General features: G+C 43.3%; 3 long non-coding RNA genes across 3 annotated transcripts; 1 reads left to right on the top strand and 2 right to left on the bottom strand.

The window, feature by feature from the left end:
* Positions 1–44200: 44200 nt before the first annotated feature.
* On the bottom strand, positions 44201–46531 carry LOC120980493. The gene is made up of 2 exons (XR_005774535.1): positions 46484–46531; positions 44201–46112 (listed from the first exon to the last, which is right to left on the bottom strand). It is a non-coding gene; the product is annotated as an uncharacterized LOC120980493 (long non-coding RNA).
* A 7845-nt stretch (positions 46532–54376) lies between these two features.
* On the bottom strand, positions 54377–55257 carry LOC120980166. Its single transcript, XR_005774478.1, has 2 exons — positions 55228–55257; positions 54377–54620 (listed from the first exon to the last, which is right to left on the bottom strand). It is a non-coding gene; the product is annotated as an uncharacterized LOC120980166 (long non-coding RNA).
* Positions 55258–57170: 1913 nt separating this feature from the next.
* LOC120980165 lies at positions 57171–65331 on the top strand. Its single transcript, XR_005774477.1, has 4 exons — positions 57171–57283; positions 59595–60176; positions 61341–63097; positions 64262–65331. It is a non-coding gene; the product is annotated as an uncharacterized LOC120980165 (long non-coding RNA).
* Positions 65332–72089: the final 6758 nt, after the last annotated feature.

Here is a 72089-nt window from a genome sequence, read left to right as displayed (position 1 = left end):
TTGGTGCAAAAAAAATTTTTTTTTTGACTCCATTTTACCAGTGTCATGAAGTACAATATGTGACGAAAAAACAATCTCAGAACGGCCTGGATAAGTCAAACCGTTTTAAAGTTATCAGCACTTAAAGGGACTCTGGTCAGATTTTCAAAAAATGGCCTGGTCCTAAGGTGTAAAAAGGCTGTGTCCTTAAGGGGTTAAGTATGGTTTCCATTAATTTCCCCACTATTGATGTCAGGCTTACTGGCCTATAGTTGCCCGATTCCTCCCTACTACCTTTCTTGTGAATGGGCACAACATTTGCTAATTTCCAATCTTCTGGGACGACTCCTGTTGCCAGTGATTGGTTAAATAAATCTGTTAATGGTTTTGCTAGTTCACCGCTGAGCTCTTTTAATAGCTTTGGGTGTATCCCATCAGGCCCCTGTCACTTATTTGTATTAACTTTAGATAGCTGACTTAGAACCTCTTCCTCTGTAAAGACACATGCATCAAAAGATTCATTAGTCTTCTTTCCTAACTGAGGTCCTTCTCCTTCATTTTCCTTTGTAAAAACTGAACAGAAATATTCATTGAGGCAGTCAGCTAGTTCTTTATCTTCTTCCATATACCGTCCTTCTTTTGTATTTAATTTGGTAATTCCTTGTTTTAGTTTCCTTTTTTCATTTATGTATCTGAAGAATGCCTTCTCACCTTTTTTCCCTGACTGAGCTAATTTCTCTTCTGCCTGTGCTTTGGAAGCTCTTATAACTTGTTTGGCCTCTCTCTGCCTAATCTTATAAATTTGTCTGTCATCCTCGTTTTGTTTTTTTTATAATTCCTAAATGCTATCTTTTTGTTTTTAATGATTTTGGCCACTTCTGCTGAGTACCACAGTGGTCTCTTCCTTATTTTGCTTTTACTGACAAGCCTAATGCAATTTTCTGTTGCCTTCAATAGTGCCACTTTTAAGTAGTCCCATTTCTCCTGGACTCCAATGAAACTGTTCCAGTCTGATAGGGACTTGTATACCACTAATCTAATTTTAGAAAAGTCTGTTTTTCTAAAATCTAAAACTTTTGTTTTTGTGTGGTGTGACTCAGTCACTGTACTTATAGTAAACCACACTGACTGGTGATCACTAGATCCCAAGCTTTCCCCTACAGTAATATCAGATACCAAATTCCCATTTGTGAATACTAAATCTAAAATGGCCTCCTTCCGGGTTGGCTCCTCCACTACTTGCTGTAGAGATAATCCCAGTAGGGAATTTAGAATATCTGTACTCCTGGCAGAACTAGCTATTTTGGTTTTCCAGTTTACATCTGGAAGATTGAAGTCTCCCATAATGATAACTTCCCCCTTCAATGTCATTTTAGCTATTTCCTCAACTAGTAGATCATCTAATTCTTTGACTTGGCTAGGTGGTCTATATATCACACCTACACGAGTTACCTTATGATTATCAAGCTGCACGGTAACCCAAACTGACTCTAAATTGTTCTCGCTAACTTGTATCAAATTTGATTTTATGTTATCTTTCACATACAGGGCCACCCCTCCCCCCTTCTTGCCTTCTCTGTCTTTCCTGTATAGAGAGAACCCTGGTATTGATATATCCCAGTCATTACTCCCCTTGAACCACGTCTCAGTAACAGCCACTACATCTATATTCTCAGATTCCATTATAGCCTCAAGTTCATTGATCTTATTCCCTAGACTGCGAGCATTTGTAGACAAGACTCTGAGCTTGTTATTTCTTAACCTTTGTGCTACTGGCCTCTTCTGGCATTGTTCCGGGGGGCAGTTGGACTGCTGGATTATCACTCTTTTGCCCCCCTTTCCTAGTTTAAATGCTTCTTAGCAAATTCCTGGACCTGTTCACCGAGGACATTCGTTCCTTTGAGAGAAAGATGCAAACCATCTTTCTTGTACAGTTCTTTTCCATTCCAACAAGAGCTAACATGAGACACAAAGCCAAACCCTTGGTTCAGACACCATTCACCAAGCCATACATTGAATTCCTTAATGCGCATCTTCCTGTCATGCTGAAGGTTATGCACAGGCAAAACTGCAGAGAATGAAACAGTTGATGCAACCTCCCGTATATCCTTTCCAAGTGTGTGAAAAGCTTCTTTCACCTTTGAAACCTCATTGCAAGCCAGATCGTTTGTCCCAAGATGGAGAATAACATCCACTTCACTTTCCTGCTTTGCTTGCCTAACAATATTAAGGATCCGTCGTCTATCCCTGCTAGCGGTAGCACCAGGGAGACATCTCACAACACCATTCTCCTCAAACTTCCCACCTCTTATGATGGAATCGCCCACCAACAGCTGCTTACTATCAATCCTCACCTTCTCCTTTTTGTCTTTGGCTGCAGTCTTACATACTTTAGGCATGGGAGATGATTGTTTCTCACCCACTGTGCTTGAGCCATCCTCCATGTTGCTCTTGCACTCTGAAAGTGCTGCAAATGAATTATGGAGAGCCACAGACTGTGGGACATGCCTTCTATCCACAACTCTGTCTACCAGAACCTACAGTAACCCATCTTCCAATTCTAGGGGGCCTCTGTGGCAGTGGCATTGCAATGTTCTCAGCCTGAGTTTGTTTAGTGGTTAATTTAAAAATCTCATATTTCAAAAAGGTAATTTCCTGCTGCATTATGGAGAGCTGTCTACAGATCAGACAGTATCCAAACCTCTGAAGAGTGGAACCTGAAATAAAAGCGCAACAATTCCTGCACAGAACCAGGTCTGCCATTGTAAAGAGGGGAAAGATTTTAAACAAACAAATCTTACTTGTTTAGATTGTATCCACCTCCAGATTACCTCCTGAGTATCTCCTGAATATCTCCAATGCTCTTGTAGATCAGCTCTTGGTAAGCAGTCTTGGAAAAGCAGCAAGCTATAATTAGCAAGCTAATACTGTGTGGGTATATATACACACCCTCCCACAAAGGCTCCTCCCCCAACAGCAAATTAACACCTTACTTTCCTATGCTCATTTACAATCAGACAATAGAGATACTGTGTCTAGCAAATTCCTTACCTCTCTTGAAACACAGTGTCTGAGTATTCACCAGAAACACCACTGAAGTTCTGCTCTATTGTTGTACGTGTACATAAGCTGTGGCAGCAGAGTAGGCCAATCACCCCTTGTCTCAGGGGGTACTGCTATCAACATTTCAATGAGAGTTTGATTCATTTTTTCACAGAGTCCATTACCTTGCGGATGGTAGGCTGTGGTCCGGACCTTCTGGCAATTGTGCAGCAGGCACAATTCCTGGAACAACTGTGATTCAAAAGCAGACCCCTGGTCGGTGAGGATTCTCTCTGGGCAGCCGTAGGGCAGGAGGAAATGCTTCCAAAACGCTTCCACCGCAGTCTTGGCTGTCAGGTCCTTCACGGGCACTGCTACAACAAACTTAGTGAAGTGATCAATGATGGTCATAGCATAAGTATAACCTGAGCGACTTGGCTCCAACTTCACATGATCAATGGCAACAAGCTGCAGGGGAGTTTTACTCACAATAGGATGGAGAAGCGCTCTCTGGTCATGGCGCTCACCTCTCCCGACGGCACAGGCAGTACATTCCCGGCACCATTTCTCAATGTCTTCCCTCATCCCAATCCAATAGAACCTTCTGCGAATGGTGGCCTCAGTTTTCTTCACGCCGAAGTGCCCTGACCGGTTATGATACATCTCCAATACAAGACCGGCGTCTCAACGGGGTATGAGGATCTGGTACACTCTATCACAGGACAGGACACCGGATCTAGGCTCCTTCTTAGCAACAGGCCTTTTTGAAGGAAGAGTTGGTGGCGAGGTCTCCACAATTTCAATAGTTCTGGGTCTGCACTCTTCCTGCGAACTCTTTCAGGAGTTCTTCCACTAGTAAGGAAGTCGTGCAGTTCACCGAGGACTCTACTTTCTGACTTGAGCTTAATCCACCTGTCTTGTTCGCCTTTGGACTCAGGATTGTTTGGTGGAGAGGGATCAGCAGCTGAGTGATTTTCAGTGTGAATATTATCTTGCTGAGCAAACTTGTTGTAAAACGCTGGCATTTTCACTTCTTCCCAGGCATCCTTTGGTTACTCTGGTGCTTCTGTAGTGGGAAGCCGAGACAGGGCATCAGCATTCTCATTTGAGCGGCCTGCCCGGTATTTCACAGTAAAGTCATAGTTGACAAGGCGGGAGGCCCATCTTTGCTCCAGAGCCCCTAACTTGGCTGTATTCAGATGCGCCAGGGGATTGTTGTCAGTGAAGGTGACAAACGGAGTGGCAGCAAGGTAATCCTTGAATTTTTCAGTCACAGCCCACACTAAAGCAAGGAATTCCAGCTTGAAGGAACTATAATTCTGATCGTTTTTCTCTTCTCCCCTCAGGGATCTGTTGGCGTAGGCAATCACCCTCTCTTTATTGTCTTGCACCTGAGCCAACACAGCTCCCAGGCCTCTTTTACTGGCATCCGTATAGAGGTGGAACGGCTTCTGATAATCCGGGTAACCCAGGACAGGAGGTTCGGTCAGCTTCTTCTTCAGGAGCTGGAAGGCAATCTCCCGTTCTTCATTCCATTCAACAGGGATAGGAGTCTTTGGACTCCTTTTGGGATGCCCCCTCAAAAGTTCCAGAATCGGATCCGCAATCTGTGCAAAATGCGGGATGAAGCGTCTGTAATATCCTGCAAAACTGAGGAAACTTCTCACCTCTTTCACGGTGGTGGGAGTAGGCCAATTACGGACAGCAGCAAGTTTATCAGGATCAGGCTGGATTCCTTCTGCACTAACAACATGTCCCAGGTACTTTACCGCTGGTTTCAGCAGATGGCACTTGGACAGCTTGACTTTAAGGCCATATTTAATGAGGACTTGAAACACTTCGGCCAGATGCTTTAAATGATCCTCATATGTCTTGGAGTAGATAATGACGTCATCCAAGTATAGCAATACAGTCTCAAAGTTCTTATGGCCTAAACAACGCTCCATCAACCGCTGGAACGTCCCTGGAGCATTACACAGTCCGAAAGGCATGTAGTTGAATTCAAACAGGCCCATAGGCGTGGTGAAAGTGGTCTTTTCCCGGTCTTCTGGGGCCAGAGGTACCTGCCAGAATCCACTGGTTAGGTCAAGAGTTGAGAAACAGGCTGATGACCCCAGGGCAGTCAAAGACTCTTCAATGCGTGGCAACGGATAAGCGTCTTTGTGGGTGATTTGATAGATTTTTCTATAGTCCACACAGAACCTGATGTTGCCATCTTTTTTACGAACAAGAACTAGGGGCGCAGCCCAGGGACTATGACTGTCCCGGATTATATTAGAGTCCTTCATTTCTCGTATCATCTCCTTTACAGACTGGTAGGTAGTAGGTGGTATGGGTCTGTATCTCTCCTTGATAGGAGGATGAGAGCCAGTGGGTATGGTGTGTTTGATTACACTGACCTCTCCATAGTCTGTGGAGTGCTTGCTAAAGGCCTGGTGGTGCTCTTTCACCAGATTCAGGACTCCTATTTGATTCTTCGGGGTCAATTCGTTCCCCACATGAAGTTCAGCCCACCAGGATACTGAAGAGGCGCTGGCAGGGGCGCTGCTGCTCTGTGCAGTTTGAGACGTCTCAGTGGCAGGCAGACGGATAACATCCTGGAAGGATACCTGGAAAAGCTGAGCAACAGGCCAGTGCTTAGAGAGAGCAACAGGGTGATCACTGAAATTAATCATACGGACAGGCACTTTACCTTGAGATACGGTCACGAGGCTCTTGGCTGCTCGCGGGCGGCCCCTTCTAACTGCGCTAAGAGAATTTCCATCTGTTGCTCAGCGGAGATAGGATAGATCTGGAATAATGCCATGATCTGATCTTTAAAGTCTTTCAAGTTGTGGGTTTCCCCGTAATATCGCGGGAACCAGAGGGCCCCACAATAATATGGCATGGTCAGCGGCATCAGGCTAGATGCTGCCGCAGCGGCGGGCGCCCTGTTCTCAGCTGCGTTAGTTGCAGAAGGCTCGTTGGGGGCCACTTGCCCTGTTTCCGCAGATGCGGACATGGCGGGGTCTAGGGATGCAAGCTCTGCAGGCAGACTCACGCTGGACTTCGCTCTCACAGGCCGTTGTTAGGGGTGACCATGGAGAGGGTATGGCCCTTTAACCCCTTAAGGACCGGGCTCATTTTCACCTTAAGGACCAGGCCATTTTTTGCAAATCTGACCAGTGTCACTTTAAGTGCTCATAACTTTAAAACGCTTTGACTTATCCAGGCCACTCTGAGATTGTTTTTTCGTCACATATTGTACTTCATGACACTGGTAAAATGAAGTCAAAAAATTTTTTTTTTTTGCACAAAAAAATACCTAATTTACCAAAAATTTGAAAAAAATTAGCAAATTTCAAAGTTTCAGTTTCTCTACTTCTGTAATACATAGTAATACCCCAAAAAATTGTGATGACTTTACATTCCCCATATGTCTACTTCATGTTTGAATTGTTTTGGGAATGATATTTTATTTTTTGGGGATGTTATAAGGCTTAGAAGTTTAGAAGCAAATCTTGAAATTTTTCAGAAATTTACAAAAACTCAATTTTTAGCGACCAGTTCAGGTCTGAAGTCACTTTGCGAGGCTTACATAATAGAAACCACCCAAAAATGACCCCATCTAAGAAACTACACCCCTCAAGGTATTCAAAACTGATTTTTCATACATTGTTAACCCTTTAGGTGTTGCACAAGAGTTATTGGCAAATGGGGAGGAAATTTGAGAATTTCATATTTTTGTCAAATTTTTCATTTTAACCCATTTTTTCCACTAACAAAGCAAGGGTTAACAGCCAAACAAGATTGTATCTTTATTGCCCTGACTCTGCCGTTTACAGAAACACCCAATATGTGGCCATAAACTACTGTACGGCCACACAGCGGGGCGTAGAGTGAAAGGTGCGCCGTTTGGTTTTTGGAAGGCTGATTTTTATAAACTGTTTTTTTGACACCATGTCCCATTTGAAGCCCCCTGATGCACCCCTAGAGGAGAAACTCCCTAAAAGTGACCCCATCTAAGAAACTACACCCCTCAAGGTATTCAAAACTGATTTTACATACGTCGTTAACCCTTTAGGTGTTGCACAAGAGTTATTGGCAAATGGGGATGAAATTTGAGAATTTCATTTTTTTGCCTAATTTTCAATTTTAACCCATTTTTTCCACTAACAAAGCAAGGGTTAACAGCCAAACAAGATTGTATCTTTATTGCCCTGACTCTGCCATTTACAGAAACACCCCATATGTGGCCGTAAACTACTGTACGGCCACACAGCGGGGCGTAGAGTGAAAGGTGCGCCGTTTGGTTTTTGGAAGCCAGATTTTGCTGGACTGGTTTTTTGACACCATGTCCCATTTGAAGCCCCCCTGATGCACCCCTAGAGTAGAAACTCCATAAAAGTGACCCCATCTAAGAAACTACACCCCTCAAGGTATTCAAAACTGATTTTACAAACTTTGTTAACCCTTTAGGTGTTGCACAAGATTTAATGGAAAATAGAGACACAATTTCAAAATTTCACATTTTTGGCAGATTTTCCATTTTAATTTTTTTTTCCAGTTACAAAGCAAGGGTTAACAGCCAAACAAAACTCAATATTTATGGCCTTTATTCTGTAGTTTACAGAAACACCCCATATGTGGTCGTAAACCGCTGTACGGGCACACGGCAGGGTGTAGAAGGAAAGGAATGCCATACGGTTTCTGGAAGGCAGATTTTGCTGGACTGTTTTTTTTGACACCATGTCCCATTTGAAGACCCCCTGATGCACCCCTAGAGTAGAAACTCCAAAAAAGTGACTCCATTTTAGAAACTACGGGATAGGGTGGCAGTATTCTTGGTACTAGTTTAGGGTACATATGATTTTTGGTTGCTCTATATTACACTTTTTGTGCAGCAAGGTAACAAGAAATAGCTTTTTTGGCACGTTTTTTTTTTTTTGTTATTTACAACATTCATCTGACAGGTTAGATCATGGGGTAATTTTATAGAGCAGGTTGTCACGGACGCGGCGATACCTAATATGTATACATTATTTTTTATTTATGTAAGTTTTATACAATAACTTCATTTTTAAAACCAAAAAAATGTTTTAGTGTCTCCATATTCTAAGAGCCATAGTTTTTTCAGTTTTTGGGCGATTATCTTGAGTAGGGTCTCATTTTTTGCGGGATGAGATGACGGTTTGATTGGCACTATTTTGGGGTGCATATGACTTTTTGATCGCTTGCTATTACACTTTTTGTGACGTAAGATGGCAAAAAATGGCTTTTTTTAGACTGTTTTTATTTTTATTTTTTTACGGTGGTCATCTGAGGGGTTAGGTCATGTGATATTTTTATAGAGCCGGTCGATACGGACGCGGCGATACCTAATATGTATACTTTTTTTTTATTTATGTAAGTTTTACAGAATGAGTTCATTTTTGAAAAAAAAAAAATCATGTTTTAGTGTCTCCATAGTCTAAGAGCCATAGTTTTTTCAGCTTTTGGGCGATTATCTTGAGTAGGGTCTCATTTTTTGCGGGATGAGATGACGGTTTGATTGGTACTATTTTGGCGTACATGCGACTTTTTTGATCACTTTTATTACCTTTTTTGGAAAGTAAGGTGGGCAAAATTTCAATTTTCTCATAGTTTTTATTTTTTTATTTTTATGGCGTTCACCGTGCGGGGAAAGTAACATGACCATTTTATAGATCAGGTCGTTACGGACGCGGCGATACCTAATATGTGTAGTTTATTTTATTTTTTTAATTTTTATTCAGTGATAAATGTTTTTTTTTTATCTTAACTTTTTTCACTTTTTTTTTACATTTTTTTGACCCAGACCCACTTGGTTCTTGAAGATCCAGTGGGTCTGGTGTCTGTATAATACAGTACAGAACAATATATATTGTTCTGTACTGTATTTTACTTACACTGAACAGATCTATGCTTTCAGCACAGATCTGTTCAGCACCATGGACAGCAGGACGCCTGAGCAGGCGTCCTGTTGCCATGGGAACCCTCCCCGTCTGCTCAGAACTTCGCAGACGGGGAAGGGTAAGCACAGGGCTGAGGGGGGCTCTCTGGGGGCTCTCTCCCTCTCCATCGGGGGGCTGCAAAGGCACAGCAGCCCCCCGATGGAGAGGGAGGGAGCTCCCTGACCGATGACAGTTAACTTTTTCCATACAGCGGTCCGTACGGACCGCGGTATGGAAAGGGTTAAACGGCTGACATCTTCACACATGTCAGCCGTTTATACCAGGGTGCCAGCAATGTGCTGGCACCCTGGTACAACCACTAGAAGCCAACGATCGTTCATGGGGAGGCGGGCGGGGGATCGCGATCCCGCCTGCCGCACCGCCCGCCTCCCGCACCGCCCCCACCGCATGCGACACCCCCCCCCGCACCACCCTCCGGCATAAAATCGTGCAGGGGTGCAGGGGGGGGTGAAAAATATTTATTTTAGCCACGCTAAAGTTTCTGATCGCCGCGGTCAGGGACCGCGGCGATCAGAAACTGCAAAAAGCGCAGCAAACCGCAGGTCTGAATTGACCTGCGGTTTGCTGCGATCGCCGATACGGGGGGGGTCAAATGACCCCCCCTGGCGTTGTCACAGGATGCCGGCTGAAGGATTTCAGTCGAAATCCCGTTCCAATTAACCCCTGGGGCGCCGGAATACAGATTTTAAGTCAGGACGTACCGGTACGTCCTGGGTCCTTAAGGACTCGGGAAATAGGGCGTACCGGTACGTCCTAGGTCCTTAAGGGGTTAAGGACCGGCGGAGCAGGCCAAAATCCAATTTGGGCGTGCGTTCCCTGAATCGAGTCCTTTATTACTAATGAGGGATCTCCCCCAGACTTCCAGCAAGGATCGGAATCTCCCCGGCACTTTTACACAAATGGGCCGGTTAATACCGAAGCTTTACTCACTCCGGTGATGAGCAGTCCGAGTCTCGCGAGGTACGTGATTACGTCGTGCTGAGGTCCCACACGCAGCGTCAGGAGATAGGCGTGGCCTCCCTAAGCTTCAAGATTCGCGGTAGGCTGTATCTTCTTTGCAGGCAGGGCGGCGCCTTCTCTTCTTTTTTGCGCCAGACGGACACAACGATGGCACAACAATAATTCCAGACAGCTTAAGCGGCCATCTTGAAGCATAACGCTGTCGATTCACTGACAGCAAGCGGTGGCTCGGAAACCAGCAAACAGTCCACAATTCACACTGCGATTTTCCACAGTTCTTTGGCCCCAAAATTTTCAGATAAACAATGCATGAATCACTTAGTAGGCAATTATGGCACACAGTTCAGATTCCACTATGGCGTAGAAATATTCGAATCCTGTTCGCGACGCCAAAATATGCAGTACGCCAGTCCTTCAGGGTGAGCGAGTGTGAGGTCACGGGGGTCAATTAACAGACCGAGGGTTAATCTTAGTACTCACAGTTTGTAGTATACCCTGGGCAGGCGTACAGTCAGTGATGAAGAGGCTGGCACGTAGATCCTCTGGGGCACTCTCTAAATATAGGGACCAGGCCGGGTGATAGGTGAGGCGCCCTGGGTGTTGAAGGTTTAGCGTGCCTGTGGCAAGATCCCTTACAGTTCGTGACGCCAGTGCCGGTAACGGTGGCACACCGATTGTTAGGAGGAATAATGGAGGTACACACGATTGCAGTGAACTAGAATTCTTCTTTACTGAACAGTTCAAACTATGTACAAACTCCAAACAGTTCCATATGAAGAATATTTAGTAGCAGGCAGGCTTTACCTAGGTGGGAGGTAGAATCCTAGCAAGACAACTCAGGGGGAATTAAACTCACAGATCAGGCTGTACTTTCTGCAGAATCCTGTCTGGCTTTCTCCAAGGCCCGTATACCTAATAGCTGGCTTTATCCTTGGGTAGGGAAACCTCCTCTGGTATCAATTCTCTTGCTGACAAACTTCTGCCCCTCAGCTTTCCACTTGGCTGGATAGGATTAGCACTGCTCTGTACTCTGCAGGGTGCAGGATAACTCAGGAGGATCTTCTTCTCCTGGACTAACCTCTGAGCTTCACTTACTCAGGACTTCAGGCAGGCTAGACTGAACTGCTTAGCCTCCTGGACTAGACTGAACTCAGCTTTCCTGTCTGGGCCTAACTATATATACTAGGGGGTTCCCTAGCTCCCTCTACAGCTCAGGAGGAGAAACTACACCCCTAGCAGGCCTGGTACACAGGAATTAACATGGAAATATGCAGTCATACAATACAAAATACAATAAGCAATCTCCCACAGGAGGTGGGGAACAAATTGACCCTTAGTAGTGCCCACCTTTACATAGTGGGACACTACACATACTGAAGGTGCTTGCGTAAATTTTCCACATACTGATGCGATGCGACCTCCAAGTCAGCTCTACCCACAGCACCCGAGCAATCCAATAACAGTCGCCCAGATGCGCCCTCTCAAGGGCAGTTATTACAGCAAGATGGCTACCAGGTGTTTCCTTGCCTAGGCTAGTGTTAAAGATGTGTGAATTTTATTCTATATTTTTTGTATATCTAGGACTGTAATGAGTTAAACTTTTTCTTCTCCAAGTGCTCCCCCCCCCCCCATCCCTCTCTTTGTTTCAAGGCTAGAGAGGAGAGAGAGGGGGGCAAAGTGCTGGGCTGTAAGAAGTGTCTGATTTCTCATCTTCTTGCAGGTGTCCCATAGAGTGTGGTAGAGATGCGTAAGCCAATCATATGGCTTGATGATATATATTATTCACTGCCTATAGAGAAGCACCTCTTTGAAGTGTCACATATGACGTAAGCAGTATTATTGTTAGAATAGAATCCATTACAAAATGGCGATGGTAACGAGATGTTTACATTAGTTCACATTCCAAAGTGGTATTCTCTGCGCAGATGCAGGTGTATTATCGCCTCTCTCTTATCTCTTCTTCCTTTTTGACCAATGAAACAATGTTTAAGCCTCAGTGAGGACTGCCCTCTTCTGAAGATGTATAATACGGCTTACCTGATTTAAATAAAGTTAGAGATTGCTTTGACCAACTTTTGTGTCAGTGTTCAGTCTCTCAGCCACGCGTGGATATTAACCCCTGGGGGGGTACATTGATCTGGAACACCAGAGTGTATCTAAAATGCCCTAATTTAGTGCTGCTTTAACAAATGGCCCCCAACGTGGGGCCCTAAGGGCGAATGTAGCATCAAACAGCTGACAAGACGGGCCCCTGAGCTTGACGAACGGCAGAGGGGAGAGGATTGCAACCTCAAAGAAAGGTGAGAAAACTTTTTTTCTCATCTGCCTTTCTGCTATTTACTTTGTCATGCTCAGATAGCTCAGTCCGCTGTGGGGTGGTACCCATGTAAGTATAGTAGTCGGCTGTAATGCTGAAAGCCTGGGGTCCATAGAACCATAGTCTGAAATCATAGATCACTCTGGTGTGTATATGTTTTATGTGTGTCTGTGATATATGCGAGGAGTGAGTTGAGCACAGACGGTAAAACCACAGACAAAGGGAGGGGACCGTAACCTCCTGGTTTGGAAGGGGGCGCTGTAGCGCCGAGGTGTGGGACAAAGTAAACTCCGGCTGACCTGACAGGGAGACGCGTGGAGGTGTATGACCCTTGACCTAAGGGAAGACTGCAGAGATATTCTCCACCTGACCTGACCTCAGGGAGACCGTGGAGCCGTATGACCCGAAAGGGAAGACTGCGGAGATATTCTCCACCTGACCTGACCCCAGGAAGACGCGACGGAGCCGCCTGAAGATGTGCGGGGAGTCCCGGCTGACTAGTCAGACGTGATAGTCAGATTTGAGCAAACCAGTGGGGAGGGTGAATCCTTTGTCTGCGTAGGAAAGGGTTAAAGGTGCTGATCACTCCTCTGTTTTGTGTGTGTGTCAGTTTGTAATACTGTTGTTAAGATGGGTCAGTCCCAGTATTATAAAGAGGGAGATTATAGGATGTGGTATGGAGAATTGAAAGTTAAAATGTGACAAAGAATGTTAGAGAAAGTGTGGCCCCGGACAGAAGGTCGCCCGGCTGGCAACAGGGATGAAAATCTGTAAGAAACTGAAGTTAGAGCTTACAGACTGAGGGCATCAGAACTCCGGTGATGTTGAAGGGGGAGTTTTAACGAGTGAGAAAACAGAGCAGTGTCGGGGAAAGCGGAATGATTATTAGGTGCCGCAACTGGAGGGACAAAAAGACAGTCAGGAACTGTGAAATAGAGAGATTCACTCCCCCCCCCCCCCCCCCCTTCACACAGAAACATTCCTGAGATAAGAGGAGCAGGAAAATGGGGGGAGGGAAAAATGGGGGCAGAGAATCGTATTGAGTAAGTGATGTTATATGTGTAATATTATTATTATAGATAAAGAATTGTTCAATAATCTTCTTTCTTCTTTCCCAAGCAGTGCACTGTGGGAATCCAGCTTTTAACAAAATGACTGTATGATTTATAACATGTATATTGTCTTACAGCGACAGACCATCAGCAATTCTGGGTGTGGTGTGGAAAGCTGTGTTTGTCTGTGCTGCAAGTTTTGGGATGAAACAATGTGGGTTGGAAGACATAAATGATTCAGTGGAATGTGAATGGGTGTGGCTTTGAGTTGTAATTGAGGCGAATATGTGTGAAGACTGATTATGAGCTGTTAATGAAAATGAGTACATGAAAATGTATATGAATGCGTATGGAGTACGGTATTTATTTATTTTTTAATAATATGCGCATTGAGGATTTTATTTTATTTTTTCTTGGAAGCTTTTGGGTTTTTATTGGTGCCAACAGCATTGATCAAGCTGTACATTTTTTTTATATCGAAGTCAATGAAAAGTTTTTATGGGCCCTTTGTGTGTTCATGTCTGTATTGTCAGATCTGTTTGTTTCAATCTTTGAAGTTACGTGTTACATGTTAAGTGTTGTGCTAAACATCAGAGCTCTGTTCTTATAGATAGCTAGCACATTACTAACAGACAAAAGGAAGACCACAGCGTCCGACTGAAAGGGGTGGACATTACAGACAACGACAGCCCTTGTGCCCATCCCCTAGTTATAAGACACTCCCATGGAAGATGAGAAGTCCTGTTTTGTTTTCCAGTCTATTAATTCCGCGATAGGGAAAGTTGGATACTTCTGTAAGCCAAAATGCAGAGTAACATCAAGCGACATTGGGTGGTTCAGTGGTGCCAACCATAGGTAGTGTTCCTTTGGCATTGCTACAGCCCTGAAGTCAAACGCCTCATTGAAGTGAGGAAAAAGTAAGTCTGCCACCCTGTGATGGGCCTGCAGAGTCTGTGGGACCCAGATCCCAGAAGAGAGAGTGTTGTGCTGTGTGTGGTACTCCTCATCCACACTGTTGACCATGCCCGGATCACTGTCCGTCCCCACAGACACCCATGTTTTGTTGTTATAAGGAGAACACAAAGACAGGGAGGGGGGGGGAGTTAGATCAAGATTAGGAAACAGGAAATCCAGTATTGGCTCTACTTTTAAACATTTTAAGCAGATTCAGTCTGGCCCAATGATATCCTCACTCTGGGTGATAAAGAAGTAGTCCCGTTTTTGATAGATACTGGAGCAGCCAAGACAGTTGTGCACAGCAAACATGGCCTCCCCTGATTTACTCTCCAAGCACACCAGTCTTTGGGTAGAAGTGGATGGGAAAGTAGTACGTTCCCTTTTCAACAGAAACCATCCACATTAGATTTGCCCCTAACCAAGATGCGCTTGCCCGTTTGCTGGTCAGTGGTAACGCCCCTTGTTGCCTCCTAGGAGCAGATTTGCATGCAAAAGTACATTCTGGTATCTCACATCAGGAGGACGGCACTGTGAAGCTTACAGGTGCCCTCAACGACCAGGAACTTTGTTTGTTGGCCATTGGTGATAAAATTCCCTGGTCCATGTTTGTATCAGTACTCCCAGAAGCTGAAAAAAGCAAAACCACTCACCATTGGATGGTACATGACCTACATGCCGTTAATGAAGTCACAGTTTCTAACACCCACAGCGTGCCCGATACACACACCTTGTTGGCTCAGGTTCCCATTACCCCTACTCACTCCACTGCGATTGATTTGTCCTTTAGTCCCTACCGCCTCACAGATGAGGTGGTAGATCCTTTTTATGCCTAGAACTGGCAATTTTGTGTTCCCCCACAATGTACTATCAGATTATTACATTTAGATTGTATTGCTATGAAGTGAGTGGCCATGACTCAGCTGTCCTCACCCAACTGCATGGACAGCAATAACGCCCCGTAGCATATTATTCAGCCAGACTTGATCCCATGGCCAGCGGTGCCCCTTTCTGCATCAGAGCTGTAGTAGTTGTATTAGCTATGTTTGATGAAAGCTCTGAGATAGCTCTGAACCACAAAGTGATGGTGATATTACATCTATCCTCATGAACATACAATCCAAATGATTGTTTTGTTGCCCGTTATTTGAGAATGCAGTGTTCCATTTTGTTGCCTGACAATGTTGCTCTCCAAAGGTGTAATACTTTGGACCCAGCCACCCTGTTGCCTCTGGACCAAAGAAGGGAAGGGAAGAGTTAGGGCACCGCACTTTAAACTTTTCTTCCAGGTCAAAGGAAGAGGCTCCTGACTGTTTGCAGATGATGTCACAAGAGGTAGTGGGATTTGGTAAATCAGCCATTAGGTAATCCAGATCATGTGCTCTTTGTGGATGGATCGAGGTATGGCCAGGATGGCAGGTACTACACAGGTTGGGCAGTGGTGATTAAACGTGAACTACCACACATGTCTGCTCAAGAAGTGGAGCTAAAAGACTCTGAAGATGGCTTGCAGATATGTAGATGGGAAAACAGCCAACATTTACACTGATTCCAGGTGTGCTTTGGTATAGCCCATGACTATGGGCCCACATGGAAAGCCAGAGACTCCTTGATCGCTTCAGGTAAACCCATCGAAAATGGGGAAGCAGTGAGGTCTCTGATGGAAGCCCTCTTGTCACTAACATGAGAGGTGATGATAGCAACAAAAGGCCACTGTAAACAGATGCAGAGGAGCCAAAGGGGAAAGCCACGGCAGATCAGGCGGCAAAAATGGCTGCCAAATTACCTAAGCAGACCCCTGTCTTAAGTGGCCACAGTTCAAGTCCCTGAAATAACTCCTGTTTCCCAAAAGTTCTTAAGACCTTACAGAACCAGATGGGGAAGGAGGAAAGGGACTGGTGGATGGAAAAGGGGGGACTACAAATAAGAAGGGAAACTTTACCTTCCCAGGTCCCTCTAATAAACTGCTATGTGTGATTTAGTACGTAGCATATGGTACGCCCCAGGGTTCAGCACTGTAACAGTCAGACATACTGAAGGATAAACGGTTGTGCCCACAACAACGTGGACAAGGTGGTTAAGGTACCCAAGAAACACGTCTTGCTTTTTGTATCTGTTTCAACGTTTACAGACTACCTTCAACTACACAAGGTGGGCATGTATGAGTATGTATTGATATGTGACTTGTTTTCAGCATTGAAAGTGACACAGGTGTTCACTTCACAGGTGAAGTGATGCAGGAGATGATGAAGGTTTTGGGTGTAGGACAGGCCTTACATGCTTTGTACCATCCACAAAGCAGCAGTAGAGTAGGGAAAAAGGAACTGAACGGGACACTAAGTTAAAGATTCAAAAGCCTTAGAGTGCCTGTTGGTAGCCCTCTTTTAGTAAGGTATACGCCTAACCGTGAGACAGGCCTTTGTCCTTATAAGGTCCTTTTTGGGTCAGCCCCTAGGATAGGATTTATTTCCCACAGCAGCTTCAGATGCAACATGGTTGTCTGACAGATTATGTGATCAGTTTGTACAAGCATTTGACTAAAGTACATTTTCGAGTTTTTGCTTCACTTCCAGGTTTTGATAAAGTACCAGGAACCCACCCACTTGTGTCTGGAGATTGGGTGGTAGAAAAAGACACGTTAGGAAAGTCCTAAAACCCTGGTTTGATGGTCCATTCCGAGTGTTGTTGACCACAAGCACAGTGAAGCACAAAGAAAAGCATAATTGGATTGATTTCAAGGAAGTGTTGAGACTGGTTTTCCCTTGTGTGACTGTTGATCATGACTCAAAAGAATATGAAAAATTGTATGAAAACATCGATCCAGAAAATCAGAAGCACTGATGACCTCCAGTCCCCCCCATATAATGTCAACGCCGGTTAGGGAAAGATCATCTGACTTCCCCGTGCTCAAATCCAGTGTCACGGGAGGTTGTTCGCTAGGAATGACTTGTCGTGGAAGCTGGTGAAAAGGAGGCGGAGCATTGGGACAGATGATTAGGTTTAGGGAGAGAATGAAATTCAAGGGGGGACTGTTAAAGATATGTGAATTTTATTCTATATTTTTTGTATATCTAGGACTGTAATGAGTTAAACTTTTTCTTCTCCAAGTGCCTCCCCCCCCATCCCTCTCTTTGTTTCAAGGCTAGAGAGGAGAGAGAGGGGGGCAAAGTGCTGGGCTGTAAGAAGTGTCTGATTTCTCATCTTCTTGCAGGTGTCCCATAGAGTGTGGTAGAGATGCGTAAGCCAATAATATGGCTTGATGATATATATTATTCACTGCCTATAGAGAAGCACCTCTTTGAAGTGTCACATATGACGTATGCAGTATTATTGTTAGAATAGAATCCATTACAAAATGGCGATGGTAACGAGATGTTTACATTAGTTCACATTCCAAAGTGGTATTCTCTGCGCAGATGCAGGTGTATTATCGCCTCTCTCTTATCTCTTCTTCCTTTTTGACCAATGAAACAATGTTTAAGCCTCAGTGAGGACTGCCCTCTTCTGAAGATGTATAATACGGCTTACCTGATTTAAATAAAGTTAGAGATTGCTTTGACCAACTTTTGTGTCAGTGTTCAGTCTCTCAGCCACGCGTGGATATTAACCCCTGGGGGGGGGTACATTGATCTGGAACACCAGAGTGTATCTAAAATGCCCTAATTTAGGGCTGCTTTAACACTAGACCACAGCTCAACCCTGCAGCAACATCATTCTACCCGGAAGCATCTCACCCTTTCACGCCACAAAGCCTATACGCCCCAGGGGCATCACAAGTTGTCATGGCAACAAGCAGTGAGAAATCAGATATGTCTGAGTTTGCCAGGTTTATGGTGAGCAGAGAGCTAATTAACACCAGTCTCTCAAAATTTGATGACCGTGCGGAGAGCTACAGATCCTGGAAGGCAACCTTCGAAGCCGCCATCGCCAACCTCAACCTAACCGCAGAGCAGGAGCTCGACCTCTTGACCAACTGGCTTGGCGCAGGCTCCACAAATCGCATCAAGAACCTTAGAACTGTCTATGTGGGACAAGCAGAAGCAGGTCTCGCTGCAGCCTGGCAGAGACTCGAACGCACCTTTGGCAGTGCTGAAGCAATAGAGAAGGCACTATTCAGGAGACTGCAGAACGTCCCCAAGATCAGTCTCAAGGATGTCCACAAGCTTCAGGATTTAAGTGATTTGCTCATGGAGCTGGAGCTTGCCAAAAGAGACCCTCGTCTGTCCGGGCTGTGCTACCTGGATACAGCCCATGGGGTGAACCCAATTGTCGTGAAGTTACCATACAGCCTGCAAGAGAAATGAGCGGCATCAGTCTCAAGGTACAAAAGAGTGCATGACGTCACTTTTCCCCCATTTATTCATTTCTGTAGGTTCATTGATGAACAGTCCAGCCTCGACTTCCTGGAGTTCAATACTACAGCTTCAGTGACACCATCATCAAGGTATGAAAGTATTGTGCATAAACACAGAGACTTTAAGAGCAGCGTGAATGTTAGAAAGACTAACCTACCATCATCTGCAGTACCCACTGGTAAACAGTACCCTACCTCATCAGGAGACAAGGCCTTCAATCGTGAATGTCCCATTCATAAAAAACCACACTCACTGAACAAATGCAGAGGATTTAGATCCAAAACCATACATGAGCGCAAGAAAGTCCTCACCGAGCTTGGGGTATGCTTCAGGTTCTGCGCTTCATTGGAGCACATGGCTAAGGACTGTAAATCCATTATCAAGTTTGAGGAGTGTCATAGTGAAAGACATGCCTCAGCTATGCACCCAACTCCACTCACAAGGGATTCACCTGCTGCTGTCACCACCAGTCCTGCTCAAAGTCATGGCGGGGAGCCCCAGAACCACGCTAACACAGCCACTGCTGTTTCCTGCTCATGCTTGGACGTATGTGGGGAGGGCCAGAGTGAGAAATGTTGTGCCCGCATATGCCCAATCAAGGTCTACCCGGAGGGGCTACCAGAAAAGGCAGTAAAAATATACGCCATCATTGACGACCAAAGCAACCGCTCCCTAGCAGGACCTAAATTCTTTGAAGCCTTTGGAATAAAGGGACCGTCAGAACCCTACATCTTAAACACCTGCTCGGGTCGCATAGAGACTAGCGGCAGGAGGGCACAAGGATTCATTGCTTGTTCCGTCAGTGGAAATACGGAAATACCTCTACCGACGCTGATCGAATGCGATCAAGTACCCAACCATAGGGATGAAATTCCTACCCCGGAAGCTGCATTTCACCATCCACACCTAAGGCACCTAGCCAACGTTATCCCACCTATGGACAACAACGCCGAGATTCTACTCCTGCTAGGCAGAGACAATCTAAGGGTACACAAGGTGCGTCAACAGTGTAATGGTCCCGACTATGCACCATACGCCCAGAGACTGGACTTGGGATGGGTGGTCATAGGAAATGTATGCTTGGATCAACCAAGAATCCGCTCTTTCAAAACGTACATGCGTGGAGATGGACGCACAACTTGCATTAAGCCTTGCCTTCATCACTATGAGGTGAAAGAGAAGCCTCCAGACCTCATACAACCACCTGACGACATTCCTCCCTTCTTTGCCGACAACTTGGGAAGATTAGTCTTTCACACAAGCAAGGACGATGATAAAGTAGCTTTGTCAGTAGAGGACAGAGAATTTATCAAGATAATGGACAATGAGTTCCTTAAAGACGAAACCAATCACTGGGTTTCTCCATTACCCTTCCGAGCTACCAGGATGAGACTCCCGAACAACAGGGAACAAGCTCTGTCTAGATTTAACTCTCTTCAGCGTACCATGAACAGTAAGCCTGAGATGAGAGAATACATCATTGCCTTTATAGACAAAATATTCCGCAACAACCATGCAGAACCAGCTCCATCCTTAGGGAAGAACGACGAGTGCTGGTACTTGCCTTCATTTGGAGTGTATCACCCACGGAAACCTAATCAAATTAGGGTTGTTTTCGACTCAAGCGCCAAACATCGAGGTGTATCTCTTAATGATGTCCTCCTCACAGGTCCTAATCTGACGAATAACCTAGTTGGAGTGCTGATGAGGTTCAGAAAAGAGCTCGTTGCCATCACCGCCGACATTGAACAGATGTTCCACTGTTTCGTAGTCAGAGAGGACCACCGGAATTTCCTCACGTTTCTGTGGTACAAGAATAACGAAACCAACGCAGAGATGGCAGAATATCGAATGAGGGTACACGTATTTGGAAACAGCCCTTCACCTTCGCCTTTGGCGCGCTGCATTAGAGGGAGAATCCAAGTATGGTAAAGACGCCAGAGACTTTGTAGAAAAGGACTTCTACATAGACGATGGACTCAAATCACTACCGAATGAAGAAGCGGCTATCGATCTGCTCAAAAGGACTCAAAGTATGTTGTACCAAGCTAAACTAAGACTACACAAAATTGCTTCAAACAGCCTGGCCGTTATGAGGGCCTTCGAATCAGGCGATCATGCACCAGGATTCAAGGACATTAACTTGGGACTGGACAGTCCACCTGTGCAGAGGAGCTTGGGCGTCAGATGGGATCTCTCGGCCGACTCCTTCAGTTTTCAGATAAGTTGTGCAGCCAAGTCCATTCAAGATCAGTTGGTGGAAAAGGGTTGCACCTGGATTTTCAATCCTCCTCATAGTTCCCACATGGGGGGCTCCCTGGAGAGAATGATCGGCATCTCACGCAACATCTTAAATTCTATGCTGATGGATGTAAACTCGTCAAGACTCACACATGAGACTCTAGTCACCCTTCTCGCCAAAGTTTCGGCCATTATCAACTCAAGACCCCTTGTGCCAGTGTCTATGGATCCTGAAACACCAGCCATACTGACTCCGGCTATTCTACTTACCCAAAAAACTGAGAGTACGCTAACACCTAGTGGAGAATTTACTCATGCTAACATCTACCAAAAACACTGGAAATGTGTACAATATCTAGCAGATTACTTCTGGAACAGGTGGCGAAAGGAGTACCTCAGTATTCTTCAAGGAAGAAGAAAATGGCAACAGCACAAACCAAACTTGAAGGAAGGAGACCTCGTATTGATGAAAGAGCAACAAACCGAAAGGATTGACTGGCCTATCGGACTAATTTCAAAGGTTTTCCCTAGCAAGGATGGCAAGGTCAGGAAGGTAGAGTTGAAGATCTTCAGGAAAGGCGAGCTTAAAACGTTCTCAAGACCAATCAACAAACTCATTTTAATATTACCCATCGAGAACGTCCCTGCAGGGTGAACAGGACTGTATCTAGCTTCGCAGATCTTCTCCATTCCAAGTTGGAAAACAGGACTAATCTATGTTTGCATTCCAACATGTTCTTTTACAGGTTGTTTATATTTTATGGACATTCGTTGTAGTGAAATCCCCGAAGTGAATTTCAGACAGGGAGTGTCCGGTTCCAGTTTTTTTCCGGTATTGAGCCCCTGTGACGGAACTCAATACCGGAAAAGAAAAACGCTAGTGTGAAAGTACCCTAAGGCTACTTTCACACTAGCATTTTTGCTGGATCCAGCAGGACTCAGCAAAAACGCTTCTATTACTGATAATAAACCATCTGCATCCATTATGAACGGATCCGGTTCCAAGATGGATCCGTCATGAACACCATTGAAAGTCAATGGGGAATGGATCCTTTTCGATGGTGTCAGAGAAAACGTATCCGTCCCCATTGACTTGCATTGTGGATCATGACGAATCCATCTTGCTACGCTTCCCATGACAGAATGCTCTCCGGTATTAGAATGCAACCAAACGGAATGGAATGCTTTTGGAGCACTCCGTTTTGATCAGTTATGTTTTGTCCCCATTGACAATGAATGAGGACAAAACAGAAGAGTTTCTCTCCGGTATTGAGACCCTATAACGGATCTCAATACCGTAAAATAGAAATGCTAGTGTGGAAGTAGGCTAAGTTATGTAGAGGCTGGGGCGTCCACATAGCTTAGGTGCATCAAGCGTCAGTGCCGGGGTATTAAGGCCAGTGTCTAAATTGTTGGTCTCCTACTTTCACAGCCTCATAATAAATAACAATAATAATAAAATTTGTAAAGCGCTTTTCTCCCATAGGACTCAAAGCGCATAGATATGTCTCAGATCAATACAGTGTTGCAGGCTGGACTGTGTTACAGATAGAGATGGGAAGTTCGGATCTTTTAGGTGAATCGGTTCATTTGAATCAGCTCATTCAAATGAACCGATTCATGAATCGGATCTTCGGTTCACTTGGTGAGTCAGACTGCTGAGCTGACTCGCAAGTGCCAGCCCCACCCCTCCCCGCCCACCAACCAATCACCGACCAGAGCTGAGGGGGCGAGGCAAGCACAGCACACTAGCAGCTCTGACTCGAGTCCTCGGAGTAGTGTAGGGTCAGGGAGTCTAAATGAATTGAATGAGTCACATGAATCTAAAGATCCGACTCAGTTAGTGACTCATTCGATTCATTGAGTTAAAAGAGCCGCGAGTCAGACTGTAGAACAGGTTACACTGAGGCTGTCGGATCTTGTTGCAGCAGTGATAAGGAGCAGAGAGATAAGAGAAGGGACAGATGACACAGAGTTTAGATTACAGGTTTAATTAAATTAACCCTTTAGAATCAAATTGGCTTCTCAGGAGATATATATATGTTAAAGGCATATATAGGCAGTACTACTGAATGAGATGCCTTTAACATATAAATCTCCTGAGAAGCCAATTTGATTCTAAAGGGTTAATTTAATTCAACCTGTAATCTAAACTCTGTGTCATCTGTCCCTTCTCTTATCTCTCTGCTCCTTATCACTGTTGCAACAAGAGCCGACAGCCTCAGTGAAATGTTACCTGTTCTACAGTCTGACTCACGGCTCTTTTAACTCAATGAATCGAATAAGTCACTAACTGAGTCGGATCTTTAGATTCTTTTGACTCATTCGATTCATTTAGACTCCCTGACCCTGTACTACTCCGAGAGGACTCGAGTCAGAGCTGCTAGTGTGCTGTGCTGGCCTCGCCCCCTCAGCTCTGGTCGGTGATTGGTTGGTGGGCGGGGAGGGGAGGGGCTGGCAGAAGCAGCTTCCACTCTAAGATCATATTACTGACTCCTCCCAGTCCCTCCCTCAGGCTCCTGCTGCCAGCGTGAGCTGAGCGTCTCTGTCTGCAGTGTCTGTGTGCTGGGACTGAGAGCCGCTTCAAACGGATCGTATCATTCAAGTGAATCGACTCCTCCGGTTCACTGAACTGAATCGATTCAAATAAACGATTCGTTCATGAACCGGACATCACTAGTTACAGAGGAAATAGTCAGGTGTTCATAAATGCTAGACTAAATAGGTGGCTTTTCAGTTTGGACTTAAATGCTTGCTGGGATGGAGATGTCCTAATTGGGTGTGGCAGGGAGTTCCAAAGTGTAGGGGCGGCATGACAGAAGGCTCTGTCTCCAAAGGTTTTGAGGTGGACTCTGGGGGTGATCAAGTTATTAGATCCTTTTGATCTGAGATTGTGGGGGGTGTGATGCAGTTGCAACAAGTCCTTCAGGTATCCAGGGCCTTGATTGTGCAAGGATTTGAATGTCAATAAGCCAATCTTAAACAGAATTCTTCATTTTATCAGTAGTCAGTGTAGTGAGCGAAGGGTTGGTGTTATGTGGCAATGGCGGGGTTGGCTTGTTAACAGCCTTGCAGCGGCATTCTGTACTAGAAACTATGGGACAGATTTATAATTTAAATGGGTCATCCAGTCCCTATGATGACCCCTAGAATGCCCGGACCCCTCCTCTAGAGCATAATTACCTGCTCCCTAGCACCCGCGAGATGCAGCGGCAGCTGTGTAGGGATCTGAAGGGACGCGGGTGACGGGGAGCTGGTAATTATGCGCTAGAGGAGGGGCCCGGGCATTCTAAGGATCATTATAGGGACTGGATAACCCCTTTTGTAGTGTGGAAAAGTTGCAAGCCGCATGTCTACGAATTTTTGAATACCACCTGTGCAAAACTTTCTGCACAAGCGCCATTTCTCTGCCAGCCTCACCACTTTCCAAAAAAGTGGGTGGAGGAGGCCAGTTTTCTGCCGCAAAAGAACTGAAATCTACCCCAGCCAGTGGCGGGTGTAGATATCAATATGGCCACACGGACTGTGTCTAATTTATGACAAGGTGAAACAGGATAGATATTGCTTATTATTATCAATAATTATCAAAAGCAATATCTGACCTTACTGGTATAAAAAGGCGGAATATTACCAATTATCATATGACAACGGTCAATATTCCCCTTTTCCCCCAGCTTGTGGAATTGTTCTCAGTTTATATCACACCTACAGTATGTTGCCTTGATATCACCAGAAATAACACACAACTCTTGCAGATATAACATAAAAGACACAAAGGTATGGGTGTTTAGAGATTATGTCCCCCTGTGAACCTTATGGGGTCCCCCTTTCCACCTTTCCTGTGCAGCTATATATGCTTGCTACACAACATACAGCTTATTACATATGCACATTTTGTGCAATTGCATATTATTGGAGACAGGTAGATACCACACTGAGACATCCTGTTTGTGAGGGAGCAGCCAGTCCTTTGTATGCTAATATATGGTGCCACATGAAACAAAGACACGCATCTACACAAAAGGACACAGACAGACAAGGTGTTAACTATAAACAGCACCATCTCCTAGCCTAGACAATAGCTCCAGGATCAGACTATTCACAAGGTGAAACTACATTAGAATAGTAATTTTTGCACAAATTACCACTGTATTGAACCTTCTCCTGGCCATTGTCAGTTTGTATATCAGAACAGGTTGCGAGAGACCCTTTTTCCTATAATTCATGTATCTATAACTTTTCCTTGGAGAAAAATGTTTATTTTGTTTCCCAGTCCAGCTGGGCTTATCATATGTTCTCTGTTTTATATTAACTACAGAGTAACAATTTTTAGAAATATGGCCATTTAATTTCAAGTAAAACATTTTACAGAATAATATTTTCTGTGATTTTCATTGCTGTGGGATTTACAACAGGCCTACAACTTTTTAGCACTCCAAGCTATGCTGGCACTGTATCCTACATCAGGATTAGGGCTTTTTACAGTGCATATCTCACTTTTCACAGATTTTCTCTACTGCTCCATAGCTAATGAAACACTTTTAACAATTTTACATTTTTTCTTGTATTTGTTAGATTTCTGTCCCATACATTTCCCTAAACTAGGACTTGGGACATTCAATCTCATGGACTCTGGAGTGCCCCCCTGTTGCCCTAGTTGAAACACAGATTTCTTTGGATGTGACTGTGAGCTATGGGACAAGGAAAGGTCTGACACCATTTTGGATAACTCATTAATGCGGTTCAGCATACTAATCTCCAATAGTGACCTGGTATCAAGTTCATGCCTCAAATCACTGATCTCAGCATAAGGCCTCCTGCACACGACCGTTTTTTTTACATTTCCGGGCCGTTTTTTTGCGTTTCCGTATACGGAACCAGTCATTTCAATGGTTCCGCAAAAAAAACAGAATGTACTCCGTATGCATTCCGTTTCCGTATTTCAGTTTTTTCGTTCCGTTGAAAGATAGAACATGTCCTATTATTGCTCGCAAATGACGTTCCGTGGCTCCATTCAAGTCAATGGGTCCGCAAAAAAAATGGAACACATACGGAATGTCTTCCGTATCCGTTCCGTTTTTGCTGAACCATCTATTGAAAATTTTATGCCCAGCCCAATTTTTTCTATGTAATTACAGTATACTGCCATAATTATGCCATATGGAAAAACGAAACCGGTAACACAACGACAACAAAAAACGGACCGCAAAACACTGAAAAAGCCAGACGGTCGTGTGCAGGAGGCCTAAGTGCTCCTGCACAGGAATGTATTTTCTTTCCGTGTCCGTTCCGTTTTTTTGCGGACCATATGCGGAACCATTCACTTCAATGGGTTCGCAAAAAAAACGGAAGTTACTCCGTGTGCATTCCGTTTCCGTATGTTCGTATTTCCGTTTGCGGACAAGGATAGGCATTGTTACAATGGATCAGCGAAAAAAACGTATGACGTCAGTGTGCATTCCGTATTTTGTTGAACAGAACAGCTGGCCCCTAATAGAACAGTACTATCCTTGTCCATAATGCGGACAACAATAGGACATGTTCTATTTTTTGAGGAACGGAAATACGGAAACGGAATGCACCTTCCTTTTTTTTGCAGCCCTATTAAAAAGGAATGGTTTTGCATACGGTCCGCACAAAAACGGACACGGAAAGAAAATACGTTTGTGTGCATGAGGCCTTAGGCTCTATTCACACGTATGTATAATGGGTCCGCATCCGTTCCGCAAATTGCGGAACTGGTGCGGTCCTATTCATTCTCTATGGGGACGGAATGGATGCGGAGAGCACACTATGTGCTCTCCGCATCCGCATTTCCAGAGCGCGCCCCCGATCTTTCGGTCCACGGCTCCTGAAAAAAATAGAACATTTTATTATATTGCAGTTCTATGGGGGTGCCGGATGTATTGCGGATCCGCAATGCACTACGGACGTCTGAATGGTGAGGTGAACGCATTGCACCCGCACTGAATCCGGAGCCATTCATTTCTATGGGGCTGTGCACATGAGCAGTGATTTTCACGCATCACTTGTGCGTTGCGTGAAAATCGCAGCATGCTCTATATTGTGCGTTTTTCATGCAACGCAGGCCCCATAGAAGTGAATGTGGCTGCGTGAAAATCGCAAGCATCCGCAAGAAAGTGCGGATGCGGTGGGATTTTTACGTATGGTTGCTAGGAGACGATTGGGATGGGGACCCGATCATTATTATTTTCTCTTATAACATGGTTATAAGGGGAAATAATAGCATTCTGAATACAGAATGCATAGTAAAATAGCGCTGGAGGGGTTAAAAAAATAATAATAATAATTTAACTCACCTTAATCCACTTGATCGCGCAGCCGGCATCGCTTCTGTCTTCTTTCTTTGCTGTGTGCAGTAACAGGACCTGTGGTGACGTCACTCCGGTCATCACATGGTCCATCACCATGGTAAAAGATCATGTGATGGATCATGTGATGACCGGAGTGACGTCACCACAGGTCCTGTTACTGCACACAGCAAAGAAAGAAGACAGAAGCGATGCCGGTTGCGCGATCAAGTGGATTAAGGTGAGTTAAATAATTTTTTATTTTTTTTTAACTCCTCCAGCACTATTTTACTATGCATTCTGTATTCAGAATGCTATTATTTTCCCTTATAACCATGTTATAAGGGAAAATAATAATAATTGGGTCTCCATCCTGATCGTCTCCTAGCAACCGTGCGTGAAAATCGCACCGCATCCGCACTTGGTTGCGGATGCTTGCGATTTTCACGCAACCCCATTCATTTCTATGGGGCCTGCGTTACGTGAAAAACACACAAAATAGAGCATGCTGCGATTTACACGCAACGCACAAGTGATGCGTGAAAATCACTGCTCATGTGAACAGCCCCATAGAAATGAATAGTTCGGGATTCAGTGCGGGTGCAATGCGTTCAACTCACGCATTGCATCCGCGTGGAATACTCGCCCGTGTGAAAGGGGCCTTATAGGGGTTCTGCAGTTTGTTTAAACTGATGATCAGTGGGGGTCCGACACCCGGGACCCCTGCCGATCAGCTGTTTGAGAAGGCATTGGCGCAGCCTTCTTACTGTTTACCGCAGGCCCAGTGACGTCACGACTAGTATCAACTGGCCTGGGCGTGGCTAAGCTCTGTTCACTTGAATGGAGCTTAGCCCCGCCCAGACCATTGATACTAGTCATGATGTCACTGGGGCTCAGTCATTTCTAGTTGTGCCACTGGATGTAAGCCATGAACAGAATGAATATAGAGGGAGATTTATTATTTCCCTTGTTTCTGAAAAGTGGCGTTAAAAACTTGCAAACTATGGGCCGGATTTATCATTAGCTCAAGTCAGAATAATGGAGTGAAAAAGTTGCAAAAAAATGCGCAAACGCTAAAACTGCGCACAAATTTGCGACTTTTTACTGCTCTGCACTATGCTCGCCAGTTTTCTGAAAGTGGGCGTGTTTACTTATGTAAATTAATCTCTAGACAGATTTACTATTGGGACTATTTAAAAAGTCGCAAAAAAGTCGCAAAAAAATGCGCAATTTCACTCCAGTGAGGACCATGCTTATCTTAAGAGACTTTTTAACCCCTTAAGGACGCAGGGCGTACCGGTACGCCCTATTTCCCGAGTCCTTAAGGACCAAGGGCGTACAGGTACGTCCTGACTTAAATTCGGAATTCCGGCGCCGCAGGGGTTAATCGGAACGGGACGCCGGCTGAAATCATTCAGCCGGCATCCCGTAACAACGCAGGGGGGGGTCATTTGACCCCCCCGTATCGGCGATCGCAGAAAACCGCAGGTCAATTCAGACCTGCGGTTTTCTGCGTTTCCGGTCCATTCGGGTGTCCTGTGACCCGATGAACCGGAAAAAGACTGCGATCGGTGGCGTAATTTTACACCACCTATCGCAGTCCGAGGATTTGGAGAGGCGGTGCTGGCCCTGGTGCTGAACGCCGCTGTCCAGGGTGCTGATTGGTGCAGGGGAGAGAGGCGCGAGATTTAAACTTCCTGCGCTCCTCTCTCCCCTCCTCTTCCTGTCCAGCACCCTGACCGTGCAGCACCGTCCAGAACGAGCTCCTGTGTCCCCCTAATCGCCATCCATCACCCTCCTGCACCCATCGCCACCCAGGTAGGTTAGGGTCAGTGAGGGAGAGGCACCGTTAGGCAGGGAAAGAAGGGAAAAGTTAGTTAGGAAAAAAAAAAAAAAAAAAAAAACTTTTATTCCAAACTTCCATCTATCCATCTAACCCTAACCCAGACCCCCCCTGCCACTTGTCCCCCCCCCCCCCCCCCCCCCCCCCCCCCCCACCCCACACCAGCCTCCCCCCTTCCTCACCACCACTTTTTTTTTTTTTTGCGTGCGCTGACTGGCCGGCACTTTTTTGCGTCCGTCCAGTGTTAGCGCATCGCCCGCCCCACCACCCCACCGACCGCTGATCAGCGTTGTACCACTGATCAGCAAGTTTTAACTTTTTTTTTTCCTAACACTTGCCCTTTTTTTTTTGCCTTTTTTAGTACGTGAACACCCGTTGCCCCCACACACACGCACATAGAATAAAGGTTTCCACACACGCACACCTACACGCACACACACCCATGGCCCGCCGGATGTTCTCGGCCGAGGAGGCATACGCCCAGATTGCCTCCGACTCTGAGAGCCCCAGTGAGGATGAGGATGACCCCACATTCCTTTTGTCATCCGCATCCTCCTCATCATCATCGGATGACGATGAGCCACCAAGGCGGCGGAGACGCCACCAGGCGGAGCCAGGGGCCCCACATGCTAGGGATCCTGTGGCCCACACTAGTACGAGCCGCCCTGGGGTTCGTACTGGTTTCCCGGCCCACCAAATAAGTCCACCGGAGCCCCCTGCCGATGAACTTAGCTGGTGTCCCCCAGTGGACTTTGAGCCTGAGATTCCGGATTTTGCTGGCAATCCTGGAATCCAGATTCCCACAGTGGGGTTTACTGAAATAGACTATTTTAGTTTTTTTTTCAGTAACCCACTGGTGAATTTGATGGTGGAGCAGACGAATCTGTACGCCCAACAGTTCGTCGCTCAAAACCCAGGCTCAGTTTTGGCTAGACCCGGTGGCTGGACGCCGGTCAGTGCAGCCGAGATGAGGACATTTTGGGGCCTCGTGCTGCATATGGGTCTAGTCCAAAAACCCAGTGTCAGGCAATACTGGAGTGGGGACGTCCTATACCAGACCCCACTGTACAGTATGGTCATGACACGTACACGGTTTGAGGCCATCCGGAAATGTCTGCATTATTCCGATAATGCAGCATGTCCACCCCGAGGTGATCCTGCCTATGACCGGCTGTATAAGATACGGCCGGTCATCGATCACTTTGGGGCCAAATTCATGGAGGCCTACGTACCTGGAAGGGAGGTCGCGGTTGATGAGTCTCTCGTTGCGTTCAAGGGGAGACTCAGTTTCCGCCAATACATTCCCACAAAGCGGGCGAGGTATGGCGTGAAGCTATACAAAATTTGTGAGAGTGCCTCAGGGTACACTTACAAATTTCGTGTGTACGAGGGGCGAGATTCCCGTATTCAACCCCCAGAATGTCCCCCCACTCTGGGTGTTAGCGGGAAACTCGTGTGGGACCTTATGTACCCACTGCTGGATAATGGTTACCACTTGTACGTGGATAACTTTTATACCAGCATTCCCTTGTTCAGGTCCCTTGCCGCCAGATCCACGTTCGCTTGTGGGACCGTGCGGAAAAATCAACGCGGCCTCCCTGCCTACCCCCTCCAGGTACCTATCCCCAGGGGTGAGACCCGTGCCCTTACCAGTGGAAACCTGTTGCTGGTCAGGTATAAGGACAAGAGGGATGTCCTTATGCTGTCCACAATCCACGGTAACGGCACCACCCCTGTCCCTGTGCGAGGTACCGCGGCAACGGTCCTCAAGCCCGATTGTATCGTCGACTACAATCGGTATATGGGAGGAGTTGATCTCTCTGATCAAGTCCTCACGCCATATAACGCCATGCGCAAAACCCGGGCATGGTACAAAAAAGTTGCGGTCTACTTGGTACAGGTTGCCATGTACAACTCTTTTGTACTATCCCGAAGCGCTGGCAGCACAGGGACATTCCTCCAGTTCTATGAGGCAGTCCTCAAAGACCTGATCTTTTCGGACCGGGAAAGAGCAGGCCGGAGTACCTCGGGAATTGGAGGCGCCCGGATCGTCCCTGGCCAACACTTTCCAGGTGTGGTCCCCCATACTGGAAAGAAGGGACGAACCCAAAAAAAGTGCAGAGTGTGTCGCAGGAGGGGGATACGGAAGGACACCACTACTCAATGTGACACTTGCCCCGATCATCCGGGCCTCTGCATTGACGGTTGCTTCAGGGAGTATCACACTTCCATGGAGTACTAAATTTTTATAATCCTCAACAGTCCACTAGAGAACATAAAACACTATGGCTCTCAGACTTTGGAGACACGGAAACAATTTTTCTTTCCCCAAAAAATATTAGTTTTAGAGCAGGCATCCTCAAACTGCGGCCCTCCAGATGTTGTAAAACTATAACTCCCAGCATGCCCAGACAACCTACAGCCATCAGCAGGGCATGGTGGGAATTGTAGTTTTACAATATCTGGAGGGCCGCAGTTTTAGGATGCCTGCTTAGTGTCTCCAAAGTCTGAGAGCCATACATATTGGGCATCGTCGCGTGCGTAAAAGTCGTCGCTATAAAAATAACTTTTGACCAAACGCCTCGGATGAACGGTGTTAAAAATATAAAATAAAAACTGTGCCAAAACACCAATTTTTGGGCAAAATTTCAATTTGAATCCATTTTGCCGGTAATAAAGCAAGGGTTAACAGCCAAACAAAACTAAATATTTATTGCCCCGATTCTGTAGTTTGCAGAAACACCCCATATGTGGTCGTAAATGGTTATATAGCCGCACGGCAGGGCATAGAACGAAGGGAACTCCATATGGTTTCTGGAAGGCAGATTTTGATGGACAGTTTTTTTTTTGACACCATGTCCCATTAGAAGCCCCCCCTGATGTAGCCTAGACTAGAAACTCCAAAAAAGTGACCCCATCTAAGAAACTACACCCCTCAAGGTATTCAAAAGTTACTTTACAAACTATGTTAACCCTTTAGGTGTTCCACAAAACCAAATAGTGAATGTAGAAACAATTTTAGAATTACATTTTTTTGTTACATTGCCTCAAAAAAGAGTAATATAGAGCAACCAAAAATCAAATTTACCCCAAAAATAGTCCCAAAACAACAACCACCTTATCCCGTAGTTTCCTAGATGGGGTCACTTTTATGGAGTTTCTACTCTAGGGGTGCATCAGGGGGCTTGAAAGGGTACATGGTGTCAATAAACCAGTCCAGCAAAATCTGCCTTCCAAAATCTGCCTTCCTTCTTCTATGTCCTGCCGTTTAGCCAAATAGTAGTTTACGACCACATATGGGGTGTTTTTGCAAACTACAGAATCAGGGCAACCCATTTTGAGTGTTGTTTGGCAGTTAAACCTTGTTTTACTCCTGGAAAAAATTGATTATATTGGAAAATTTTCCAAAAAATATAAATTTCAAAATTGTTTCTCCATCTGCCATTAACTCTTGTGGAACACCTAAAGGGTTAACAAAGTTTGTAAACCCAGTTTTGAATACCTTGAGGGGTGTACTTTCTTAGATGGAGTCACTTTTTTGAAATTTCTATTCTAGGGGTGCAACAGGGGGCTTCAAATGGGACATGGTATAAACAAAACCAGTCCTGCAAAATCTGCCTTCCAAAACCCATATGGTGTTCCCCTCCTTCTATGTGCTACCGTTCGGCCAAACAGTAGTTTACAACCACATATGGGGTGTTTATGAAAACTACAGAATCAGGGCAACCCATTTTGAGTGTTGTTTGGCAGTTAACCCTTGTTTTACTCCTGGAAAAAATTGATTATATTGGAAAATTTTCCAAAAAATATAAATTTCAAAATTGTTTCTCCATCTGCCATTAACTCTTGTGGAACACCTAAAGGGTTAACAAAGTTTGTAAACCCAGTTTTGAATACCTTTAGGGGTGTACTTTCTTAGATGGAGTCACTTTTTTGAAATTTCTATTCTAGGGGTGCAACAGGGGGCTTCAAATGGGACATGGTATAAACAAAACCAGTCCTACCAAATCTGCCTTCCAAAACCCATATGGTGTTCCCCTCCTTCTATGTGCTACCGTTCGGCCAAACAGTAGTTTACGACCACATATGGGGTGTTTTTGCAAACTACAGAATCAGGGCAACCCATTTTGAGTGTTGTTTGGCAGTTAACCCTTGTTTTACTCCTGGAAAAAATTGATTATATTGGAAAATTTTCCCAAAAATATAAATTTCAAAATTGTTTCTCCATCTGCCATTAACTCTTGTGGAACACCTAAAGGGTTAACAAAGTTTGTAAACCCAGTTTTGAATACCTTGAGGGGTGTACTTTCTTAGATGGAGTCACTTTTTTGAAATTTCTATTCTAGGGGTGCAACAGGGGGCTTCAAATGGGACATGGTATAAACAAAACCAGTCCTACCAAATCTGCCTTCCAAAACCCATATGGTGTTCCCCTCCTTCTATGTGCTACCGTTCGGCCAAACAGTAGTTTACGACCACATATGGGGTGTTTTTGCAAACTACAGAATCAGGGCAACCCATTTTGAGTGTTGTTTGGCAGTTAACCCTTGTTTTACTCCTGGAAAAAATTGATTATATTGGAAAGTTTTCCAAAAAATATAAATTTCAAAATTGTTTCTCCATCTGCCATTAACTCTTGTGGAACACCTAAAGGGTTAACAAAGTTTGTAAACCCAGTTTTGAATACCTTGAGGGGTGTACTTTCTTAGATGGAGTCACTTTTTTGAAATTTCTATTCTAGGGGTGCAACAGGGGGCTTCAAATGGGACATGGTATAAACAAAACCAGTCCTACCAAATCTGCCTTCCAAAACCCATATGGTGTTCCCCTCCTTCTATGTGCTACCGTTCGGCCAAACAGTAGTTTACGACCACATATGGGGTGTTTTTGCAAACTACAGAATCAGGGCAACCCATTTTGAGTGTTGTTTGGCAGTTAACCCTTGTTTTACTCCTGGAAAAAATTGATTATATTGGAAAATTTTCCAAAAAATAGAAATTTCAAAATTGTTTCTCCATCTGCCATTAACTCTTGTGGAACACCTAAAGGGTTAACAAAGTTTGTAAACCCAGTTTTGAATACCTTGAGGGGTGTACTTTCTTAGATGGAGTCACTTTTTTGAAATTTCTATTCTAGGGGTGCAACAGGGGGCTTCAAATGGGACATGGTATAAACAAAACCAGTCCTGCCAAATCTGCCTTCCAAAACCCATATGGTGTTCCCCTCCTTCTATGTGCTACCGTTCGGCCAAACAGTAGTTTACGACCACATATGGGGTGTTTTTGCAAACTACAGAATCAGGGCAACCCATTTTGAGTGTTGTTTGGCAGTTAACCCTTGTTTTACTCCTGGAAAAAATTGATTATATTGGAAAATTTTCCAAAAAATATAAATTTCAAAATTGTTTCTCCATCTGCCATTAACTCTTGTGGAACACCTAAAGGGTTAACAAAGTTTGAAAAAACAGTTTTGAATACCTTGAGGGGTGTAGTTTCTAGAATGGGGTCATTTTTGGGAGGTTTCTATTATCTAAGCCTCACAATATGACTTCAAACCTGAACTGGTCCATAAAAAGTGGGATTTTGAAGATTTCTGAAAATTTCAAAATTTGCTTCTAAACTTCTAAGCCTTGTAACATCCCCAAAAAATAAAATATCATTCCCAAAACAATTCAAGCATGAAGTAGACATATGGGGAATGTAAAGTCATCACAATTTTTGGGGGTATTACTATGTATTACAGAGGTAGAGAAACTGAAAATTTGAAATTTGCTAATTTTTCAAAATTTACGGTAAAAATTGTATTTTTTTATGCAAAAAAATTAACTTTTTTGACCCAATTTTAGCAGTGTCATGAAGTACAATATGTGACGAAAAAACAATCTCAGAACGGCCTGGGTAAGTCAAAGTGTTTTAAAGTTATGAGCACTTAAAGTGACACTGGTCAGATTTGCAAAAAATGGCCTGGTCCTTAAGGTGAAAATGAGCCCGGTCCTTAAGGGGTTAATAGAACATGCGACTTTTTCGTAAAACGTGCAACTTTTTTCGTAAAGATGTGCGACTTTTGGAAAGCTGCTTACTGACGGATAAACTGCTACCGTCAAACCACATTTATTACAGTCTTAAAGGGCCGATCATAAATCTGACTTGGCTAAAACTGACTTTAGCCATATGTGAAAGTGGAGTGAGCTGTCAGAGTAATGATAAATCTGTCCCTATGTGTTTGCGACTTTTTAACTGCACCTTAAAAAAAGGGGGGGAGGGTGACAATTGCAAGGAGGGGACGTGATCAGTCGCCCCAACAAATTTATGTTAATTTCCGCCAGTTTTCTGACTCAAATGAAGCCAGAAATCTACGGAAGCTCTGAGCTGTCAGAGATTTTTGTTTAGGTGCATGGACTTCCATAGGAGGGGGATCTGTTGAGTGGGGAGGACAGACCTTTGTTGCACAAGAACTGTGATGAATACATTTGTACAAATCAATCTGCTCACATAGAGAGGAGCCTCCTGTCTATATCATCACACGACCTGCTCCCAGCTGACAGCCTACAAATTGTCTATGAATATATGACTACCCTTCAACTGAGGAACAAGGGGGAACGAGTGTAGTCAGACATCTCTCTATATACAATGTACAGGGGGTCACAGACCTCTATATACAGTGATGGGGGTCACACATCCAGTGCTCCAGACAAAAAAAAATACCTAGTAGCCATTGGCTCCTGAACTGAAAAATTTAGGAGCCAAATAAAATTTTTAGTCGCCAAATCGAAACCGAATAAAAATTTTGGTATTGTGACAACGCTACACCGATCAGATCGGCGTAGGGTTGTTTCGATACCAAAATTTTGATTCGCTTTCGTCACCATAAAAAAGTATTGCGATACTTAATACCACGCAAAAAAAAAAAAAAAAAAAACAGCAAAAAAAGCCGCGTGCATTTAGCATTTTATGAAACGTTCGGCCCATAATAGTACAGTCCTATCCTATTTTTTGGGGTGACAAGGTGACTAAAAAATGGCGAATCGCATGGTTTTTATTTATTTATTTCTGTTACGGCGCTCACCGCATAGGAGATATTTTTTAATAATTTAATAGTTTGGACTTTTCGGACGCAGCGCTATGTAATATGTTTATTTATTGTTTATATATTTTATATGTAAAATTGGGAAAGGGGGGATTTAAACTTAATATTTTAGGGTACTTTTACACTAGCGTTTTTCATTTCCGGCACTGGGTTCCGTCACAGGACTCTATGGCCTCATGCACACGACCGTTGTGTGCATCCGCGGCCGTTGTTCCGTTTTTTTTCGCGGACCCATTGACTTTCAATGGGTTTGTGGAAAAATCGTAAAAATGCACACAAGATTGGCATCCGCGTCCGTGATCCGTGGCCGCTGGCAACTTTCACACAGACGGATCGCAGATCCGTCTGCATAAAAGCTTTTTCAGATATGAGTTTGCACTTCGTGAAAACTCATATTCGACAGTATATTCTAACACAGAGGCGTTCCCATAGTGATGGGGACGCTTCAAGTTAGAATATACTACGAACTGTGTACATGACTGCCCCCTGCTGCCTGGCAGCACCCAATCTCTTACAGGGGGCTGTGATCCGCACAATTAACCCCTTAGGTGCCGCACCTAAAGGGTTAATTGTGCGTATCATAGCCCCCTGTAAGAGATCAGGTGCTGGCAGGCAGGAGGAGGCAGACCCCCTCCCTCCCCAATATTATATTCATTGGTGGCCAGTGTGCCTCCCCTCTCCCCCCCCCCCCTTGTTAAAATCACGTTCCGAATCCCCCATCATTGGTGGCCAGTGCGGCCTCACATCTCCCCCCCCTAGTTAAAATCACGTTCCCCCATCATTGGTGGCAGTGGAGAGTACTGATCGGAGTCCCAGTTTAATCGCTGGGGCTCCGATCGGTAACCATGGCAACCAGGATGCTACTGCAGTCCTGGTTGCCATGGTTACTTAGCAATTTTTAGAAGCATTATACTTACCTGCGAGCTCCTACTGGTAAGTGACAGGTCTGTGCTATAAGCAATGCGCCGCACAGACCTTTCACTTACCAGTAGGAGGAGCGCCCGGCTGGTCACAGACATCGCAGCTCGCAGGTAAGTATAATGCTTCTAAAAATTGCTAAGTAACCATGGCAACCAGGACTGCAGTAGTGTCATGGTTGCCATGGTTACCGATCGGAGCCCCATCGATTAAACTGGGACTCCGATCGGAACTCTCCACTGCCACCAATGATGGGGGAATGTGATTTTAACTAGGGGGGGAGGGGAGATGTGAGGCCGCACTGGCCACCAATGATGGGGGATTCGGAACGTGATTTTAACAAGGGGGGGAGGGAGATGTGAGGCCGCACTGGCCACCAATGATGGGGGATTCGGAACATGATTTTAACTTGGGGGGGGAGGCCGCACTGGCCACCAATGATGGGGGAACGTGATTTTAATTAGGGGGGGAGAGGGGAGGCCGCACTGGCCACCAATGATGGGGGATTCGGAAAGTGATTTTAACTGGGGGGGGAGAGGGGAGGCCGCACTGGCCACCAATGAATATAATATTGGGGAAGGAGGGGGTCTGCCCCCTCCTGCCTGGCAGCACCTGATCTCTTACAGGGGGCTATGATACGCACAATTAACCCTTTAGGTGCGGCACCTGAGGGGTTAATTGTACGGATCACAGCCCCCTGTAAGAGATCGGGTGCTGCCAGGCAGCACGGGGTAGTCATGTACACAGTTCGTAGGATATTCTAACTTGAAGCGTCCCCATCACTATGGGAACGCCTCTGTGTTAGAATATACTGTCGGATATGAGTTTCACGATCTAACTCAAATCCGATGGTATATTCTAACATAGAGGCGTTCCCATGGTGATGGGGACGCTTCAAGTTAAAATATACCATCGGATTGGAGAAAACTCAGATCCTATGGTATATTAACTCCTGACTTTACATTGAAAGTCAATGGAGGACGGATCCGTTTGCAATTGCACCATATTGTGCCAACTTCAAACGGATCCGTCCCCATTGACTTGCATTGTAAGTCAGGACGGATCCGTTTGGCTCCGCACGGCCAGGCGGACACCAAAACGACTTTTTTCTCATGTCCATGGACCCTCAAAAATCAAGGAAGACCCACGGATGAAAAAACGGTCACGGATCACGGACCAAAGGAACCCCGTGTGCATGAGGTTTTATTTCCGGCGAAAAAAACTGAAGACTTGCCTTAATGCCGGATCCGGCATTTTTCCCCATAGGAATGTATTAGTGCTGGATCCGGCATTCAAAATACCGGAATACCGGATCCGTCCTTTCGGCCTGCGCATGCGCAGACCGGTAAAAATGTGTAAAAAGATACAAGACGGATCCGTCTGTCCACATGACAAGCGGAGAGACGGATTCGCTCTTGCAATGCATTTGTGAGATGGATCCGCATCTGGATGCGTCTCACAAATGCTTTCAGTCACATTCAGATTGGCAGATCCGGCGGGCAGTTCCGACGAAGGAACTGCTTGCCGGATCACACTGCCGCAAGTGTGAAAGTAGCCTTAGGCCCCTTTCACACGGGCGAGTATTTCGCGTGGATGCCATGCGTGAGTTGAACGCATTGCACCCGCACTGAATACTGACCCATTTATTTCTATGGGGCTGTTCACATGAGCAGTGATTTTCACGCATCACTTGTGCGTTGCGTGAAAATCGCAGCATGCTCTATATTCTGCGTTTTTCACGTAACGCAGGCCCCATAGAAGTGAATGGGGTTGCGTGAAAATTGCAAGCATCCGCAAGCAAGTGCGGATGTGGTGCGATTTTCACGCACGGTTCCTAGGAGACGATCGGGATGGAGACCCGATCATTATTATTTTCTCTTATAACATGGTTATAAGGGAAAATAATAGCATTCTGAATACAGAATGCATAGTAAAATAGCGCCGGAGGGGTTAAAAAAATAAATAAATAATTTAACTCACCTTAGTCTACTTGATCGCGGAGGCCGGCATCTTCTTCTGTCTCCTTTGCTGAACAGGACCTGTGGTGAGCATTCATTACAGGAAAATGACCTGTGGTGACGTCACTCCGGTCATCACATGATCTTTTACCATGGTGATGGATCATGTGATGACCGGAGTGATGTCACCACAGGTCATTTTCCTGTAATGAATGCTCACCACAGGTCCTGTTCAGCAAAGGAGACAGAAGGAGATGCCGGCCTCCACGATCAAGTGGATTAAGGTGAGTTAAATTATTTTTATTTTTTTTAACCCCTCCAGCGCTATTTTACTATGCATTCTGTATTCAGAATGCTATTATTTTCCCTTATAACATGTTATAAGGGAAAATAATACAATCTACAGAACACCAATCCCAAGCCCGAACTTCTGTGAAGAAGTTCGGGTTTGGGTACCAAACATGCGTGATTTTTCTCACGCGAGTGCAAAGCGCATTACAATGTTTTGCACTGGCGCGGAAAAATCGCGGGTGTTCCCGTAACGCACCCGCACATTTTCCCGCAACGCCCGTCTGAAAGAGGCCTTAGTGTTTGTGTTATTTTTTTTGTTTACTATTAGCCCTCTTAGGGGCTGGAACCCTTGTCCTATTCACCCTTAGGCCCCTTTCACACGGGCGAGATTTCTGCGCGGGTGCAATGCGTGAGGTGAACGCATTGCACCTGCACTGAATCCGGACCCATTCACTTCTATGGGTCTGTGCACATGAGTGGTGATTTTCACGCATCACTTGTGCGTTGCATGAAAATCGCAGCATGTTCTATGTTGTGCGTTTTTCACGCAACGCAGGCCCCATAGAAGTTAATGGGGCTGCGTGAAAATCGCAAGCATCCGCAAGCAAGTGCGGATGCGGTGCGATTTTCACGCATGGTTGCTAAGATGAAAATGTATTCACTGTATTATTTTCCCTTATAACATGGTTATAAGGGAAAATAATAGCATTCTTAATACAGAATGCTTAGTAGAAGGTCAATTGAGGGTTAAAAAATAAAAAAAATTAACTCACCTCCTCCAATTGATCGCGTAGCTGCCGGTCTCCTGTTCTTTCTTCAGGACCTGTCAAAGGACCTGTGGTGACACCACTGTGCTCATCACATGGTACATCACATGATCCATCACCATGGTAATGGACCATGTGATTAGCTCAGTGACGTCACCACAGGTCTTTTGACAGGTCCTGAAGAAAGAACAGGAGCCCGGCAGCTACGCAATCAATTGGAGGAGGTGAGTAATTTTTTTATTTATTTTTTTAACCCTCATCGCCCAACCAATGTTTATTATAGTGGTGGTGGGGGGTCGCACTGCGCCACCAATGTTTATTATAGTGGGGGTGGGCGGGGCGCACTGCGCCACCAATGTTTATGAAGATAACTGACCTGTTAATACAAATACAGGAGGCGGGTGCCGGAATCAAATAGCCGGCACCCGACCTCTATGACAGGGAGCTGCAATCAGCCGCAGTTAACCCTTCAGGTGCGGTACCTGAGGGGTTAACTGTCGCGGATCGCAGCTCCCTGACATAGAGGTCGGGTGCCGGCTATTTGATTCCAGCACCCGCCTCCTGTATTTGTATTAACAGGTCAGTTATCTTCATTGGTGGCGCAGTGGCCACAGCCCCTCCCCTCCTTCTCCTCCTCCCTTCTCTCTTCCTATTGGCGGAGGCACAGGGGGGAGGGAGAGACTCCTTCTCCTCTGCGCTGCTGAGAAGAACATCGGCGGCGGGCAGAGAACTATCAGCTCCTGTGCCCCGCCGCTGTATTCAACTGCAGAGCTGCGGCTGCGGGTCTAGTCGCAAATGGCGACAAGACTAAAAAGTCTTGTCGCCATTTGTAAATTCTAAGTCGCATTGGCGACCATTTTGGTCGCCATCTGGAGCCCTGACATCTGTATATTTAGTGGTGGGGGCCATACATCTGTATATACAATGGTGGGGGTCATACATCAGTATATACAGTGTGCAGGGGGGTCACACATCTGTATATACAGAGGTGGGGGTCACACATCCGTATATACAATATGCAGGGGGTCACATATCTGTATATACAGTGTGCAGGGGGTCACATCTGTATATACAGTGGTGGGGGTCACATATCAGTATATACAGTGTGCAGGGGGGTCACACATCTGTATGTACAGTGATGGGGGTCACACATCAGTACATACAGTGTGCAGGGGGTCACACATCTATATATACAGTGGTGGGGGTCACACATCAGTATATACAGTGTACAGAGGGTCACACCAGTATATACAGTGTGCAGGGGGTTACACATCTGTATATACAGTGGTAGGGGTCAAACATCAGTATATACAGTGTGCAGGAGGTCACACATCTGTATATACAGTGTACAGGGGGCCACTGATCTCTATATACAATATACAGGGGGTCACAGATCAGTATATACAGTGTACAGTGGTGGGGGGTCACATATCACTGCATGGGGGAGGGGTCACACATCACTATATACAGAGTGCGGATCGGTTGAGAGAACTCGTAAGGTTCTACACACGAGGCGCTGCTTCCTTTTCTCTTTTTCTCTTCCATATATACAGAGTGCAGGAAGGAGAGGGCACACATTTACAGATGAGACTAGTGACTGCTGCTGCTGATATCACTGACAGCTCAGAAGGGGTTAAAGCTCCTGAACTGTTGGTGTGGCTGTAATAAACATGTGTGTGATAGGATCACAGAGCAGAGGGGCCATAAACAGGACAGACACTTGGATTCCTCACAGTTTGTGGTCCTCGGCACCTTCCTGGTTCTGCTACATCCTCACATACAGCAGAATCCTCTCAGTACAGAAGACAGAGGGGGCAGAGTCTGCAGTCAGTGAGCTGCATCAGCCATCACAGCTTCTCCTCAGTCTCCCCTCCTCCTGCAAAAGTTTCTTTATTTCTGCAATTCTGCGGAACGGGTGCGGACCCATTCATTTTCAATGGGGATGGAAAAGATGCGGGCAGCAGACAGTGTGTTATCCGCATTTCCGGTACGCTGCTCCGCATAAAAATAGAACATGTCCTATTCTTGTCCGCAGTGCCTGCAACCTATCAGAGGAACGGTGAAGGGAGACGCCTCTCCCCTGCCCCGCAGCATCCATCTGTATCGCTGTTCTGATGACTATAGAGATGAGCGCTTCTACAATGGAAGCCTCATCTCCCTGTGCCCTGCCGCTACGCCACTGCTTGCTGGTTCGGGTGCCCACCGAGGATTTCCCCGGCTCCCCAGTGGGCCAGTCCGAGCCTGCCTTTAATATTAATTATGATTAGTGTTAAGCGAATTGAAGTATCTGAAGCGGACTTCGATCTGAATTTCAGGAAAAAAATGTATTTGCCATGAAGCCGAATCTCCTTATGCTTTGTGGTAACTAATAAATTACAGATGTCACGACCGTTGAACAGGGCATCTGAGGGGTTAAATGACAGTGGTGGTGGGGGGAATCAGCATGATTGCCGTTCTCTGTCATTGTGCGATTCCTGATGAAGTAATTCATCACAAATCGAATTTCTTTTCGAAATTTGGCAAAGCTGCAAAATCTGATTTTTCTAAACTTCACTTATCTCTCTAAGGGCCCTTTCACACTTGCGTTCTTTTCTTCCGGCATAGAGTTCCGTCGTCGGGGCTCTATGCCGGAAGAATCCTGATCAGTTTTATCTTAATGCATTCTGAATGGAGAGAAATCCGTTCAGGATGCATCAGGATGTCTTCAGTTCCGGACCGGAACGTTTTTTGGCCGGAGAAAATACTGCAGCATGCTGCGCTTTTTGCTCCGGCCAAAAATCCTGAACTAATGCCCATTGAAAGGCATTAATCCGGATCCGGCTTTAAGCTAAGCGTCGTTTCGGCGCATTGCCGGATCCGACGTTTAGCTTTTTCTGAATGGTTACCATGGCTGCCAGGACGCTAAAGTCCTGGTTGCCATGGTAAAGTGTAGTGGGGAGCGGGGGAGCAGTATACTTACCGTCTGTGCGGCTCCCCGGGCGCTCCAGAGTGACGTCAGGGCGCCCCATGCGCATGGATGACGTGATCGCATGGACACGTCATCAATGCGCATGGGGCGCTCTGACGTCATTCTGGAGCGCCCCTGGAGCCACACGGACTGTAAGTATACTGCTCCCCCGCTCCCCACTACTACTACGGCAACCAGGACTTTAATAGCGTCCTGGGTGCCATAGTAACACTGAACGCATTTTGAAGACGGATCCGTCTTCAAATGCTTTCAGTTCACTTGCGTTTTTCCGGATCCGGCGGGCACCTCCGGCAAGTGGAGTACACGCCGGATCCGGACAACGCAAGTGTGAAAGAGGCCTAAGGATGATGCCGTTTTTAAATGGGATACAGTCTACTGGAAAGTATTTTCAATGTGTTATTTATTAAATGCCCTAATAAAAGAAGACTGTTTCCTTCCTCGGATAATCAGTTACATAAGCACTTCTCTCCATGTATTAGTACACTGGCTTTTCTCTCAGGGTAATTCATCATCGTTACCAAAGCAGTTCCAACCGGTCTGATCTGGCTTTTTGGACGGGACTATGTACATGCCACTGCACAGTTTATGTATCACTGCGCCAAAACGATCCTCCATTTTATGACGTACCTTAATAGTCAATACATGGTTTGTTTCTTGCCCACGTATTATCATTATCTATTTTGCTTTATTGTGGCCGAAATGAGTTAATCAGTTAAAATTATGTGTATTAACCATATCGTTTCTATATTACAGTCTATAGTAATCATGCCATATTTTAGTCATACAGTAGAGATAGCTAAGCCACTTACCTAACAGGTTTATTTTCTTAAACTCATTAAAATGTCTTGATATGAGTCTGAGGTATAATTGTATATAGTAAATAAATAGGGACTAGATTACGTCTCCCACACATCAGCAGCGGAAGGATACTGTACTGAGAGAAACATGTTGACGTCACAGAGAGAGCTTATAAATAACCCCGCCCAGAGTCTTTTGCGCAGTGCTGCATGGAACTCTCTGTGGTGAAGGTCGTTGGTGAATCAGAAGCGATGAAAGGCTGATACTTTTGTTTTCTGTGCTCGCATTTGGCATTGTTCGGCTATTTTATAGGCTTCTCCTCCGTTTAAGGTATTTATGCTCATAGGTTTTACTACTTTGTAAAATACCATTTTACCAGAATGTACGGCCGGTTGAGGGTTATGTTCTCTTGAGCCCGCGCTTATATAGGGGAATGTGAATTGTTACTGTGGTTGGGGTTTAACGTTCGCTGGCTTTGTAGACCATAGTCACAGAAGCTGTTTAAGTTTGGGGTCCGGAGCTGTATATGATAAGCCTGTACTGTCAGGTCTGCCAGGGAATCGCTCTGAGTCTTTACTATTGATGGTCATAGTTTGCTCCCTATTGAGATGGTGTGGCTTCCTCCTTTTAGTGTCAAATGTGCTGGTGCTGAATGGATCTGGGGATAGTGATGTTAGGTCTGTGTGGTGGGCTAATAAACATGGCCGTCGTGCAATTAGCCATAAGTAGTAATTTGTGCTTAAAACATGACCTCTGTTCTCCCTTAGTTTGGCTGGGGTGAACTGTTTTTAGTGTTCAATATGGCTGCCGTTCTCCCTGTACTGGGCAGGATAGGATAGTGACTCGCTGGATCTCTTTTCCCCCCCCCCCCCCCCCATAGACTTTATGCTAGTCAAGATGGCCGCCGCTCTCCTTGTACTGGGCGGGGTAGGATTGTGACGTGTGTAACTTTGTTTACCCACGGTCTCATGACTCAAAATGGCCGCAGCTCTAATGATCCTGGGCGGGGTAGGATTGTGACGTGTATAACGTTCATACAGTCTCATGACTCAAAATGGCCGCCGCTCTCCTTGTCCTGGGCGGGGTAGGATTGTGACGTGTATAACGTTCATACAGTCTCATGACTCAAAATGGCCGCCGCTCTCCTTGTACTGGGCAGGGTACAATAGTTGGGTGTTCACCCTTTCATGCTAGCCAAGATGGCCGCTGTTCTTCTTGTACTGGGCGTGGTACCATAGTGAGTCATTGTTGCGTTTTCTTCACCCCTCCCCCTAGGCCTAGTCTCTCATGCTAGTCAAAATGGCCGCCGTTCTCTTAGCTGGCAGTAGTTTTTCAGTGTTGGCTCTCTTCTGCCTTTCTCTGGTAGATTCTTTGGCTGTTTGGAAACAGACTTCCTACTTGTAAAGCTGTTTAATGTTTGTCCGTTTAATATTTCATGGTAAAATGGTATTTTTCGAGTTGCTTTTTTAACAATAAGTTGGTATTGGGAGGCAGTTGCTTTTTAATAGCCGAAAAATGCATGCTGTGTATTTGCTGTGAAGAGGTCGTTACCGCAGACAATCATCGATGGAGCTTACAGACTGAAATCAAGACATCAATGTAAAATCATCAAAACCTTGGAGGACTGACATAAGACTGTACTGCACCAACCTGCCTGATGATGGCGCCTGGAGTACACCACCTAAAGGCTGCATTTTCTGGGACAGTCACTAATTTCAGAAGCTGAATATATGCAAATTTCCTCATGGCCCATAGTCCCAGGTTTACCACGTTTGGATAAGTATCACATTAAACGCCCATCTATATTGGACTGAAAAGGGCAATCTGTTAGATTATGCACCTTGTGTGATTAAGATGAGTCATTGTGTGAGAATCTGAGAAAACTGTACACTAGTTAATTCATTTTTTTTTCTTAGGCTTCAGTTTGTAGAGACCTGTCTTTGTGATCCTTGGCCACTAGCACATTTTATACATCAGGCACCGGCGATGGGGGTTGTCCAGGTGTCTGGTAACCAAACAGATCATCTTTTGTTTGTTTCCTACCAGTATGTAGCTTCTCCTACCTGAATTCACATCTGGGAAGATACTGAACCCATATGTGTCCGGTTCTTAGATATTGGTAAGCAGGGGAGCCGTCCAAGCTATTAGGCTGTCGAGATAATCAAGCATCCTCTACCTGGTAAGCATGCTTTGGTACTTGAAGTATTTGTCTTCAACCCCCCAAGAAGAGTGACCAGTAGGATAGAAGCCATTTAAAGGAAATGTGTCATCAGTCAGTGACCTATTGAACTCACGTTTTTCTGTATAAAGGGGTTCTGCAGTTTGTTTAAACTATCTGATTGGCAGGGGTCCAACACCCGGGACCCCCGATCAGCTATTTGAGAAGGCAGCGCCGCAGCCTTCTCACTGTTTACCGCTGGCTCAGTGACGTCACGACTAGTATCAACTGGCCTGCGCAGGGCTAAGCTCCATTCAAGTGAATGGCGCTTACCCCCGCCAAGCCAGTGTTACTAGTCGTGGCGTCACTGGGCCTGTGGTAAACAGTGAGAAGGCAGCGGCGCTGCCTTCTCAAATAGCTGATCAGCGGGGGTCCCGGGTGTTGGTCCCCTGCTGATCAGATGCTGATGAAATATCCAGAGGATAGATCATCAGTTTAAACAAACTGCAGAACCCCTTTAACATTTGTAAAAAATAAATAAATGGTGATATATTTAATTTTCAATTCCTGTGGTTTTCACACTGGCCACTAAAATAGGCACCGCTTGGTCTGTACAGATCACTTTACTGCAGTTATCTGTACACGGAGGTGATATTACAGGCTGAATTTAAATGAAATATGACAGGATCTTCCATTCACATATGTAATTGTCAGAGCTTTATCTATTCATGCCTTGTACAATGACCTCTGTACAGGTCACAGAGCATGCCTAGAAAACGCTAATAGAAATCAATGAGGTCCATTGTGTCTATGGGGATGAGATTGGTGAGACATTTCCTTTAATGCAAAAGTAGTGGAGTTACTCAATACCTTGTTTCTAAAATGCCTTATATTCCCCCCCCCCCCCCCCCTCCCCCGGACAAATACTGAATCCCTGGAATAATTAACTCCCATTGATGGTTATTTAGGAGAATGCCCAGACTAGAGGCCACTGCCCTGTACTAGATGTGCACTTCAAAGCGCTATGTGATCTGCTTTCAGCAGCATTGTCACTTCACATGCAAAGATGTCTGGAAAATGGCAGTGACTAAACACTATAATTTTAAGGACAGTATAGAACTGTTCACATAATAGTAAAATATTGTAACATATATGGATGTATCTTTTTACATTTCTTCCTAGGATGTTGTTTTTTGGTGTTACTGTTGACTGACCATAAGAAAATGCTTTCATAAACCTGTCTTCAAGTAAGGTCTTTCCTTGGTTTATATCTGTTGCTGTAAATTACATGTACTTGCTGTGTTTTGAATGTTTGCAAATGACTGAGGAAATTAAAAAGAATAAATAAATGTCCTGTTTCAATGTCTTTCTTAAAGGTTTGAAAATACCGAGATTTTTTTCAGGCAGGAGTGAAGTGATCAAGGTATAGGTCATATTGGTACCAAGCAATCCTGGACCAGTCTTCTCGCCGCTACAAAGTCTACTTCATTTTTGTTACCTGTGGTAAACCACGCAAAGTTCTTGGATTTGTTTCTAATTGGCCTTATGAGCCAAGATTCAATATGACACGTCCATTACTGGGACTGCTAGTTGTCTGAACAATGTTTTGGTTTCATTTTCCTGGACAGGTTACTCATCCTGAATGAGTCAGGTTACATGCCCTCAGAAGGAGAGGTCGAGTGATACTACTAAAGTCAGCAGCGTCTATAGCAGATAAGTCAAATAAAAGGTCATCCAGCCTGCATTATTTATACACATCAATAGGCACCCCTTTGATAACTTACAATGATTTCATATTTTAGATTATTCTGCTTAATGCAGTGTGCATGTATATTTTTATCAGCATACATTGCCACAATCACACAGCCTTATTATATGTAATGCGAAAGACGTATAAGCCCATAACTACTTAGCATTTATTTTTTAGTCCAAGAAAGTAATGACGTTATGACTGGTTTCTGCTTTCTTGTATGTATTTATGATCTATCCTCAGAATGTCACTAATATCAGATTGGTTGGAGGCGTGACTCCTGGGCCCCTGCACATCCGTTATCTTGAGACCATGGCACTTGTGAGCATTGCATCTTCGGTGTGTTGTAATTGTGGTGCAGGATATTTACAGCTTACGCTTTCATTAAATTGGATGAAAAGCTGTAGTTAGCTTAGGCTACTTTCACACTTGCGTTTGGTGTGGATCTGTTCAGAATGGAGCCGTCTTTAACATAGCCAAGACATATCAGTCTTGAACACCATTGAAAGTCAATGGAGGACCTGTCCCCATTGTGTCAGAACGGATCCGTTTGGCTCAGCTTCGTCAGATGGACACAAACGCTGCAAGCAGCGTTTTGGTGTCCGCCTCCGAAGCGGAATGGAGACGGAACTGATGCATTCTGAGCAGATCCTTTTCCATTCAGAATGCATTAAAGCAAAACTGAAACATTTTGGACCGCTTGTGAGAGCCCTGAACGGATCTCTCAAACGGAAAGCCATAACGCCAGTGTGAAAGTAGCCTTCACTGCCACTACAATGTAGACTGTGAACAGCTAAACATTAGAGGATGTAGTGCTTGCTTGAGTGCCATGCCACCTCCTGAGGGTAGGTCATCAATATGTCATCAATATCATGAAACCAAAGCCCCTTTTACTACGCAAGCGTTGTGGCAAGATTAATAACAGTATTTCAAAGAGCAAAATTGCTGGTAGTGGTTTTGCTCTGGATATTTGATTTGGGTAGTGTGGTGCTGTTCTCTTGGAGGAAATTACCTCTGGGCTGTCTTAAAAAATAATCCAACATTCTTGAACATAAACAAATTATCAGATACAAACTTCCCATCTTACTGGCCACTTACATGACACAACACTCCCTTTAACCAGTTCTACAATTCATGCATTTTTTGTCTTTTTGTGGTCTCTCCATGCTCGGAACTGGTGTTCAGAGACACAGCCAAGTTTCCTGCTCTGCCTGGTCAGGAACTTTGTCAAGTAAGATTGGTGCTTCCCAAATGGTATGCCTGGGCATCTTGGTTAACAGCACTAAAAAGGTATGCTCATGTGCTACATCTTGGACGTCTGGGAGTACTGAACATAGGCGGCAGGGCCTGCTATAAGGTCCAATACATAAAAAATGATGCAGACGTGTGCATTCTCCAGTATGAAAGCAAGCAATGGCTAAATCAACCTAAGCTAGTAGGGATGACTTGTAGACAAAACATCAGCCATCTCAGACTATATAACTGAAAGGGTACCTCTATAAAATATATTAAGGGGGGGATAATTTATGCATAAGACTGATAAAGGACAATTGGGATTGGTCCTTTTTTACTTGTAATTTAAGAATACTGTCATTCTTGCCACTCTAGAAGTAACATACCAGCCTTTGGAGTAATGACCATGTGACCACAGCTCATTGACTGCTTTATAACCTATGGTGTGGAATTCAACTGCCTTACAACACTATGCATACTGTCTCACATGTTTCAGAGACTTGCGCATGACGCTCAAGAATCCAGGTGCCGTTTTCAATCTTGTAGCGGCTGTTCTTTTTGCATCTAATTTGACACCTCTCTATAAGGTAATCAATGTCTTTGTAGGATAGAAAAATGTAAGTTGCACCTTAATTAAGAAACACTTGTCTTGTATTCCAGACTAACAATCTGCTCCATTAGCAGTGTTTGCCATCTGCGTTTTAACACTTTCATATGGCAGTATTGTGCATAATTTTTGTTAAATTAGGAGTGGGCCAAAAACAGAGGTGTGAACCTTGAATTTGGTTTACCAATCTGGTTAGGAAATACTGGCAAACAATGCCATGCCTTATTTAACATTTAAAAAAAATAATAATGATAAAACCTGGCACCCCTAGGTTTATGCACTTCTAATTGAGATAGTGATGGATCTCTATTGTAGTTGCCATTGAACACCTGGCTGAGCATACAGTTGCAATAACATTAGCACACATGTCTAATCTTGACTTGTGGTAAATGGTACCTTTTGTGTGCACAGATCTAGTCCAGTATTGAGGGTGAGCCCAGTGGTATAATCTTGACCGATGTCCTTATGTGATATGTGCTGTTAACATGCATGAAATCTTACATCCAACTCTCCACATCTGATAGGGGAAGAACACTAAAGGTACAACTTGGGACCCACAGTAGAGTGGGAAACGTTAAATTGTGCTGTGCTCATGGTGATGTGGAACACCCCCTTTGAATTAACTGTCCCTTAAAACAGGCTGCAGTATGTGTTATGCTGTTAACTAGAGTAACAATTGAGTTGGCTGCATATGGGTGCCGGTAGACATTTAGTACATCTGCGTTTAATTTTCTAAGCCACGACTTCTCGGAGGCTGGAAAACAGCAGAGTGGGCCAGTATGCAGCTGTTTATCATACACAAATCCACGTTTTTCTGATAAATGAATCCATTATTTGGAAGGACATGTCAACTTTATGCCGACCGTACTGAGAGCAGTATAAAGTAGTGACAAATGCTGATTTCAGCGGTGTGTCACACACATCAGCTAAAAGCGGTTGCCGTGATCCAGCATCATAATCATTGAAAAGACTCAAATCTGCTTGAGAAGAGTCATGGTTATTCATATTCTTGAACTCTCACCCATCTGCTGCTGATTGGCAGTTCTCTCCTAGGGAGAAAACTAGGTAGAAGACTGTCACTCATCAGCAGGGAGAACAGGAATTTATCAATGACCATGACTCCTCTCAGGTGGCCGTGACTTTTCCAGGCCCAGTCGGCAATGTTTGTGATGTTGGTTCTCCGCAACCACTTGTTTTTTACTGATAAATGACAGACGGCTGAAATCAACTCACCTGTCTATTTTATTCTGCTGTTAGTATAGGCAGCATAAAGGTAATGACAGGTTCCATTTAAATGGTCACTAAACTGCAAACCATTTATTTTTAGTGGTCACCTGAACAAATGTGCAAATTACTTAAATTAAAAAAACCACTTTTTTTCACTTTTTGTTTTGAAATCCCTGCCACTAGGGGTCTTCTTCCCTCCTAGCAATTTTGCGGTCTACTCGCTGTTACTAAGTGAATCTCGTCCTTAGCAGCAGAGAGAGCTAGACGGACTGTTTCTACCCTGGCTCCCTCCTGGGCCTATTGAGATTCGTCTTATGTGCAGGGGCCCCTCCTCCGTCCAGAGCTCAGGGCTGGAAGACTGCCAACTTCTAATCATCTCAGGACAGAAGAAATGATTTGATCCCTGACTTTTAGAATCCCTCATCAGGTATGTTATGACCCCAGCCTCTCACATACACATACCAAAAGGGAATGATTACTTAAAGGGAACCTGTCACCATGATTTTGCGCATAGAGCTGGGGACATGGGCTGCTAGATGACCACTAGCACATCTGCAGTACCCAGGTCCCATAGCTCTCCGCGCTTTTATTGTGTTAAAAAACAGTTTTGAGTGATATGCGTCCTGTAGCCGGAGATGAGTCAAGCGGAAAGGAGCCCAGCACCGCCCCGCGTCCTCCGATTCTCCTCCTTGCCGGCTGACGTCACAGAGCTGGAGCGCCGAAATCTCGCGATGCGCGAGCTAGCGCATGCGTAGTTCGTTCCCTGTGCTGATGCCAGCACAGGGAATGAACATGATGCCGACACTGCGCATGCGCTAGATTTCGGCGCTCCAGCTCTGTGACGTCAGCCGGCAAGGAGGAGAATCGGAGGACGCGGGGCGGTGCTGGGCTCCTTCACGCTTGACTCATCTCCGGCTACAGGACTCATATCAGCTAATTTGCATGTCACTCAAAACTGTTTTTTAACACAATAAAAGCGCGGAGAGCTGTGGGACCTGGGTACTGCAGATGTGCTAGCGGCCATCTAGCAGCCCATGTCCCCAGCTCTATGCGCAAAATCATGGTGACAGGTTCCCTTTAAGTGAATTATAACTTTTAAAGGCATTGGAGGGAAGAAAAATACAGTACTTAGTTTATGAACATAATGTGCCTGGGTGTCTACCTCTGCTCTCCTCAGGCTGGTTACATGCTCACCACCTCTGAGGACAGCAGAATGCTACTTTACTACAACAACAAAGCAAATTAGCAGCTAAGAACACAGCACCCGGGGACTTAATTATAATTCAAACCATGTCATGTCCCTGGCCAGAACATGCTGTTTATTATGTTGCAAACTTATCCTATAAGCCTGTATTTCAATCTGCATGAAGGTTTTAAGGAATTCAAATAGCTGAGATCATGCCTGACATTCAATTAAAGTTGCTATACACACATGACCTATGGACACGTATGACATGGTTTCTGGAAGTGATTAGTTAATGCTCAGTAAAATGTGTTGTTTTTTTTGTCAGAAGAGGTATTTGGATCACCAATGCACTGCAAACACCATGTTCACCAAACAACCATTTTTATTCTTCAAATTGGCATAATGTGGTTCTAACTGGCATCAACCAGGAGATGAATTTAGGTTTGAATAAGGCCTCGTTCACACTGTCCTCCTTTTCCACAGACAGCACATATGAATACATTGATTTAATGCCTGGTGACATTTTTTTATTTTTATTGTTTACTGACCATAGGTCAGTGAAAAAAATAACGGACACGTGCACAAGTTTGGTCCGTGATGAGTACTATAGTCTATGAAAATCATGGACACAACTTGGATGGAATCCATTGGTCTGTTTTTCTGCCACCTCTAACAGCAGATTAACATTTCAGCAGAGCAGTGTCTGTAGAGTATGGTTGATACCGATTCACAAACTGATTATTTTTTATTTTTTTATCTTTTTCACAAATCTGAAATGGAAAGTGAGTAAGGCCTAAGTGAAAGAAAACAGCTATACTTAATACCAATTTCAGATTTGTTTTCTGAATTTGATACACCATTAAGTCTGCGGGTCTGATCTATAAACAAATGTGATGGCGGTTAAAGAAATGAGTGGTATCTGTTGGCACTACAAGATATTACTTACAGCAATCACAATTTCAATAAGGTTGAAGTCATTTTGTAGAGGGAAGTGTCTGGTTAGTTGTCTAACTTGCTTTCCACCGTGACTTCAAGAAGGGGACACGTATTTCAGTGGAGATTATTAGAAAATTTTACTACGTGAACCAATAATAAAAAAATGTTTTCAGTGTCGTCTGTTGCAAAAAAAATAATAAAAATCCTTTATTTCTTATAGAATACACATTTATGGCTCTACAATTGAAGAAATACACAAATCATTTACAATGGATAGAGGTGGATTAAATAATGCATCAACCAAAGATACTGATAAAATGCCAAAGGTTCTCAAAAGATTTCTATGTGCAATTGTAGATCTAGGAGATCTGCTACTTCAAGGTGGTTTGGGGATTTTAATATTGATGAGCTATCTTCCGGATAGTTCATCAATATCAGATCAACACTTCGAAATAAATGGGACTGGAGTGCAGTCTTCTCTTCAACCAGCTGATCGGTTATAGAATAACCTTTAAAACTATATTGAGGAAGATCAATGATTTGGGTATCTTCACAAATCTGTGAGAAACACTCCTCGGACAGTAACGGAGGAGAAAACAAAAAAAGGCTATTTTAGTAAGAGATTCATCATCATTCATTTTGACTGTTCCCAAATGGACGGTTTGGAGTGTGTTTAGTGGCGCTGATCTTGGTTCTGTTTAAATGCCTTGAGCTGTGAAGGAGCAGAGATACAATACAATTTTCTTTTTAGATGGTGAGTGCAGGCGGGCTTTTTCTAACTATTTATCAGATCATTAAAAGAAAACAGTCCCTCAAGAGAAGTGCACTCAGTCTTTTGTCATTTGAATTGGAATGGTTTACTATCATCTGCAAAGTGGTTTAGGTACAAACCAAAATGCAAGAGGGATATCATTCGTAATCAGCAGTGTAATTGCAGTCGGTTTGGAATGCTTCTTTTACTATTCTTTTCAAAAATGCACTTTAAATTTCAAGATCCCTGTATGAATTTCTTTGCAGATTGCTTGGAAATTGCTTACTCTGGTAAATTTACAATTCTATATATAATTTCACGTTAGTTGCTTACTACTAATGGGTTGAGATGTTCTTTAGAGAGGGAATTCTCTTGCTTTACTGTTTTTTAATCTCAAACAAAAACTTTTGTACTGTATTATGCTAAAAAGATGTTGACATGACAATGTTTGTTGTGTAAGTTGGAAATGCAATATAGAAGGACACTACAAAATTCCAAGTAACGACGCACACAACCAGAAAATGCCCAAAGGCATAAAGGAGCTGTGCAGTGCTTTCCCTTTCAGATGAGCAAAAGCAAACCTTTTTCTAGCTAGAATTTTATCAAATCCATTGATAACAAGTGGCAGTATAGCAGAACAATGAGGAATGCGCCAACATGTGCAGAGGGACATTGCAGGTGAGTGCAGCAGAGGATTTTCCAGCTTGGTATTTTTCAGACCCATTTGTCAAGAGTGGCTCTCTGCTCGACAATGTGGTTGAGGAAGGCAGCCCCCACAAAATGCAAGTACGATGTCATTCCTAAGAAACAATGTTTCAAAATGGTCATTTAACTTGGAGTGGGGTTGGGGTCACTTCTCTTATTCATCTGAACAGTGCAGTTCAAGAGTCAGGATCCCTATAAGATTTCACTGGCGAATGCTATGAACCTGTGTTTTTTGGTAAATATACAATTATTATTCTACACATATTTCACTGTAATTGTTTACCAGTGTTTGTTGATGAGATGAAATATTTGTGGGGGGGGGGGGTAGCTTCTGTTGCTTTTTTGTTGTTTTATCAACAGAGTTATGAAGGAAACTCAATTTAGCGCAGGATGGCCAACCAGAAATGTAAGAACCCTCTCATATCTTACTATTTGCTTCACTATGATGAAAACAGTTTGACATGGAGATGTTGGTGGACTAAGCTTAAGTTGGGGTGTCTGGGGAGACTGTCCTTTGGAATTAGTTACAGATCTATTAAAGGATAATGGCGAGAGCAGTGAAGAAGCAGGGGTGCATTGCAGATTCTCTTTTAGATGAAGTGAGTGCAGAAAGGCTTTTCCAGCTTGATATTTTTCAGATCCATTTGTCAAGAGTGGCTCTCCGCTAGACAAAGTGGTTGAGGAAGGCAGCCCCCACAAAATGCAAGTAATATACACTATTGTTGTTGAGCAACAGTGTTTTCCATCATGTGGGTTGTGGACGCTTGTCTTCTCCTTGATTTCAACAGTGCAATTCAACAGCAACCATGTATGATTTCACGGACAATGGCTAGGAACCTTTTTTCTGTGGTAAATAATATACAATTAATATACACATATTTCACTGTAATTGCTGGTGTACTTTGACTTGATGAAATGTTTTTGGGAGGTGGGTTGTATTGCTTTATTCTTTTTTATCAGCAGAGTTATGAAGAAAACTAATGCAGGCTAGCCATCAAAATATGTAAGAACCCTCTCATCTCAATATATTTTGCTATGGTGAAAACAATTTGACATGGAGATGTCTGTGGACTAAGCTTAAGTTGGGGTGTCTGGGGAGACTGTCCTTTGTTGGAATTAGTTACAGATCTATTAAAGGATAATGGCGAGAGCAGAGGTGCATTGCAGTTTCTCTTTCAGATGAGGTGAGTGCAGAAAGGCTTTTCCAGCTTGATATTTTTCAGATCCATTTGTCAAGAGTGGCTCTCCGCTCGACAATGTGGTTGAGAAAGGCAGCTCGCAGAAAATGCAAGTACGATGTCATTCCTAAGAAACAATGTTTCAAAATGGTCATTAACTTGGAGCAGGGTTGGGGTCACTTCTCTTATTCATGTAAACAGTAAAGTTCAAGAGTCAGGATCCCTATACGATTTCACTTTTGAATGCTATGAACCTGTGTTCTTTGGTAAATATACAATTATTATTCTACACAAATTTCAATGTAATTGTTTACCAATGTTTGTTGATGAGATGATATATTTGTGGGGGGGGGGGAGCTTTTGTTGCTTTTTTGTTGTTTTATCAACAGAGTTATGAAGGAAACTCAATTTAGCGCAGGATGGCCAACCAGAAATGTAAGAACGCTCTTATCTTACTATTTGCTTCACTATGATGAAAACAGTTTGACATGGAGATGTTGGTGGACTAAGCTTAAGTTGGGGTGTCTGGGGAGACTGTCCTTTGTTGGAATTAGTTACAGATCTATTAAAGGATAATGGCGAGAGCAGAGATGCATTGCAGTTTCTCTTTTAGATGAGGTGAGTGCAGAAAGGCTTTTCCAGCTTGATATTTTTCAGATCCATTTGTCAAGAGTGGCTCTCCGCTAGACAAAGTGGTTGAGGAAGGCAGCCCCCACAAAATGCAAGTAATATACACTATTGTTGTTGAGCAACAGTGTTTTCCATCATGTGGGTTGTGGACGCTTGTCTTCTCCTTGATTTCAACAGCAACCATGTATGATTTCACTGACAATGGCTAGGAACCTTTTTTATGTGGTAAATATACAATTAATATACACATATTTCACTGTAATTGCTGGTGTACGTTGACTCGATTAAATGTTTTTGGGAGGTGGGTTGTATTGCTTTATTCTTTTTTTATCAGCAGAGTTATGAAGAAAACTAATGCAGGATAGCCATCAAAATATGTAAGAACCCTCTCATCTCAATATATTTTGCTATGGTGAAAACAGTTTGACATAGAGATGTTGGTGGACTAAGCTTAAGTTGGGGTGTCTGGGGAGACTGTCCTTTGTTGGAATTAGTTACAGATCTATTAAAGGATAATGGCGAGAGCAGAGGTGCATTGCAGTTTCTCATTTAGATGAGGTGAGTGCAGAAAGGCTTTTCCAGCTTGATATTTTTCAGATCCATTTGTCAAGAGTGGCTCTCCGCTAGACAAAGTGGTTGAGGAAGGCAGCCCCCACAAAATGCAAGTAATATACACTATTGTTGTTGAGCAACAGTGTTTTCCATCATGTGGGTTGTGGACGCTTGTCTTCTCCTTGATTTCAACAGCAACCATGTATGATTTCACGGACAATGGCTAGGAACCTTTTTTCTGTGGTAAATATACAATTAATATACACATATTTCACTGTAATTGCTGGTGTACTTTGACTGGATGAAATGTTTTTGGGAGGTGGGTTGTATTGCTTTATTCTTTTTTATCAGCAGAGTTATGAAGAAAACTAATGCAGGATAGCCATCAAAATATGTAAGAACCCTCTCATCTCAATATATTTTGCTATGGTGAAAACAATTTGACATGGAGATGTTGGTGGACTAAGCTTAAGTTGGGGTGTCTGGGGAGACTGTCCTTTGTTGGAATTAGTTACAGATCTATTAAAGGATAATGGCGAGAGCAGTGAAGAAGCAGAGGTGCATTGCAGTTTCTCATTTAGATGAGGTGAGTGCAGAAAGGCTTTTCCAGCTTGATATTTTTCAGATCCATTTGTCAAGAGTGGCTCTCCGCTTGACAAAGTGGTTGAGGAAGGCAGCCCCCACAAAATGCAAGTAATATACACTATTGTTGTTGAGCAACAGTGTTTTCCATCATGTGGGTTGTGGACGCTTGTCTTCTCCTTGATTTCAACAGCAACCATGTATGATTTCACTGACAATGGCTAGGAACCTTTTTTATGTGGTAAATATACAATTAATATACACATATTTCACTGTAATTGCTGGTGTACTTTGACTTGATGAAATGTTTTTGGGAGGTGGGTTGTATTGCTTTATTCTTTTTTATCAGCAGAGTTATGAAGAAAACTAATGCAGGATAGCCATCAAAATATGTAAGAACCCTCTCATCTCAATATATTTTGCTATGGTGAAAACAATTTGACATGGAGATGTTGGTGGACTAAGCTTAAGTTGGGGTGTCTGGGGAGACTGTCCTTTGTTGGAATTAGTTACAGATCTATTAAAGGATAATGGCGAGAGCAGTGAAGAAGCAGAGGTGCATTGCAGTTTCTCTTTTAGATGAGGTGAGTGCAGAAAGGCTTTTCCAGCTTGATATTTTTCAGATCCATTTGTCAAGAGTGGCTCTCCGCTAGACAAAGTGGTTGAGGAAGGCAGCCCCCACAAAATGCAAGTAATATACACTATTGTTGTTGAGCAACAGTGTTTTCCATCATGTGGGTTGTGGACGCTTGTCTTCTCCTTGATTTCAACAGTGCAATTCAACAGCAACCATGTATGATTTCACGGACAATGGCTAGGAACCTTTTTTCTGTGGTAAATATACAATTAATATACACATATTTCACTGTAATTGCTGGTGTACTTTGACTTGATGAAATGTTTTTGGGAGGTGGGTTGTATTGCTTTATTCTTTTTTATCAGCAGAGTTATGAAGAAAACTAATGCAGGATAGCCATCAAAATATGTAAGAACCCTCTCATCTCACAATATATTTTGCTATGGTGAAAACAATTTGACATGGAGATGTTGGTGGACTAAGCTTAAGTTGGGGTGTCTGGGGAGACTGTCCTTTGTTGGAATTAGTTACAGATCTATTAAAGGATAATGGCGAGAGCAGAGGTGCATTGCAGTTTCTCATTTAGATGAGGTGAGTGCAGAAAGGCTTTTCCAGCTTGATATTTTTCAGATCCATTTGTCAAGAGTGGCTCTCCGCTAGACAAAGTGGTTGAGGAAGGCAGCCCCCACAAAATGCAAGTAATATACACTATTGTTGTTGAGCAACAGTGTTTTCCATCATGTGGGTTGTGGACGCTTGTCTTCTCCTTGATTTCAACAGCAACCATGTATGATTTCACTGACAATGGCTAGGAACCTTTTTTATGTGGTAAATATACAATTAATATACACATATTTCACTGTAATTGCTGGTGTACTTTGACTTGATGAAATGTTTTTGGGAGGTTGGTTGTATTGCTTTATTCTTTTTTATCAGCAGAGTTATGAAGAAAACTAATGCAGGCTAGCCATCAAAATATGTAAGAACCCTCTCATCTCAATATATTTTGCTATGGTGAAAACTGTTTGACATGGAGATGTTGGTGGACTAAGCTTAAGTTGGGGTGTCTGGGGAGACTGTCCTTTGTTGGAATTAGTTACAGATCTATTAAAGGATAATGGCGAGAGCAGTGAAGAAGCAGAGGTGCATTGCAGTTTCTCTTTTAGATGAGGTGAGTGCAGAAAGGCTTTTCCAGCTTGATATTTTTCAGATCCATTTGTCAAGAGTGGCTCTCCGCTAGACAAAGTGGTTGAGGAAGGCAGCCCCCACAAAATGCAAGTAATATACACTATTGTTGTTGAGCAACAGTGTTTTCCATCATGTGGGTTGTGGACGCTTGTCTTCTCCTTGATTTCAACAGCAACCATGTATGATTTCACTGACAATGGCTAGGAACCTTTTTTATGTGGTAAATATACAATTAATATACACATATTTCACTGTAATTGCTGGTGTACTTTGACTTGATGAAATGTTTTTGGGAGGTGGGTTGTATTGCTTTATTCTTTTTTATCAGCAGAGTTATGAAGAAAACTAATGCAGGCTAGCCATCAAAATATGTAAGAACCCTCTCATCTCAATATATTTTGCTATGGTGAAAACAGTTTGACATAGAGATGTTGGTGGACTAAGCTTAAGTTGGGGTGTCTGGGGAGACTGTCCTTTGTTGGAATTAGTTACAGATCTATTAAAGGATAATGGCGAGAGCAGAGATGCATTGCAGTTTCTCTTTTAGATGAGGTGAGTGCAGAAAGGCTTTTCCAGCTTGATATTTTTCAGATCCATTTGTCAAGAGTGGCTCTCCGCTAGACAAAGTGGTTGAGGAAGGCAGCCCCCACAAAATGCAAGTAATATACACTATTGTTGTTGAGCAACAGTGTTTTCCATCATGTGGGTTGTGGACGCTTGTCTTCTCCTTGATTTCAACAGCAACCATGTATGATTTCACTGACAATGGCTAGGAACCTTTTTTCTGTGGTAAATATACAATTAATATACACATATTTCACTGTAATTGCTGGTGTACTTTGACTGGATGAAATGTTTTTGGGAGGTGGGTTGTATTGCTTTATTCTTTTTTATCAGCAGAGTTATGAAGAAAACTAATGCAGGCTAGCCATCAAAATATGTAAGAACCCTCTCATCTCAATATATTTTGCTATGGTGAAAACTGTTTGACATGGAGATGTTGGTGGACTAAGCTTAAGTTGGGGTGTCTGGGGAGACTGTCCTTTGTTGGAATTAGTTACAGATCTATTAAAGGATAATGGCGAGAGCAGTGAAGAAGCAGAGGTGCATTGCAGTTTCTCATTTAGATGAGGTGAGTGCAGAAAGGCTTTTCCAGCTTGATATTTTTCAGATCCATTTGTCAAGAGTGGCTCTCCGCTTGACAAAGTGGTTGAGGAAGGCAGCCCCCACAAAATGCAAGTAATATACACTATTGTTGTTGAGCAACAGTGTTTTCCATCATGTGGGTTGTGGACGCTTGTCTTCTCCTTGATTTCAACAGCAACCATGTATGATTTCACTGACAATGGCTAGGAACCTTTTTTATGTGGTAAATATACAATTAATATACACATATTTCACTGTAATTGCTGGTGTACTTTGACTTGATGAAATGTTTTTGGGAGGTGGGTTGTATTGCTTTATTCTTTTTTATCAGCAGAGTTATGAAGAAAACTAATGCAGGCTAGCCATCAAAATATGTAAGAACCCTCTCATCTCAATATATTTTGCTATGGTGAAAACAGTTTGACATGGAGATGTTGGTGGACTAAGCTTAAGTTGGGGTGTCTGGGGAGACTGTCCTTTGTTGGAATTAGTTACAGATCTATTAAAGGATAATGGCGAGAGCAGTGAAGAAGCAGAGGTGCATTGCAGTTTCTCTTTTAGATGAGGTGAGTGCAGAAAGGCTTTTCCAGCTTGATATTTTTCAGATCCATTTGTCAAGAGTGGCTCTCCGCTTGACAAAGTGGTTGAGGAAGGCAGCCCCCACAAAATGCAAGTAATATACACTATTGTTGTTGAGCAACAGTGTTTTCCATCATGTGGGTTGTGGACGCTTGTCTTCTCCTTGATTTCAACAGTGCAATTCAACAGCAACCATGTATGATTTCACGGACAATGGCTAGGAACCTTTTTTCTGTGGTAAATATACAATTAATATACACATATTTCACTGTAATTGCTGGTGTACGTTGACTTGATGAAATGTTTTTGGGAGGTGGGTTGTATTGCTTTATTCTTTTTTATCAGCAGAGTTATGAAGAAAACTAATGCAGGATAGCCATCAAAATATGTAAGAACCCTCTCATCTCACAATATATTTTGCTATGGTGAAAACAGTTTGACATGGAGATGTTGGTGGACTAAGCTTAAGTTGGGGTGTCTGGGGAGACTGTCCTTTGTTGGAATTAGTTACAGATCTATTAAAGGATAATGGCGAGAGCAGAGGTGCATTGCAGTTTCTCTTTTAGATGAGGTGAGTGCAGAAAGGCTTTTCCAGCTTGATATTTTTCAGATCCATTTGTCAAGAGTGGCTCTCCGCTAGACAAAGTGGTTGAGGAAGGCAGCCCCCACAAAATGCAAGTAATATACACTATTGTTGTTGAGCAACAGTGTTTTCCATCATGTGGGTTGTGGACGCTTGTCTTCTCCTTGATTTCAACAGCAACCATGTATGATTTCACTGACAATGGCTAGGAACCTTTTTTATGTGGTAAATATACAATTAATATACACATATTTCACTGTAATTGCTGGTGTACTTTGACTTGATGAAATGTTTTTGGGAGGTTGGTTGTATTGCTTTATTCTTTTTTATCAGCAGAGTTATGAAGAAAACTAATGCAGGCTAGCCATCAAAATATGTAAGAACCCTCTCATCTCAATATATTTTGCTATGGTGAAAACTGTTTGACATGGAGATGTTGGTGGACTAAGCTTAAGTTGGGGTGTCTGGGGAGACTGTCCTTTGTTGGAATTAGTTACAGATCTATGAAAGGATAATGGCGAGAGCAGTGAAGAAGCAGAGGTGCATTGCAGTTTCTCTTTTAGATGAGGTGAGTGCAGAAAGGCTTTTCCAGCTTGATATTTTTCAGATCCATTTGTCAAGAGTGGCTCTCCGCTAGACAAAGTGGTTGAGGAAGGCAGCCCCCACAAAATGCAAGTAATATACACTATTGTTGTTGAGCAACAGTGTTTTCCATCATGTGGGTTGTGGACGCTTGTCTTCTCCTTGATTTCAACAGCAACCATGTATGATTTCACTGACAATGGCTAGGAACCTTTTTTATGTGGTAAATATACAATTAATATACACATATTTCACTGTAATTGCTGGTGTACTTTGACTTGATGAAATGTTTTTGGGAGGTGGGTTGTATTGCTTTATTCTTTTTTATCAGCAGAGTTATGAAGAAAACTAATGCAGGCTAGCCATCAAAATATGTAAGAACCCTCTCATCTCAATATATTTTGCTATGGTGAAAACAGTTTGACATAGAGATGTTGGTGGACTAAGCTTAAGTTGGGGTGTCTGGGGAGACTGTCCTTTGTTGGAATTAGTTACAGATCTATTAAAGGATAATGGCGAGAGCAGAGGTGCATTGCAGTTTCTCTTTTAGATGAGGTGAGTGCAGAAAGGCTTTTCCAGCTTGATATTTTTCAGATCCATTTGTCAAGAGTGGCTCTCCGCTAGACAAAGTGGTTGAGGAAGGCAGCCCCCACAAAATGCAAGTAATATACACTATTGTTGTTGAGCAACAGTGTTTTCCATCATGTGGGTTGTGGACGCTTGTCTTCTCCTTGATTTCAACAGCAACCATGTATGATTTCACGGACAATGGCTAGGAACCTTTTTTCTGTGGTAAATATACAATTAATATACACATATTTCACTGTAATTGCTGGTGTACTTTGACTGGATGAAATGTTTTTGGGAGGTGGGTTGTATTGCTTTATTCTTTTTTATCAGCAGAGTTATGAAGAAAACTAATGCAGGCTAGCCATCAAAATATGTAAGAACCCTCTCATCTCAATATATTTTGCTATGGTGAAAACTGTTTGACATGGAGATGTTGGTGGACTAAGCTTAAGTTGGGGTGTCTGGGGAGACTGTCCTTTGTTGGAATTAGTTACAGATCTATTAAAGGATAATGGCGAGAGCAGTGAAGAAGCAGAGGTGCATTGCAGTTTCTCATTTAGATGAGGTGAGTGCAGAAAGGCTTTTCCAGCTTGATATTTTTCAGATCCATTTGTCAAGAGTGGCTCTCCGCTAGACAAAGTGGTTGAGGAAGGCAGCCCCCACAAAATGCAAGTAATATACACTATTGTTGTTGAGCAACAGTGTTTTCCATCATGTGGGTTGTGGACGCTTGTCTTCTCCTTGATTTCAACAGCAACCATGTATGATTTCACTGACAATGGCTAGGAACCTTTTTTATGTGGTAAATATACAATTAATATACACATATTTCACTGTAATTGCTGGTGTACTTTGACTTGATGAAATGTTTTTGGGAGGTGGGTTGTATTGCTTTATTCTTTTTTATCAGCAGAGTTATGAAGAAAACTAATGCAGGCTAGCCATCAAAATATGTAAGAACCCTCTCATCTCAATATATTTTGCTATGGTGAAAACAGTTTGACATGGAGATGTTGGTGGACTAAGCTTAAGTTGGGGTGTCTGGGGAGACTGTCCTTTGTTGGAATTAGTTACAGATCTATTAAAGGATAATGGCGAGAGCAGTGAAGAAGCAGAGGTGCATTGCAGTTTCTCTTTTAGATGAGGTGAGTGCAGAAAGGCTTTTCCAGCTTGATATTTTTCAGATCCATTTGTCAAGAGTGGCTCTCCGCTTGACAAAGTGGTTGAGGAAGGCAGCCCCCACAAAATGCAAGTAATATACACTATTGTTGTTGAGCAACAGTGTTTTCCATCATGTGGGTTGTGGACGCTTGTCTTCTCCTTGATTTCAACAGTGCAATTCAACAGCAACCATGTATGATTTCACGGACAATGGCTAGGAACCTTTTTTCTGTGGTAAATATACAATTAATATACACATATTTCACTGTAATTGCTGGTGTACGTTGACTTGATGAAATGTTTTTGGGAGGTGGGTTGTATTGCTTTATTCTTTTTTATCAGCAGAGTTATGAAGAAAACTAATGCAGGATAGCCATCAAAATATGTAAGAACCCTCTCATCTCACAATATATTTTGCTATGGTGAAAACTGTTTGACATGGAGATGTTGGTGGACTAAGCTTAAGTTGGGGTGTCTGGGGAGACTGTCCTTTGTTGGAATTAGTTACAGATCTATTAAAGGATAATGGCGAGAGCAGAGGTGCATTGCAGTTTCTCTTTTAGATGAGGTGAGTGCAGAAAGGCTTTTCCAGCTTGATATTTTTCAGATCCATTTGTCAAGAGTGGCTCTCCGCTAGACAAAGTGGTTGAGGAAGGCAGCCCCCACAAAATGCAAGTAATATACACTATTGTTGTTGAGCAACAGTGTTTTCCATCATGTGGGTTGTGGACGCTTGTCTTCTCCTTGATTTCAACAGCAACCATGTATGATTTCACTGACAATGGCTAGGAACCTTTTTTATGTGGTAAATATACAATTAATATACACATATTTCACTGTAATTGCTGGTGTACTTTGACTTGATGAAATGTTTTTGGGAGGTTGGTTGTATTGCTTTATTCTTTTTTATCAGCAGAGTTATGAAGAAAACTAATGCAGGCTAGCCATCAAAATATGTAAGAACCCTCTCATCTCAATATATTTTGCTATGGTGAAAACTGTTTGACATGGAGATGTTGGTGGACTAAGCTTAAGTTGGGGTGTCTGGGGAGACTGTCCTTTGTTGGAATTAGTTACAGATCTATGAAAGGATAATGGCGAGAGCAGTGAAGAAGCAGAGGTGCATTGCAGTTTCTCTTTTAGATGAGGTGAGTGCAGAAAGGCTTTTCCAGCTTGATATTTTTCAGATCCATTTGTCAAGAGTGGCTCTCCGCTAGACAAAGTGGTTGAGGAAGGCAGCCCCCACAAAATGCAAGTAATATACACTATTGTTGTTGAGCAACAGTGTTTTCCATCATGTGGGTTGTGGACGCTTGTCTTCTCCTTGATTTCAACAGCAACCATGTATGATTTCACTGACAATGGCTAGGAACCTTTTTTATGTGGTAAATATACAATTAATATACACATATTTCACTGTAATTGCTGGTGTACTTTGACTTGATGAAATGTTTTTGGGAGGTGGGTTGTATTGCTTTATTCTTTTTTATCAGCAGAGTTATGAAGAAAACTAATGCAGGCTAGCCATCAAAATATGTAAGAACCCTCTCATCTCAATATATTTTGCTATGGTGAAAACAGTTTGACATAGAGATGTTGGTGGACTAAGCTTAAGTTGGGGTGTCTGGGGAGACTGTCCTTTGTTGGAATTAGTTACAGATCTATTAAAGGATAATGGCGAGAGCAGAGGTGCATTGCAGTTTCTCTTTTAGATGAGGTGAGTGCAGAAAGGCTTTTCCAGCTTGATATTTTTCAGATCCATTTGTCAAGAGTGGCTCTCCGCTAGACAAAGTGGTTGAGGAAGGCAGCCCCCACAAAATGCAAGTAATATACACTATTGTTGTTGAGCAACAGTGTTTTCCATCATGTGGGTTGTGGACGCTTGTCTTCTCCTTGATTTCAACAGCAACCATGTATGATTTCACGGACAATGGCTAGGAACCTTTTTTCTGTGGTAAATATACAATTAATATACACATATTTCACTGTAATTGCTGGTGTACTTTGACTGGATGAAATGTTTTTGGGAGGTGGGTTGTATTGCTTTATTCTTTTTTATCAGCAGAGTTATGAAGAAAACTAATGCAGGCTAGCCATCAAAATATGTAAGAACCCTCTCATCTCAATATATTTTGCTATGGTGAAAACTGTTTGACATGGAGATGTTGGTGGACTAAGCTTAAGTTGGGGTGTCTGGGGAGACTGTCCTTTGTTGGAATTAGTTACAGATCTATTAAAGGATAATGGCGAGAGCAGTGAAGAAGCAGAGGTGCATTGCAGTTTCTCATTTAGATGAGGTGAGTGCAGAAAGGCTTTTCCAGCTTGATATTTTTCAGATCCATTTGTCAAGAGTGGCTCTCCGCTAGACAAAGTGGTTGAGGAAGGCAGCCCCCACAAAATGCAAGTAATATACACTATTGTTGTTGAGCAACAGTGTTTTCCATCATGTGGGTTGTGGACGCTTGTCTTCTCCTTGATTTCAACAGCAACCATGTATGATTTCACTGACAATGGCTAGGAACCTTTTTTATGTGGTAAATATACAATTAATATACACATATTTCACTGTAATTGCTGGTGTACTTTGACTTGATGAAATGTTTTTGGGAGGTGGGTTGTATTGCTTTATTCTTTTTTATCAGCAGAGTTATGAAGAAAACTAATGCAGGCTAGCCATCAAAATATGTAAGAACCCTCTCATCTCAATATATTTTGCTATGGTGAAAACAGTTTGACATGGAGATGTTGGTGGACTAAGCTTAAGTTGGGGTGTCTGGGGAGACTGTCCTTTGTTGGAATTAGTTACAGATCTATTAAAGGATAATGGCGAGAGCAGTGAAGAAGCAGAGCTGCATTGCAGTTTCTCTTTTAGATGAGGTGAGTGCAGAAAGGCTTTTCCAGCTTGATATTTTTCAGATCCATTTGTCAAGAGTGGCTCTCCGCTTGACAAAGTGGTTGAGGAAGGCAGCCCCCACAAAATGCAAGTAATATACACTATTGTTGTTGAGCAACAGTGTTTTCCATCATGTGGGTTGTGGACGCTTGTCTTCTCCTTGATTTCAACAGTGCAATTCAACAGCAACCATGTATGATTTCACGGACAATGGCTAGGAACCTTTTTTCTGTGGTAAATATACAATTAATATACACATATTTCACTGTAATTGCTGGTGTACGTTGACTTGATGAAATGTTTTTGGGAGGTGGGTTGTATTGCTTTATTCTTTTTTATCAGCAGAGTTATGAAGAAAACTAATGCAGGATAGCCATCAAAATATGTAAGAACCCTCTCATCTCACAATATATTTTGCTATGGTGAAAACAGTTTGACATGGAGATGTTGGTGGACTAAGCTTAAGTTGGGGTGTCTGGGGAGACTGTCCTTTGTTGGAATTAGTTACAGATCTATTAAAGGATAATGGCGAGAGCAGTGAAGAAGCAGAGGTGCATTGCAGTTTCTCTTTTAGATGAGGTGAGTGCAGAAAGGCTTTTCCAGCTTGATATTTTTCAGATCCATTTGTCAAGAGTGGCTCTCCGCTAGACAAAGTGGTTGAGGAAGGCAGCCCCCACAAAATGCAAGTAATATACACTATTGTTGTTGAGCAACAGTGTTTTCCATCATGTGGGTTGTGGACGCTTGTCTTCTCCTTGATTTCAACAGCAACCATGTATGATTTCACTGACAATGGCTAGGAACCTTTTTTATGTGGTAAATATACAATTAATATACACATATTTCACTGTAATTGCTGGTGTACTTTGACTTGATGAAATGTTTTTGGGAGGTTGGTTGTATTGCTTTATTCTTTTTTATCAGCAGAGTTATGAAGAAAACTAATGCAGGCTAGCTATCAAAATATGTAAGAACCCTCTCATCTCAATATATTTTGCTATGGTGAAAACTGTTTGACATGGAGATGTTGGTGGACTAAGCTTAAGTTGGGGTGTCTGGGGAGACTGTCCTTTGTTGGAATTAGTTACAGATCTATTAAAGGATAATGGCGAGAGCAGTGAAGAAGCAGAGGTGCATTGCCGTTTCTCTTTTAGATGAGGTGAGTGCAGAAAGGCTTTTCCAGCTTGATATTTTTCAGATCCATTTGTCAAGAGTGGCTCTCCGCTTGACAAAGTGGTTGAGGAAGGCAGCCCCCACAAAATGCAAGTAATATACACTATTGTTGTTGAGCAACAGTGTTTTCCATCATGTGGGTTGTGGACGCTTGTCTTCTCCTTGATTTCAACAGTGCAATTCAACAGCAACCATGTATAATTTCACGGACAATGGCTAGGAACCTTTTTTCTGTGGTAAATATACAATTAATATACACATATTTTACTGTAATTGCTGGTGTACGTTGACTTGATGAAATGTTTTTGGGAGGTGGGTTGTATTGCTTTATTCTTTTTTATCAGCAGAGTTATGAAGAAAACTAATGCAGGATAGCCATCAAAATATGTAAGAACCCTCTCATCTCACAATATATTTTGCTATGGTGAAAACAGTTTGACATGGAGATGTTGGTGGACTAAGCTTAAGTTGGGGTGTCTGGGGAGACTGTCCTTTGTTGGAATTAGTTACAGATCTATTAAAGGATAATGGCGAGAGCAGTGAAGAAGCAGAGGTGCATTGCAGTTTCTCATTTAGATGAGGTGAGTGCAGAAAGGCTTTTCCAGCTTGATATTTTTCAGATCCATTTGTCAAGAGTGGCTCTCCGCTAGACAAAGTGGTTGAGGAAGGCAGCCCCCACAAAATGCAAGTAATATACACTATTGTTGTTGAGCAACAGTGTTTTCCATCATGTGGGTTGTGGACGCTTGTCTTCTCCTTGATTTCAACAGCAACCATGTATGATTTCACTGACAATGGCTAGGAACCTTTTTTATGTGGTAAATATACAATTAATATACACATATTTCACTGTAATTGCTGGTGTACTTTGACTTGATGAAATGTTTTTGGGAGGTGGGTTGTATTGCTTTATTCTTTTTTATCAGCAGAGTTATGAAGAAAACTAATGCAGGCTAGCCATCAAAATATGTAAGAACCCTCTCATCTCAATATATTTTGCTATGGTGAAAACAGTTTGACATGGAGATGTTGGTGGACTAAGCTTAAGTTGGGGTGTCTGGGGAGACTGTCCTTTGTTGGAATTAGTTACAGATCTATTAAAGGATAATGGCGAGAGCAGTGAAGAAGCAGAGGTGCATTGCAGTTTCTCTTTTAGATGAGGTGAGTGCAGAAAGGCTTTTCCAGCTTGATATTTTTCAGATCCATTTGTCAAGAGTGGCTCTCCGCTTGACAAAGTGGTTGAGGAAGGCAGCCCCCACAAAATGCAAGTAATATACACTATTGTTGTTGAGCAACAGTGTTTTCCATCATGTGGGTTGTGGACGCTTGTCTTCTCCTTGATTTCAACAGTGCAATTCAACAGCAACCATGTATGATTTCACGGACAATGGCTAGGAACCTTTTTTCTGTGGTAAATATACAATTAATATACACATATTTCACTGTAATTGCTGGTGTACGTTGACTTGATGAAATGTTTTTGGGAGGTGGGTTGTATTGCTTTATTCTTTTTTATCAGCAGAGTTATGAAGAAAACTAATGCAGGATAGCCATCAAAATATGTAAGAACCCTCTCATCTCACAATATATTTTGCTATGGTGAAAACAGTTTGACATGGAGATGTTGGTGGACTAAGCTTAAGTTGGGGTGTCTGGGGAGACTGTCCTTTGTTGGAATTAGTTACAGATCTATTAAAGGATAATGGCGAGAGCAGAGGTGCATTGCAGTTTCTCTTTTAGATGAGGTGAGTGCAGAAAGGCTTTTCCAGCTTGATATTTTTCAGATCCATTTGTCAAGAGTGGCTCTCCGCTAGACAAAGTGGTTGAGGAAGGCAGCCCCCACAAAATGCAAGTAATATACACTATTGTTGTTGAGCAACAGTGTTTTCCATCATGTGGGTTGTGGACGCTTGTCTTCTCCTTGATTTCAACAGCAACCATGTATGATTTCACTGACAATGGCTAGGAACCTATTTTATGTGGTAAATATACAATTAATATACACATATTTCACTGTAATTGCTGGTGTACTTTGACTTGATGAAATGTTTTTGGGAGGTGGGTTGTATTGCTTTATTCTTTTTTATCAGCAGAGTTATGAAGAAAACTAATGCAGGCTAGCCATCAAAATATGTAAGAACCCTCTCATCTCAATATATTTTGCTATGGTGAAAACTGTTTGACATGGAGATGTTGGTGGACTAAGCTTAAGTTGGGGTGTCTGGGGAGACTGTCCTTTGTTGGAATTAGTTACAGATCTATTAAAGGATAATGGCGAGAGCAGTGAAGAAGCAGAGGTGCATTGCAGTTTCTCTTTTAGATGAGGTGAGTGCAGAAAGGCTTTTCCAGCTTGATATTTTTCAGATCCATTTGTCAAGAGTGGCTCTCCGCTAGACAAAGTGGTTGAGGAAGGCAGCCCCCACAAAATGCAAGTAATATACACTATTGTTGTTGAGCAACAGTGTTTTCCATCATGTGGGTTGTGGACGCTTGTCTTCTCCTTGATTTCAACAGCAACCATGTATGATTTCACTGACAATGGCTAGGAACCTTTTTTATGTGGTAAATATACAATTAATATACACATATTTCACTGTAATTGCTGGTGTACTTTGACTTGATGAAATGTTTTTGGGAGGTGGGTTGTATTGCTTTATTCTTTTTTATCAGCAGAGTTATGAAGAAAACTAATGCAGGCTAGCCATCAAAATATGTAAGAACCCTCTCATCTCAATATATTTTGCTATGGTGAAAACAGTTTGACATGGAGATGTTGGTGGACTAAGCTTAAGTTGGGGTGTCTGGGGAGACTGTCCTTTGTTGGAATTAGTTACAGATCTATTAAAGGATAATGGCGAGAGCAGAGATGCATTGCAGTTTCTCTTTTAGATGAGGTGAGTGCAGAAAGGCTTTTCCAGCTTGATATTTTTCAGATCCATTTGTCAAGAGTGGCTCTCCGCTAGACAAAGTGGTTGAGGAAGGCAGCCCCCACAAAATGCAAGTAATATACACTATTGTTGTTGAGCAACAGTGTTTTCCATCATGTGGGTTGTGGACGCTTGTCTTCTCCTTGATTTCAACAGCAACCATGTATGATTTCACGGACAATGGCTAGGAACCTTTTTTCTGTGGTAAATATACAATTAATATACACATATTTCACTGTAATTGCTGGTGTACTTTGACTTGATGAAATGTTTTTGGGAGGTGGGTTGTATTGCTTTATTCTTTTTTATCAGCAGAGTTATGAAGAAAACTAATGCAGGCTAGCCATCAAAATATGTAAGAACCCTCTCATCTCAATATATTTTGCTATGGTGAAAACTGTTTGACATGGAGATGTTGGTGGACTAAGCTTAAGTTGGGGTGTCTGGGGAGACTGTCCTTTGTTGGAATTAGTTACAGATCTATTAAAGGATAATGGCGAGAGCAGTGAAGAAGCAGAGGTGCATTGCAGTTTCTCATTTAGATGAGGTGAGTGCAGAAAGGCTTTTCCAGCTTGATATTTTTCAGATCCATTTGTCAAGAGTGGCTCTCCGCTAGACAAAGTGGTTGAGGAAGGCAGCCCCCACAAAATGCAAGTAATATACACTATTGTTGTTGAGCAACAGTGTTTTCCATCATGTGGGTTGTGGACGCTTGTCTTCTCCTTGATTTCAACAGCAACCATGTATGATTTCACTGACAATGGCTAGGAACCTTTTTTATGTGGTAAATATACAATTAATATACACATATTTCACTGTAATTGCTGGTGTACTTTGACTTGATGAAATGTTTTTGGGAGGTGGGTTGTATTGCTTTATTCTTTTTTATCAGCAGAGTTATGAAGAAAACTAATGCAGGCTAGCCATCAAAATATGTAAGAACCCTCTCATCTCAATATATTTTGCTATGGTGAAAACAGTTTGACATGGAGATGTTGGTGGACTAAGCTTAAGTTGGGGTGTCTGGGGAGACTGTCCTTTGTTGGAATTAGTTACAGATCTATTAAAGGATAATGGCGAGAGCAGTGAAGAAGCAGAGGTGCATTGCAGTTTCTCTTTTAGATGAGGTGAGTGCAGAAAGGCTTTTCCAGCTTGATATTTTTCAGATCCATTTGTCAAGAGTGGCTCTCCGCTTGACAAAGTGGTTGAGGAAGGCAGCCCCCACAAAATGCAAGTAATATACACTATTGTTGTTGAGCAACAGTGTTTTCCATCATGTGGGTTGTGGACGCTTGTCTTCTCCTTGATTTCAACAGTGCAATTCAACAGCAACCATGTATGATTTCACGGACAATGGCTAGGAACCTTTTTTCTGTGGTAAATATACAATTAATATACACATA

The sequence above is a fragment of the Bufo bufo genome, chromosome 10 (genome assembly GCF_905171765.1).
Source record: "Bufo bufo chromosome 10, aBufBuf1.1, whole genome shotgun sequence".
Taxonomy (NCBI): domain Eukaryota; kingdom Metazoa; phylum Chordata; class Amphibia; order Anura; family Bufonidae; genus Bufo; species Bufo bufo.
This window is presented reverse-complemented; position numbering and strand designations above follow the sequence as displayed.